The sequence below is a fragment of the Pleurodeles waltl genome, chromosome 6 (assembly GCF_031143425.1).
Source record: "Pleurodeles waltl isolate 20211129_DDA chromosome 6, aPleWal1.hap1.20221129, whole genome shotgun sequence".
NCBI lineage: Eukaryota > Metazoa > Chordata > Amphibia > Caudata > Salamandridae > Pleurodeles > Pleurodeles waltl.
The window spans coordinates 248,938,765-249,010,853 of record NC_090445.1 but is presented as its reverse complement, the minus strand read 5'-3'; the positions used below and the strand labels follow the sequence as shown (position 1 = coordinate 249,010,853).

Below are 72,089 nucleotides of genomic sequence, written 5' to 3'. Positions count from 1 at the left end.
GTCCCTGGCATTCACCTTGCTGGCCTGGAATCCTTCAGGGGCAGAGTCTTCCTTCCAGTTGTCCATGACCCCCGTCTGCAGTCCCAGTGTCCAGCAGTGAAGCACAGCCAAGAGAGAGAGCTCTCCCCTGTGCAGGACATTTTAAGTGGGGGCGGAAGTGTCCAGCAGGTCTGCACCTCTGGCCTATCCAGATGTGCCACATCACTTCCTTGCCCCCGTCCCCTCCTTCTTGCACAGTCTTCTGGGATAGCTCAAGATGGCATCCTCCAGGAGTTAGTTGCCACATGTGCTCTGAAAGTCTCAGCCCCTCCTCCCTGACATTCCTCGCAGGGCTTCTCCAGCCTGCTCCTGGCACGGAATGACAGCTGGCTGATTGATGCCGGGCCCTGCTCCAGCAACTGGACAGAGCAGTAATTGGCCCTAATCCTGAGCTGAGGCAGAGAAAGATGACATCCCTGGATGACCCATAAGTTGTACAACTATGCTCTTGTAACCTACTGCATCATTCTTTTCTTACAGGTTACAGGGTACTTTGGTGTGACTCTGGTCTCGGTGGACCCCAGAGAACTGAAGTTGCACCCTAGGCCCTCCTTTCCCATTGACATTCAATGGAGTATCCCCCCAATGCAAATATATTAAGCACCCTGACATTGGCATTGAACTGGGTGTCCCTACAGTGAAAAGAAAGTAAGCACACTGACTCTGCCTCACATGTATACACCCCTCTCATGAGACCTACTCCAGGTCACCACCCACTCTGCATAGTTCCTCCTGCACCAGGACTACCCAAAGCGCAGTTCTTGGGCTGCGCACACTAGGAATCCTCCTCCCACAGCCCTCACATGGGTGCACATCCATGTGCACACATGATCACATGTAACCTGCCCGAGGCCTCCTGCCCTTGCTGCGCCACAGCAGCCTTTCCTTAGCACAGCGACACCAGCGGTAAACACGCGCAGTCCATTTTACCATGTGTTTATTGTGCGGGAGTCACCTCATAGGAGGCTTCCTCACAGTAAACAGTCAAAAACCAGGTGGTCAAAAATCGAAAAATCAGGGCAGACCTGATGGTCAGAACCGTCCTCTAACAAATTGGCTCAGTCGGGATCTGTGTGTACAACATTTCTAGACGCCTATTTTCCATCAGAATTATCTTTCACTAGAATACAGCTAAGGTAGTCTTGAAAAGTCAATAGTTACACTGGAAGAGGTTGGTATAGGCCGGGATTTTCTTGCTTTTACAACTCTTAGTTTATGTCCATATGGTTTGCTTTTGGTATCTTCAGTACAGGTAAAAAAGAACTCAGTACAACTTTCTGAAGACTGCTCTTTCACATCCTTCAATTGTTTTAAAAAATAATTAACTAGCTAATAATTTAAAACTTGAAGCCTTGGTGTATGGAGCCGATTCTTGTTAAACTACTGCATATTTGCCAATGTTTGAGAACATATAAAAGGGATATTTAGAAAAATAGATCCAAGAGTTTAATTTCACCATGAACCTACATTAGAATGGATGAAGTTTTAAGTGGGAGAAAGCTAAAGTAAACCATTTTTCAAAAATAAAACAAATAAGTGCTCACATGTCTAAATCAGCAGTGTTGTCATGTATACAATTGTCAAAAAGTTGTGGTTTAGGAAAATTCTATAGGCTTTTCATGGTATCTTAAATTGATGTGTTACCATGACTCTATGTTGCACAAAGACTACTGTAATGTAGAATGTAGAATGTGATAATAGAACCTTGACGGAAAGAATCTGTAAGTCAATTGCTTGCCAGCCCCATTCGTGGCTGGGACATTCTTACTTCTACATGTGTTATTAAACTTAATCAAATCTAACCATCTGGAGTCATTGTACCATTTCACATTGGCGATGACTTGGAGAACTTTACTTTCGGACCCTACGGTGGACTCTTCGTACTTTCGCTACACACCCTCCCAGGCCTTGTATATTTGCATCTGACGATTTGAAGAAACATCTCAACACCTGCTCTACTATATTTCTTGACTAAGGTACTGTATTTTGAGCAGTAGTGTGTGGCTGGTTAGGAACTTACTTTTAAATTGTGAAAAATTCCTTAGCGTCCGTTTGCTTCTGGCTTGTGTTTCCTCAAGCGCTTTGGCCTTGTAGTGATGTTCCTTCCTCATGGGCTACCCTCTGTCTTTGGGTGTGCCGAGCGATCCGACCCCATTATTTGGAGCTGCCAGTAGCATTGCCTTGGCTACGTCTTGATGCCCACAGCCTTCTGCGGTCAATCTGTGATGCATGCTGCTATGGTTACATGTCTGAACACTTAAAGCTTTCAGGGGCCATGCTGTAACTGGAGAGCTAACAGCAATGAAGTCAAGCTTAAATACGAACTATGCAGGACATGCCTTTTCATTTTTAAAGTCTGTGCCTGTCTCCACCTTTACGGCAGTTGCCCTAATAACTACTTGTTTAATGGTGATGCGCACAACATAAGAGTAGGTGTCAAATAAATGCTGTCCCTTCAGTTTATTGAAATGTGTATCAGTGATACACACACCTGAAGCACTGTGAAAAAAGGTGTTTTTACATTATGCATGTGTATGTGGGGTTTCCTTGAACACAGAAAGAAAAACATTGTTGTTATTATATTGCTTTGGGTCAGAAGGGTAGGAAGTATTTGAACACTTACCTGCCTTATCTGATGAAGAGTCAAATAACCTAAATGAATTTGAAATATGTTTGGCAAAACTTGATAAACATTACTTACCACAAGTGAGCACTCTTTTAGAGTGGTATCATTTTCGTAGATGCATGCAAAGGATACAAGAGTCAATAGAGTCTTATGTCACAGACTTACATGAAATGGGCGCTTTGTGAAAATTTGAATATGTGACCAGTTCATTCTTGGTGGTAATATAGAAAAAAATAAAAGAATAACTATAGCAGAAGGATAACCCCAAATTAGAAGAGGTGTTGATGGTGGCTAAATGTATTGAGCATTCACTTGCATGTGTTGAAGTATAGAAAAAGGAGAGTGTCACCGATCATCCTGGAAAAGTTCAAAGTATTGCAGGGACATCTTTAGAGAGTGATATGAACACGAAGACAAAAGATTAAAAAAAACAATGAGAGTAGCAAAAGTATTTTAAAGCCAAATATGTTAAAACAAACTCTTCCGTTGTGGTAATGGTGAACATCTAGCAAACAACAAGGTTGTGCCCTGCTATCGCAGTTAAATTTCATAAATTTGGCAAGGTTGGTCATTTCGCTAAGAACTGCAGGACATTTCAAGACACCAAGTGTGTGAAAGAAGTAGATTTGAACTATGAGAATGACAGCGAGTATAATGATTTACATTGTGGGGAGGTAGTGCTTCAAATTGAGCTCAGTAAAAACAAAGGTTCCGTGGATACTGTTTCAGTTAAAGGTCAACCGGTCAAGATGCTGTTTGACTCCGGTATGAAAATGACATTAATCCAGACATTAGACCATTAGCTTATGAATGTCAGCCCATAAATTATTAGGCTACTTTTGGGGAGAGTTAGAATAGAAAGGTCGCTTCAAAGGAGGCAATGTGTATGTTTTGTGTAACAGTGACAGTATAATAAGTTGGATTCACCAGGGTGAAATGAAGATTATGTTAGACCCCAGCAGGGAGCCCAACATCATATTAAAGAACTTACCTTCTGTAAAGTGTGTGAACCAATAATTGAAATCTGACCTTGGCTCTGATATAGAAGTATCTGCGGAGTATATATATGTGGTGAATAAAGGAAGTGATGATTGTGTGGGCTTTTACGTAGAGAATTTAAGGAAGTTTTCTCTGACAAATTAGGTTGTCTTACCAACTATTCTCACAAAACTGTACTTAAAGAAGGGTGTACTCCAGTGTGATGTAAACTGCGTGGAGTATCATTAGCCTTATTTGATTCTATGTATACCAAACTTAACAAACTTAATAGTGAAGGCATTATAGTGGAAACAGAAGATACTTAGTGGTTGTCACCGGCAGTACTCGTAGGTAGAGCCTCAGGTGAGATGAGGCTGTGTGTAGACTTAAGGAACCTTAATTAAAATGTAATAGCTGACAAATACCCCCTTTCCAATATTCTTGAGATGTTAGGTTTACTTGATGGCACTGTAGTCTTTTCCACTCTGGATCTGAGGGTGGCGTAGCATCAAATGAAGTTGGATGATGACTCCACAAACCTAACCTCTTTCATCAATCATTTTGGCTTATTCAAGTTCACGAGGTTACCTTTTGGTTTTAAAGTCAGCTACCTGCGTGTTCCAAAAGGTCATGGAAGTTGTGTTGAGCAGAGTAAGTGGAGACAAGGTCTACAAAGATGATGTGTTGGTGTTTGGTTCATCTAAAAAAGATCATGATGACAGAGTCACACTGGTTCTGACAAGATTTAAAGAGAGGGGATTAACCTTGAGAGAAAATAAATGCAAATTCAGTTCATCAGAGATTGAATATTTAGGACATAAACTTACTAGAGAGGGAATCACGCCCAAAAAACAATTGGTGAGAACCATTGATGATCTCCCTACTACTAGAGACAGGGATGAGTTGGTTACAGTTTTAGTTATGGCTGAGTACTACAACACACTTGTGCCAAAGTTTGCTAGTCACACTCACACCATGAGGTCGTTGTTGAAGAAAGGAGTTAAGTTTTCATGGAGTGAGAATTGTGAGACAGAATTTAAGAATGTTAAAAAGGCACCGAGGGAAACTCCTTCATTACAGAGCTTCGGCACTGGGAGGAAGTCTATCTTGGTCACCGATGCCAATGCCAAGGGTTTAGGAGCTGTGTTTTTTTTTATAAAGAATTTTTATTGATTTTTGCAAGAGAAAGAAAAATCATGATACAAACATCAAAACAAGATGCCAACGGTCATCCAACATTGGTCGAACCTGTGATCCCAGACAGCACTTATATTAGAGATGGCATGTTATTCAGGAGCCTAGTGCGGCCTCCCATTTCCCCCATATCCTATTGTATTTATTCGGACATCCTCTGGCCTCATATACAAGTTTTTCACTCTGCGCGCACCAATCCACTCCCCGTCTCCATATAGCCAATGATGGGGCACTCTTGGCCTTCCAGTTTGCCACTATATCCCTCTTAGCCACTAAGCACGCCACCCCAAGGAAAATTCGATCTGGTCTCCTTAGCTCGGTGTCACCCATGATCCCAAGGAGGAGGGGCAGAGGCTCTCTCTCTATATTCTCCTGTAACACCTCAGAAACCTCCCCCAAGACAGCTCCCCAATAGGCTACCATGGCCGGGCAGGTCCATACCATGTGGAAGAAGTCAGCTGTAGGATTTCTGCAACGGGGGCACTCCGCAGTGGGGCGGAGGCCCGCTCTGTGTAGTTTGTCGGGTGTGTAGTATGCTGTGTGCAAAAAATACGTTTGTATCAGTCTAAGGCGGGTAGCGATCGCCAGGGCACGCGGGGCCATTAGCGCCTCACCCCATTCCATCTCTTCCATGGGGCCCACCCACCCCTCCCATCTCTGGCGAAGTACCCCCAGGGAACCCGAGGTGCCGGAGACCAGGGTGCGATATATCTGGGAAACACCTCCCCTGCCCAGGCCCCCCATCAATGCCTTGGCCTCCATGAGGCTGCATTCGGGTATGGTTTCTCCCACTCGCATATGTACTGATAAGGCATGTCGGAGCTGGAGGTATCTGTGGAACTGTGTCTTATTTAATGAAAAGTTTTTCTGGAGATCTTCGAAGGACCGTATGTGTGACCCGTTCCAGACATCGCCGAGTGTGGAGATGCCTATGTTATCCCAGTTCTGAAACCCCTCCAGGCCCGCCACCTCCACCAATTGCCTCCCATGCCACAGTGGGGTCTGTTGGGTAAGTCGTCCCCACCACCCCGTCGATTTTTGAGCCGTACACCATCCCTGCAGAACCACCCTGGTCACGTCTGGGACGTCTCGAGAGATCGGACCTCCATAGAGGGTGCCCAAAATCCGTGGGTAACCCACCGTTTGGAGCTCCAGTCGGTATGCCGGGTCTGTCCACCCACCCCCCATCCAGTCATTAATCAAAAGTACTTGTGACGCAAGGTGGTAGTAATGGATATTGGACATGCCCAAACCTCCATCATATACATCCCTCTGGCAAGTTTTGAGCGCTAACCGTGGGTGGGCTCCGCTCCATATAAATTGGCGCGCCAATGAGTCCATTTCCCCAAACCATTTCCTAGGGATGGGATGGGGAAAATTTTGCAGGAGATAGAGGAGCCTAGGAAGGATCATCATCTTGTAGAGCGCTATTCTACCAAGCAGGTTAAGAGGGAGTGTCCTCCAGTGTAGGAGATCACTTCTGATTTTTCTGGTTAACGGTGTAATGTTAAGTTCCCATGTCAACTCAGGGAGAAGTGAAATATATATTCCCAGGTATTTAAAGCTGTTTCTTCGTACTGGAATATTCCGCTGCCAGTCCACACATTCTCTAGAGCGGTGTAGGGGGACCAATAGGGACTTGGCGGGGTTCAAGATCAGCCCCGAGGCTTCTGCGAAAAGGCCCAGGATCTCTAGCACGCGGGGGCCACTTTTAGCCGGGTTGGAGATATATAGGAGGACATCGTCTGCGTATAGCGCCACACGATCCTCTGCACAAGCGGGCCAGGACCAGCCTTCGATCAGGGGATCTCCTCGCAGCAGTATTGCAAGAGGCTCTATCATTAACGCGAAGAGCAATGGGGATAGCGGGCAACCTTGTCGGGTTCCGCGGCCCATAGGGAACGGGTCGGAGACCACTCCATTCACCCGGACTCGAGCTGTCGGCTTGGAGTACAGGAGTCTCACCAGGCCGCGGAATCTGGGACCAAGCCCATTTTTCTGCAGGACCAGTTCAAGGTAGGACCAATCCACTGTGTCAAAGGCTTTTTCAAAGTCCAGTAAGAGTAATGCCAAGGGTGTGTGTGACAGAGTCTTGCGATGTGCCAGAGCCAGATGCAACCGCCTAATGCAGTGCCTGGTACTACGAGTGGGCATGAAGCCACATTGGTCAGGATGCACTAATGTGGGCATTATCTCTTTCAATCTGGAGGCCAGGGTCGAAGAAAGCACTTTGATCTCAATATTTAGAAGTGAGATGGGTCGGTATGCCGAACAATGCCGCGATGGGGGTTGGGTTTTAGGGATCATTACTATCGTAGCTTGGTCAATCTTGGTGGGAAATCGGCCTAATTTCTCAGCTTCTCCATACATGTTGAGTAGGTGGGGACCCAATATATCACTGCATTTGCTATATAGCTCTGCCGGGAGTCCGTCAGGGCCTGGGGTCTTGCCCGGTGCCAGGTTGGAAATTGCACTGGTGATCTCTGCAAGGCTAATAGTTTCGTCCAGCCTATCTCTTGTCTCCAGGGAGATCCTGGGGAGAGTGACCTCATTCAGGAGGGGAGTCTCTTTCTCAATGGTGGGGCGGGGTGCATTGCATAGAGGCGGGCATAATAGGAGGCAAAGCTTTGTGCGATTTCAGCAGGTGTCCTAGAGAGGGAGCCCGAGGGCTCTAAAATCTCAGGTATAACCCTGCTGGCCAGAGGGCGAGCGGCCAGCCAGTGCAGGAGCTTCCCATTTTTGTCCCCCCAGCCATATATACGGGCTACCGAAACTCTCCACATGCACCTAGCCAAATCTAGCATTATGTGTTTAATTTCTTCTCTGACCATAGTCAGCTGCCTCAGGGCAGCGGCAGACGAAGAGGTCATTTGTTGGCGTTCCAGTCTCAGGGCCCTGGCCTCCAGGTCAGAGATCTGGGAGTTCCTGTCCCGCTCGCGGGAACGGAGAAGGTGCTTGGCATGCCCTCTGAGGGTAGCCTTACATGCGGCCCATAGTGTTCCCGGGGATCGGACCGACCCCAGATTCAGATCAAAATATTGAGTTAGTTGATTTCTGATCTCCTGGGTATAGTCTTTGTCTTGTAAGTACCATGCGTTTAGGCGCCATACCGGGCGTCTGGAGGGATCTGCTCCACCCAGGCGGACCCGCACTGGTGCGTGGTCCGAGACTCCCCGGGGGAGTATCTCTGTCCCTGTGACGCTCGAGAGGTCCAGAGCGGACATGAATATCAGGTCTATTCTGGATTGCGTCCGGTGGGCGGCCGACGTGTGGGTGTATCGACGATCCCTAGGGTGCCAGGTTCTCCATACCTCGCAAAGGCCAAGGCTCTCAGTCCAGCCAGTAAGAGCCGAAGCCCTGGCTAGTCTACTGGCTGTAATCTCACCGGATACATCCAAATCGGGATCGAGAACTGCGTTGAAGTCCCCTCCCAGCTGGGTGGTCCCTTGGGGCAGTCCCACAACCACTCGGCGAAGCGAGTGCAAGAAGGCATCAAGTCTCGTCGGGGGGGCATATGCAGATATAAAATTTATCGGTGTTCCATGAAGTGTCCCCGTGGCCACTACAAATCTGCCCTGCGGGTCGGCCTGCGTGGCTGTGATCACCACAGGCAGAGAGCGGTGAAGTAAAATGGCTACCCCTCTAGAGCCCCTGGAGAAGCCCGCGTGGTATACTCTGTCATATCCTCCCCGTATGAGCATGGGGCACCTAGTCCCAAGGAGGTGGGTTTCCTGCAAGAGGACCACTAAGGGGGAGTATCTGCGGAGAGTGTTAAATACTGCTGACCTCTTAATCTTGTCCAACAGGCCATTTACGTTCCAGGAAAGGACCTGAGTTAATGAGTGCCAGGCATGAGTTGCATAGGTGTTGCATAGGGCTGAGTGTCAGGCTGTGGACCCAGGGACGACCATTCCAAACATAACAGTAAAATAATAAGGAAGCTAACCAACTTATTCCTGTCTAGGCTAACTTCAAAAGCCCCTCCCCCCAACCACCCCACTCCCCATACTCCCACCCCGGAAGCATCTGTCGCCCAAATACCCAACCAAAACCAGACAGCCAGCAGGACTGTCCTTGGGGTGGAGTGGTGGACCCCTCCATATAATCGGATCAGTTACAATTAGTGGTAACCTGCCAAGTCTCGGGTGTCGTATAGTAGAGAGGCTTGACGCCTTCTGTAGTGACCCTTGTAAGGTCTGCATAGGTAAGTCGGACATCCCAAGTCTTTTGGACTCCCATCAGCGGGAGTCAAATGCGTCATATTAACTGAGGGCCGGGGACTGGCTCAAGCTGTTATCATCTGTCATTTGGCTTGAGGTCCGAGGCTCAGAAGGGTCCTCGGGTTTCCTCTCTGTTTGTGAGCCAGAGTCTCGGGTTTCCTCATTATTTGCCAAAGTGTTTGTGTCTTTCGGTCTCCCTCTCCGGGATCTGGTACGCCTCTGGCTCCTCCGGGGGCCTCCCGGTGTGGGGGTCCGACCCGAGGGGCCCTCTCCGTGTGTCCCAAGGGCCCCCCTCGGCTTCCAATGCCCTCCTCCGTCAGCCAGTCCCAAGCCTATTCAGGTGTTTCAAAAAAGTGCGCTCGCCCGGCCAAGAGGACCTTGAGCCGCGCGGGGAAGAGGAGCATGTATGAAAGTTGCATCGCTCTAAGTTTCTGCTTAACGTGCTCGTACGACCGGCGGCGGATCTGGACCTCACGGGTATAGTCTGGGAAAATTAGGATTTTATGGTTCTCTCATTGAAGATCTTCCGATCTCCTAGCCTCCTTAAGGATATTGTCTCTATCTTTGAAGTTAAAGAAGCGCGCAATCATTGGGCGTTTTGGGCCGCCTGGTGGGGGGCGAGGAGCCAGTGCCCTGTGGGCTCTTTCGATCGCAAACCAGGGCGAAAGCGACTGGTCCGGCATCCAGGTTTTAATCCACTTCTCTAGGAACTCAGAGGCCTCGCCATCTTCTATGCCCTCCGGAAATCCGATGAAACGCAGGTTATTGCATCTCGACCGGTTTTCTGCATCCTCCGCACGACGGTGTAGCTCGCCGGTTCGAGTCTGCAGCTGGGCCACTTTACTTCTGAGGTCAGCTAGGTCGTTTTCAGTCTGGGAGACTCTAGTTTCAACCTCGGTGATCCGGTTCACTGCGTTTCTGAGGTCCTGTCGAACAAGACCCACGTCTTCTCGTACTTCCCCGATCTTAGTCTCTACAGCAGACTGTGATGATTGAATGGCTTGAAGGATGGCATTCACTCCGTCTGGTGCGGGGCCTCCGCTAGCTGTGTCTCCCTCTCCTCGCTGGCCCGCCGGCGTCGTGAACTGGTCAATCTTTTGCTGGGAGGAGGGGGGTTGTTTGTTCGCCTTGTCTCTCCCCATCACGATATCGGAAACAGGAGTTAGGTAGCTTGCTTCTTGCAGTCTTTCAAATCAAGTCTAGGTCTCTTGCACGTTTGTTGTTACCACGGCTACAAAGAAGGCGTGGGGAGAGGCATTCAGGCCCAAGTTGTGGTCTTCTCCACCTTTGGGATCCAGTGACTCCACGATGAGTCCAGCTCCGTCCCGGTCCAGCTGTAAATTGCCATTAGGTATTAAATGTTAAGGGGGGGGCAGGGCATCTTCTTTCCCTAACTCCTCTCCCCTCCCCCACCCCGGTCTCACCTCGTGCCGGTACCTTCAGTAGGGCCTCGATCGGCCCTGGTGTTGATTACGCTGCTTCAGTGATGCCACGAGGTCACTCAAGGCCATCGCCCTCCGTTAGGCCAGATCGCGGTTTGCTTCCCGGTGTGGCCGCGATCCACGGTAGGCCTGTTCAGATCAGGGACTCGGAGAGGGTGGCCCCAAGTTCCTCCATTCAATTGCTGGTTATTTGGTCGTGCCAGTATCTTCAGAGCAGCCTCGTCCTGCCCCAGTGTCTCTGCTGCACTCCATGGACCCCCAGCATGTTTCTGTCATCAGTCAGGGCACTAGGGAGTCTCTCTCCGCAACCACCCCTCCGTCGCTCCAGCCCCGGCCAGCGGGGTCTCCCTCGGATGCAGTGCAGCCGCTCAGGTCCCTCTGGCCAATGCCCTCGAGCCAGCGCACGGCCGCAGCCTCGTCCACACGGCGCTCTCTCCCCCTGGACGCAGCGCTGCTCCTACATGCCGTGAGGACCGCGTTTGAATCGCAGCCTCAACCCCCTCCAGGGTTTTCTCCTTACCCCGTCACACCTCTTGTTCCAGCGCGGCCGCGTCAGGAGGGATCGCCGGTCCGGCCCCGGCTCAGCCGCGGAAGTCAGCCCCGGCCGCCATTTTGTTTTCAGGGACAGGACGGGCGCGGCTCGAGAACGGGGGCCGCTTTCATTAATTGCTCACCGCCGGAGGTTCCCGGGGGTCCAGGGGTCGCAAGGACTGTTAAGACGACGTCCTCAGCTCGGTCAGGCCACTCTAACTACGGGCGGATGACGGAGGGGTCCAGAGCACTCTCAGAGTGCGACCGCCATCTTGACGCCCGAAGCCACGCCAGGAGCTGTGTTAAAACAATTTAAAGATGGTAAAGAACAAACCATCATGTTTTTGTCTGGAGCTCTTATAGGGCCTGAGAACCATTACTCAGTTATTGAGAAAGAAGCTTTGTGTATATACTGGACTATAAAAAAAAAACTCAAAAAGTTTCTCTGGGGCAGCTTGTTTGTGGTCAGTTCTGATCATAAACCTCTTAAGCATGTGTTTGCAAATAAAGGTTTGAATGCAATTTCCTCACAGATTTGTAATAGTGTGGTAGCCTTACAAGTGTATGATTTCAGGGTAGATTATATTCCTGGGAACGATAACAAAATAGCAGACTGTCACATTTTATGCCTAACAAAACTAAACATTATGAAAATAATGATATAATGATTGAGGATTAAGGAAACTGGGATGATAGGAAAGTGTGTGAAATCACAGATGGTGTGATCACTGAAGATGAGTGGAAAGATCATTTGGTTAAGGATTTGACATTAGTAGATGCCAATAGACAAATGCTAAGAGGCTGGCATCATAAAAAAGACATTGGTGAGTAGATGCAACGGTTTTGGAATGTTCATAATAAGCTTTAATTCAAAGATGATTTGCTTTGGAGAGGCAACAAACTTGTTCAACCGTTAGGTCTTAGAGACAAGATTTTTCAATTGGGTCATCAAGGGCATCAAGGAATCTCAAAGTCTAAAGAACGGATTAGGTCATATTTCTGGTGGCCAGGCATGGATATTCAAATAGAGAGTACTGTGAGAAATTGTATTAAGTGCGCTGCTATTGACAAGGTTTGCAAAACCAGGGTTTAACCTACGGTTGTGAGGGAGATGCCAAAAAGAGCATGGCAAGGAATTGCATTAGATATTTTAGGTCCAATATCGTGTAAAACCGGACAGTTTTATGTTTTGGTGTTAGTAGATCTTTTTTCCTGGTGGCAAGAGATTTACATCACACAGAGAATCGAGACAAGTAGTGTTATCAAATTTCTTAACAAAGTGTTTTATTGGGAAGGGTTACCAGAACGCCTCTTAACTGATAATGGGGCACAGTTGGTATAGAAAGAAATGGAAGACTTTTTATCAAAAAGTGGAATCAGACATAACAAATGCTCTCTCTATCACCCTAAAACAAATGGCAAAGTAGAAAGGTTTATTTGGGTGTTGAAAGAATCCATATGGATGGTGAAATTTCAGAGTACTGTCTGTGAGGCACAAATGTTAGGGAAGGTAAAATTGTACAGACTTACTCCACACACAATCACTGGCAAAGCACCTTTTTAATTGTTCAAAGTTTGTAAACCCACCTTCTTGATATACCCAGGATGCATGAGGAATAAGGAAGTGGGCAAGACTCCATTCTCAGATAAATGGAAGGTGACACAATAGGCGAAAATTATGACAAGAAAGGTGAATTTTGATTTGAGACATGCGGCTTCCACTACTAAGGTTTGATTAGGAGATATGGTGAGAGTTAAAAATCCTCAGAGGATGGGTTACTCTAAAGGTTCTTCTCTGCTCAAGATGATTAAACTATTTCACAATGCAGTCAATTTAAGTGATAACTAAATTTGGAATTTAAAAAGGGTAGCAGTTGCACCACTATACTCAGAAGTGTCAGATAATAAAAGGTTTCACTATGAGTCAGAAAAATAAGATAATAAAAGGTTTGACTGTGATGTGAACGAAGAAACTGACTCCTCTTGCCCAAGGAGTAGTAGTCAGGCAGTTAAGCGTACTGGATATCTAAGTGATTTTGCTTAGTACTAGATACTTAAGTGAGTTTTCTCTTTTCCCTCTTTCATTAAGTTTGTGTTTGCCAATGTATGTACTCCCATTTTGTCCATACTTTAATTCAGTTAAGATTTAATTGTTTATGTTGGGGGAAGGTGTGTGGTATCTTAAGGTGATGTGTTACAATGACTTGATGTTGTTACCATAACTACTGTGATGTAGAATGTGATAATAGAACCTTGTTGAAGTGAATGTTGGGGGATTTAAGAATCTGTGAGTCAGTTGCTTGCCAGCCTTGTTTGTGGCTGGGAGGTTTCTTACTTCTACATGTGTTATTAAACTTCATCAAATCCAACTCTCTGGAGTAATTGTAGCAGTTCACTCTTTTCATTTCCAACACTTTTTGTCCTGATGATGGCCCTGGTCAAGTAAACCATTGGGCTGAAACGTCGACCTTTACTTATGCAATATGGATTGCCTTACATTTCTTTGACTGATCCATTTTGACTGACTGTCAATTTCAAATAATGTTGCTTTGTTGTAGGATATTTGGCAGAGTATTGATATGTATAGTGTGTATCAGTATTGTTGTGTTGCCTGAATTTGTTTATTTGATTAAAAACAAAAAAAACATTTTTAATTGATAATTGTTTATGGTAAATAATATTTATTTAATAGTTTATTGGTGTGTATTATTGGGCTTTATGTTTCTTTTGTTTGGGTCAGGTGGGCTTTCTGGGTGATTACACATGTATTTTAATTTGTTTTATAGCATCACTCTTGATGGTTGATGCTATCCTACGTGGATCATTATTTTTGGGATTAATGTATATAATTGTGTGCATCTATAAAATTCATGGGCATATTTATACTTTTTGGTGCAAAACTGCACTAACGCTTAGGGGAATAAATATGGAGCAATGGGGTTAGCACCATTTTTTAGATGGGAACGCCTACCTTGTATCTCATTGATGCAAGGGAGGTTCACGCATCTAAACAATAGTGCAAACTCCAATAATTTGATGTTAGACAGGTCTAACGTCAAAATATAACTATGGAGTTAGTTTTGCACCAAATCTGCATAAAGAAATGACACAAATTTGGCAAAAATGGAGTATCAATATGCCCCTCAGTATCTTACACAAGTGAGACTAAGGAGCAATTCTAGACTGATGCTTTGAAATGACGTATTTAATCTTGTGAAATCTGATCAAAGGCATTGCTAGTCTGCATCCATTATGTACTCCAATGAAATATAATAACTTCATAAGGGATAGATTGACTCGTTGGAAACACCATAGATGATCCCAAATAGATGGATTTGTAGATTGTGAAAATGTAGCTTTTGGCACAATCCTGACTCATGGTTTGAAGACTTGTGTATACCCATGCCATTAGAAAAGACAATGGGGGTCATTACAACCCTGGCGGTCATGGACCGCCAGGGCCGGGGACCGCGGATGCACCGCCTACAGGCTGGCGGTGCATCCAGGCCAATTCTGACCGCGGCGGTAAAGCCGCGGTCAGAAAAGGGAAACCAGCGGTTTCCCGCCGGTTTTCCCCTGGCCTGAGGAATCCTCCATGGCGGCGCTGCAGGCAGCGCCGCCATGGGGATTCCGACCCCCTTACCGCCAGCCTGGTTCTGGGGGTTTTGACCGACAGAACCTGGTTGGCGGTAACAGGTGTCGTGGGGCCCCTGGGGGCCCCTGCAGTGCCCATGCCAATGGCATGGGCACTGCAGGGGCCCCCTGACAGGGCCCCACCAAGATTTTCAGTGTCTGCATAGCAGACACTGAAAATCGCGACGGGTGCAACTGCACCCGTCGCACCCTTTCCACTCCGCCGGCTCCATTCGGAGCCGGCATCCTCGTGGAAGGGGGTTTCCTGCTGGGCTGGCGGGCGGCCTTCTGGCGGTCGCCCGCCAGCCCAGCGGGAAACTCAGAATTACTGCGGCGGTCTTTTGACCGCGCAGCGGTATTCTGACGGCGGTACTTTGGCGGGCGGCCTCCGCCGCCCGCCAAAGTCAGAATGAGGCCCAATGTATTAATTTGAGTGTCTTTTCTAAGTAAATGCATACATTTGCACTGCTCTCTATCGTTAGCTGAAAGCTGGTGGGGCGTGTACTCCTCTCTTACCAGCCCTTTTGTGGTGATCTTTCCCTTTGTCTGTCTCATCATCTTTGATAAGGGTACATCCAGACTTGTTTATATTGTTTATCTCATGGCATTTTTGCTCTACTTACACCATCTTGTATCATTTCATTATTTAGAGATTAACATAATACGATTATGCTATTTATTTTTTCTTTCTACATTGTAAATACTAGAAACATATGGATGTTTTATAATTTAAAAAGGTAAAAAATATGCTGATGATAAATGTTTTACACCAATTGCTTTACCTCCCCCACCCTGGCAGGTGCTATAATTGGGTTCTGCCCGCTTTTACAGTGTTGAACATAGGTATACTCTGCTGCCCACACTCTTGAGAATGTGGTGTTTTCAAGACAACAGAATTTGAAATGGTGCTTAATTTGTAATAAAAAAAGATAGGTGCATAGCCCCAAGGTTTTTCTTAGGATCCTGACACTGCAAAGTGCCAGGGATGCTGAATATCAAGGCTGTCTAGTCTTGATTCTATCTCATCCCTCTTTCTTCCACCAGCCTATACTTGCGTTCTCTAGCTCACTCTTTCAGGTGCTACATCTCTGTATGCCCTTTGTTACTATTTTGCTATCTTTTTTGTCCTTCTTTCTCCCTTTCCTGCCTTTCTCTGTCTTACTCTGGGTCACAATCCCATGATGAAAACTCAGTTTGGTCCCCACAAATGAGTGCTGATTCCAACTGCTGGCACAAATTAAGTACTGTTTGATGAATACCAAATGACTTCTGCCTTGTTCACATTGTCTACTATTGACCACTGATCCTTAGTAAGGATAAATACACCACTAGCTACACTACACTTAGAAGACTCTACACTCCCTATCCCAGGATTTACACTGTGTGTGTAAAGTTTGGGTGGAACATTCGATGATGGAGTGGCATAAAATCCCATGGAAAAACAGAGAAAAGACAACTGTCATTAATCAAGTTTTGGACACCCAAGATACACTGGAGACACCATTTCTGATTACATTATTCTTAGAATTTAGTTCTTCCCTAATTCTATGTTATCAGAATTAGGGATGATGGACCATGAATCTTGAATTTTCCCCATTAGGCATGTTAGCACATCCCCCCACTAGAGAGTGTGTCTATTTCAAAGCGTGAACCTGCACTAGCTCGCTAGGAGTGTGAACACTTCACATGTGTAGTTGAAAAGAACAATGGGGGTCATTCTGACCCCGGCGGGTGGCGGTTGCCGCCCGCCTGGCGGGAACCGCCATTTGGCCGCTCTGCGGTCAAAAGACCGCTGCAGCCATTCCGACCTTCCCGCCGGCCCAGTGGGAAGGCGGCTGCAACACTGAAGCCTGCTCCGAATGGAGCCGTCGGTGTTGCAGGTGTGCGACGGGTGCAGTTGCACCCGTCGCGCTTTTCACAGACAGTGAAAAGCAGGCTGGGGCCCAGTGGCATGGGCAGTGCAGGGGCCCCCAGGGGCCCCTAGACACCCGTTACCGCCAGCCTCTTCCTGGCGGTGACAACCGCCAGAAACAGGCTGGCGATAAGGGGGTCAGAATCCCCATGGTGGTGCTGCTTGCAGCACCGCCATGGCGGATTCGCCCAGTCGGGGGAAAACCGGCGGGAAACCGCCGGCCCCGGTTTTCTGACCGCGGCTTTACCGCCGCGGTCAGAATGGGCAAGGAAGCACCGCCAGCCTGTTGGCGGTGCTTCCGTCGTTCGCGGCCCTGGCGGTCTATGACCGCCAGGGTCAGAATGACCCCCAATGTCTGTTGCCACCAATGCTTTCACCAAATTCTAGAAAGGAGAAGAAGCAATTAACAAGGCATTTATTGAGAAATTTATTGGGTGAAACGCCAAACAAAAAAATAAATTAACAATGCATTAGACAATGGAAGCATAGGGCAAAGTCAGTCTTTGCACGGATAGAAGCCAATGGGATCCTGGATAAAAGAGTGTGGATTGCCGCACCACTTGTACTCTTCAGCTTCAGTGATATGGTTTGTGTGAGACACTGGGCAGATCCAAGCTGCTTCCCAAGACCCCTGACTGCAAAATACCTTGGCAGGCAGAAGAGTGTGTATGGGTTCTGGAAATCCACATCGATCTGAAAAATAAACATACACTATATCTATGAAATCAGGGTTCTGACATTCCAATCAAAAGATAACTAATTTATTTAAGTAAAATTACCCTTCTAGGATGCACTCCTACCCCACCAATATAACAAGGTATCCCTTGTAGAGCACTTCCCCCGTACATACTGTCACGTGTATTTGTTTAAGTTACATTGTGCTGAGTAACCAAATATAGTACCTTTCAAAGCACTGTGTTCACTTACTAAAACTGTGAAACAGGTTCCCCCCTTTCACTTCAATTAAGACCACTGTAGTTTGTAACTCAGTGACCAAAACAGCTTTTACTGGGTTTTAAGGTCCAGTGGCATAACATAAAATGATGTCCCAACCCCCTGCAGAATGTGAAGAGAGATCCCTGAGTCTGCCATATCTCACAGATATGCATTGGCCTTGAGCCAAATGGAACACCTCTCAATGGTTTGTGGGCCCTGAAGGGTTGAGCCCACTCTACAAGGACCTCCTTTACGCCCCTGCTCAGGTCCTGACTGACCAGTCCTTCTTTAACAGTACTGTGAAAAACATAGTGTACAAATTAAGGGTGCAGAGGCAACATCACTTCTGAAGCATTCCATGATATAAAGACCCAGAGGTGGCTTGGGGTGGCCCAGTGCTTAATTTGTAAATAAAAACGTGCTGGTGCCCAGAGCTCTCCTCTGAAACACACGGCTGCTGCAATTGAATGTGTGATCACGGAATACAGAGGTGGCGTAATGCTGAAGCCATTTCGGACCTCTTTAATCCATTTACAGCCACTCCCTGCTCCTTCAGCTCACTCTTGCACCTTTCTGCTTTCTCCCTTTGTGACACTTTTTCGATTTTCTCTTCCTCCATCTTTCCCATATGTGTCTTTTGCTCACAGTAAATGCTTGAGGCAGAAAAATAAGTATCGGGCTTCAAAAATAAGTGCCAGTGCCCAGCACCCGAAACCACCAACACATATTAAGCACTGGGGTGGCCATGTCTGACTGCACCTTAATAGTAATTGTTGTGCTGACAGCTTGACAATGGTTAGCAGTATAGCTGGTGTAACACAGAGCGTGAACCTGAAGGTATTCGAATTTTAGAATAAATTGAAATTTTTTAATTTGTTTATTTTTTATTTGAGGCATGTATTGAGCACAAACCTGGCTTCAAGAAATAGGTGATACACAGAATGCACTAGCAGATGCTATTAAAGACTAGAATGCGCTGGAGGTACAAGTCAGTGCATGCTAGGGCTTGATGTGACTGGGTTTCCTGTCTGACGAGAATAGTATAAGTGATTGTGATACTAAGTGAGCTTCCAGGATTACATTTTTTTAGCAGGCCCAGCAGTAGTCTGGGAAAACCAGTATCTCCACTGCACCCTGCATTCCCTGGCAATGGTCCTGCCTTCATGGGACTGATAGCCAGCTACCTCATCGAGGTGCTGATGTGAATCCTGTGCTACCAGGGTTCCACCTGACAAATCCGAAGGGATCCTTGGGTAGAGTTAGCCAGGGACTAATGTAGCTTTCAGAAGGACATTTGTGAAACCCAACTCTGCTTTACATTCCTAAGAGAATGACTGCACACACTAGATGTATGTGTGTGAGACACTCAGAGGGTTACAGTTCCTGATGCTGATGGGTCACCATTGCTGGCAGCATTAGGTATGAAGTGTGTATGAAGGATGAATGGAAGATGTCTCTTATGAGCATCAGAAGAAAGAGTAGTGACAGGCTAGATTAATGTCCTCATCAGACAGGTATAGAAGACCCTCACACTGACTCCATGACAAGATTTGGTACCCCTTATTATAAAGATGACTAGTATACATAACAGAGATAGAATGATGTTGAAAGCAGGGTATGGCTTTCTATATTAGTCCAGCATGTGTCCACAGACTAACTGGCCATATAATATCATAGAAAGATTCTGTGAGGAACTGCTCCCCTTAATAAAGCAAATTGTTTTCTCATCATGTGACATCTACATCTAAGCGAAACTGGTCTGGAACATTCTCAATGTACAGCACTTTTTAAGCTATTCGTTATTTATTACTTCTATAGTTCAGAATCTCTGTTTACCTGACTCAAGCCTATGACCACGATTTTGATTCTTATCATCAATTATTTAGGGTTGTTTTTGCTAATTGACCAATTGCATATTTGGGGAGACACTGTTAAAGTTTTAAAATGAAAGTGTATAAAAACATACCACTGCTGTTACCGGCCTCATACCAGAAGCATCACTAAACATATGATAAGTCCATGATCTGAGGATGCTTACTGTCTAAGGGGCAGATTTACTAAGCACCTTTTGTTGCTGGATTGTGTCTAATGGTGAGGGAAAAAAAGAACGCTATATCTACTAACGTATGGTGCTGTTTTCTCTCCCTTGGCATTGATGCACTTTGGCTGTAATGTGCCAACACACACAACTGTGCAACATAGTGCAAGGGTGTGCGTATGCTCTTAAGCACCGGTTTGGAATAAGAAGGGGCTTTTTCCAATATAACAAATATGCTTTAATACATCTCCCACTTTGTAGTGTGCTGTACAGTGAAACACGCATACAATGTTTGAAATGTTTTGAGGAAAGAAATCTTTTCCCAAACCTTGTGCCTGCCTCAAAGAGGAGTAGGGTTTTGGAGCAAATCCATGTATGTCAATGTTGGAAGATAGATAGTTAAGTCAAATCCCATGGATGGTTGTATGAGAATACCCATGAGGCACTCATGGGATTCCCCTTTGATGGAAAGTAGTGCAAAGTGCTACTTTGTCTTAGTTTAGGGAACTTTCCAATACAAATATAGATTATCATGCCAGAGCACCATCTGCTAATGATACCAAAGCAGGTGGTCTGTAGTCTCCATGGTGCCATTGTGGAACATGTTACAGGACTTTGGAGCTGGCACAGAACCGAGCATTATTTTTTCTCCCTTGTTACTATGGTAGTCTGCATCACTCCATCTCAGGCTGGCTGGCATCCTGCTACACCAAAGGCCACTTGAATATGGACAGGTATGCTCTTATGTGATTTTCTCCATCTCCACTTCTACTCATACACCATCTCACAACTATATGCTGGTGGAGTCTGGTGCATGCACTAAACTCCACCCAAACCTGTGACTGCATCATGACCCTGTTAATGTAAAATCCATTTACTTATTCACTAACCAAGTGACCTTCCCATTGTATACCAGACTGGTATTCTTTAGATAAAGGTATGACAACAATCATAGCCTACATAAGGTTTTAAACCTCATTTCACCATTATGGTGATTTTTGTTGGCATTTAATTGCTGTGTAGTGAAGCTGGATTGGAGTGGAGGTCTTCTTTTAGTCTCCTTCTCCAGTCTACATTTCTCCACAGTGCCCAAAACAGCACCACGCGTCCTAGTTCAGCTGAGAAGAGGGTAGGTCTAAGTCTTTCCCTAATTGCATCATGGCCTATCTGCTCTCACTTGTGGCAATCAACTGCAAGTTAAATTTGGTTTCATTAGAGAGTTTTTAAATTACTTGAAACTGGAAGTTTCAGGCCACTAAAAACTAACAGCAATAGTGTTCTGGTTGGGTATGAACCACTGTGCTAAAATTAGTAGGTTCTGTAACACTGTGACAAGGCTTTAAGGCGTCCCTCTCCCTTGTGCACAGAAATGTAACTTGAAAAGTAGCATCAGTGGCACTTCTCTGTGTTCTAGGACATGTATGAGTCTCATAACACATCGCTGAAGCCCGCGTTTGAAACTAGACTGAATAAATAGTACATGTGCCGATCCGTCCCAAGACTTGACTTACTTTCACATGTAGTTCAAAGCATAGGGAAAAACTATACTTCACAGAATCTGTGACCTATACTTTACAGGAGCGTTTTGTTTGTTTTAGCGAAAGCTGTGACTTGTGAGTCATCTATTAGAATTCTGACATCATTTCCTACCACGGTCACTTCAATATTCTACACAAGGCATCTTGTTGCACATTCAAAAGTATAGAATGCTTACTCTGGAATGCGTTGCTGCTTCAACCGGACATGATGTGCTTGACGAACGCTGATCAGAAAGAAAAAAGGGCAATGTTATCGGGTAGTCAGAACCACAAAATAATTGTTATACAATATGCCATTACCATACCTTCTTACGATGTCACTCCACTAAGACAGGTTCCCTTCTCAATTTGTAATCCATCCTTCCACATCAATACAGTGTGCTGTTTGGAGCTATGCACATCAAATAGGTAAAGCCAGGGGTAGCAACTGCTAACTCCGGCTTGACTTGTGCAAATCCAAGGTAAGTGTCAAAAGGCAAAGACTGCTGTGTAGCTTTTGCCTATCTCTAGCTCCTCAAGTACACAAAAAGTACTAGATGGAATGCTTGAATTAATCTGAGTCACTAGTAATTAGTCGGGCTGCATCCTAGACGATTGCTATTTTGCACACCATGCCACCTGGGTTTGGTGGGATGGGTATGCCCGAATGTGGGTCCTGTGCACACTATCTCTCTGGAACCAAACTAAACCTGGCTAATTCATTCATGACAAGGGCAAAACTGGTCCTGGTTTGCTTGCGTTCTGATTCCTGGAGGACCTGGTTTGGCACTTCGGGTTGGACTTTTCCAATTGGTTCAGGGTCAAGAATAAATTGCACATAGCTGGGTCCAAACTGAAGTGGCATGGTGTGCAAAAAAGGTTGGACTGGGATGCAGCCCAGGTAATTACCGGTGGCTGAGATTAATTCAAGCAGTCCATCCATCACTTTTTGTATACTTTAGTATGCCAACCTAGATAGAACAGGTATGTCAAGACGTGGGTTCCATGCACATTGTGTCACTGGAGCCAATCTATACCTGACTGATGAGTCCATAACAAGTGCAAAACCGGTCCTGGGTTGCTTGTGTTCCAGTTCAAGGTGCACCTGGCTTGGCAATTTGGGCTGGACTATTCCCATTGGAGCAGGGTCAAAACTGATTTACATTTAACTGGGTCTAAACTGAGGTGGCATGGTGTGCAAGAAAAATTGGACTGGGATGCAGCCCAAGTAATTACAAGTGGCTGAGATTAATTTAAGCATTCCATCCATCACTTTTTGTATACTTTAGTTCTAGCTGCTCAGCAGTAAATAGGAGGCTGGAGTAAAGAGGAGTTAAGACAGGGGGTCAAAACTCTCTGAAGTCATATTGACTCAAAGGCTGTGTAATGACTTTGTATTTGAGTAAATTTACATTGATGATCAGGCCTCTCCATTAATGCTCACTGTGCGGTTTACCAATAATTTTATGACAGAACTGGATTTTTGAAGATTTCTGACAGAGTACTTAGAGTTTAAGACAGAATGAGTCGGACCTTGCTTTTGCCATATCAAGGGCCTAATTTAGATATTGGAGGATAAGTTATTCCATCACAACGGTGACGGATATCCAGTCCTTCTAAATCTAAATCCTATTATATCCCAGGGAGTTTAGATTTCGGCAGATGGGATAACTGTCACCGTTGTGCTGGAGTAACTCGTCTGCCAATATCTGTGGTAAATTCTTCTAGGAAAACTAGTCAATAATCACAAAATATGAGTGCGATGTCAATGAACTTTACCATAACTGTTCTTAGTTACTACAGCGAGGCAGATTACTAAACGCCTAAATATCAATGTTTATTTCAATTAAGAAAAGAGTGTAGCATATCTAAGTAGAAAGACAGAAAGCTGGCAAGTCTGCCAGATGGATAAGTGACATAAACACTGATCACTGATAATTGCACTTACCTACAGGCCATAAGAATGAATACCTGCAAGGCCAACTCAGCATTCCATCTTTTCAAGGTTGATTAATTGAGAGCATTATATTAGCCTATTGTAAAATCTATAATTTACAGCTTTTAGAGACAAACACTGTGATAAGAAGCTTTATATAAAAAAGTTATAATTATGGTGCATGATTTGATGCAATGAAACAGCAATAGTAATGCCGTGAAAAGACCTTTATGAAATTCAACTTGATGGATCCTCCATATGTTTAGACCATGGGAAGAATATTGTGCTACGCATTGACTTTTATTTTACAATCATTTTTATGATTAATAATTCTACACTTAACCTAAAGCCTCTAAACTATTAGACTTGCCAGGAGAATTATTCTACACATGATCACATCATTAAGATGGTTAAAAAAACTATCAATCTATCTACTTCAACAAATAATTTCTTGTAACCTTGATTATCAATAACTTGAGCTATAAGTCAAGACAAAACCAGAAAACTGCTGACTACTGAAAACATAAAAAATTCTCCCATTGGAAAATGTTTTATAATTAAGTAATCCACAAATCCCCTGTGCCATTTTGTATATGATCAGTTGGGAAAAACGTTGTAACAATCGTAAAGATATGTATTTTAGAAAAATATTAAAAACGAGCTTTCCACAACAACAGCGTTGCTTCTTGGGTAGAGCTAAGTGGCACCCTTTAAGAAGCACTGGGCAACAACAGTCAAAAGTTGTTAAGAGACTTGTCTTCCTCAAGTACAAAGCTATCTTTCGCAGCACCATTGGTAGCCCCATCAGTGACATCCAACATGCGGGAAAAGCTCTGCTGGAATGGGAATGGAATCCTGATTTAATACCTTCGTAGTTGATACATCCATTTGCATCTTCCTGACCGCTCAACAGCTGCTCTACCTCATTTTCTGACATCTTCTCCCCTAGAAGATTAAACAGCAGAACAGGTTATCACAAAATCCACACTTGGCAAGCTACAGACGAGGACTGAGAGGCAATCTGCTGGAATGGGAGCCACTGCTGGGATGGTAACAATGCTTGCATGTAACAGTAATGTTTTCGAGTGGCAAAGAAAAGGTTGGCCCCCACATACTACCTCCTTATAAATGTTTACCCACACGCTTATTTTTCAGCCAATTTAGAGTCTTCTGAAAATGTTGTTTTTATTTAACATCATGCCTATCTTGTACTGTACCAGTACCAGTGGCCTGAAAGTCTCAGAGAATTAATTGCATAGTAGAGCAATCTTTTTCATCCTGTGGCATTCATTAGACCTCGCCTAGGTTTTTATTGTAAGTCTTTTCAATGGGAAAAGAAGAATCTGATAGCTAAATATGTGGCCCATGACCAAAGTGATGCTCATGATTTAAACATAGTTGCAGCCTTTAGTTCCAGGCAATTTAATTGGGTTGGTTGGAAGCCATTTTTGAAATCCCCAATCTCCCCAAAATAATACAGACCTATATCACTTTCAGATTTCAAACATAACATTCTTTGTTGGAAGATACATTTCAAATTCACTTCCAGTTTCAATATGCCAGTTGCTTTAGGCCCTTATTGTATAGGCCAAATTGTCAAGGACTTGATACACTTCGTTGGTATTTTACATTTTAAATATGATTAGTTGATTAATTAACAATATTTCTATTGCATGGAATATTAAAGCCCCCCCTCTGTTTTTTCCACAAGCCTTTAAATCATTGTCTTACCTAATGTAGCAAGCACATGACGAAGCTCGGCTCCCATAACTGTGCCATTGCTCTCCTTGTCAAACACACGCAGCCCTTCTACAAAGTCCTCAAATGTGCCCTGGTCCTTGGACTTAGAGATATGCTGAAGCATAGGGAGGAAGGTTTCAAAATCCAGCAACTTCGAGTTCAGTTCTTCAGCCGTCATATGCATCACCGGAAAGGGAAAGGTATGAAGGATATAAGAAAGGAGGAACACAAGGTAAGAAAGGTGGCAAGTTGGAAAAAAACAAGATGAAATCAAGGAAGTGGCCAGGTCATACAACGAGAAGATGTGGGTGGAAAGGACAAAGGAGGAGAGAAAAAAGACAAAAGAAAAAGTTGGATAAAATGAACAAAGATAAAATGAGGCGAGTGGAGAAAGAAGAAAAAGAAAAATGCAGGAGAGAATTAAAGATGATGGAAAAAAGACAGTGTTAAGAATGAGTGCAAAAGAGAGAAGTGAAAGAGAAAGGGTGGAAGAGAAGTAACAGATGGAGAGTTTGGAGAAATAAAGAAGTGGCAGGCATATGGAGTAAAGGAAACAAAAGATGGAAGATAGGTGAGGAAAGAGTAAGCACAAATCTGTCACAGCATGCAGTGGAACCAGATACCATTCTCTTGCATTGTTTTTCCGACTCTGAGTGCACTTCCAGACCACACCATGCATTGCACTGTCAGACTCTACAATGATATGTGCATATGGTCAGAGGTGCCTTTGAGTAAGAGGTATCTAATGCCAAATACAATCTTCACCATGGCATCTCTCCTGCCTAATGGAAGCTCTGCCTACCTAACTAGGATGCTTGTTTCTAACGTGTTGCTGTATGTGCTTAGACTCCTTAAGCATTCTGAAAGTGGTAGAAATTTGCCCAGGATTTTAAGCCATTAGATACACTTTGAGGATAAAAAGAATAAATTTTTTAGGGCGAGCCACATTATGCACACACTGCCTTATCTTTATCAAGGGAGAAAGGTCAAAGTGCTCTGCACAGAGGACATTTCCAAAGTGAGTATCAAGGTATATGGTAGTGCTTATAGATGAAGAGCCAGGTTGTTCTAGGAAATGGGGCAAATAATTGTAAGGGCAGAACTATAAGTTTGCAATTAGGCTTCAAGGTAAGATTTGTTTATGGGGGACACTGCATACTCTATCTACCACATAGAGCCAGTATAGATTCCTTGGAACTGGTGCTGTGTCAACCCGCCAGTGGGCTCCAGTGACTTTCCTGTCTTTTGTGTTCTAACCAGCATATATCTATTGTAGGTCGACCCTACGGTATTACATGCTCGGCTACCATTCGGATCCTTCTATGTGAAACTCAAGCTTGATAGGGTTCACCTTCAGCCACTCATGTGTCGTCCAGTCAGAATCTTCATCTGCCGATCAGACATGGGGATGACATATCTACAACTAGCTTCACAGTGAACAGGACTTAGATGGGACTAGCGTAAGCTTACTGATGACACTGCAGCCCTTATCTCCACATGACATCTTCTTGACTAGGGGCATCCAATGCTGGGCCACCGGATAAGTTCCATGGCAGATTTTCAAGAGATTTCATCTAAAACTTTGACTCTGCCAGTTTTAATGGTTCTGCTGTGATGTCCTAATGTTTTACTAGTACAGTTGAAAATTCTGATGTAGTTCGGAGCTTCTGAAGTGGTCATATAGAGTGATTGTTGGCGCTCAATTTCAGCAAATGGCTACACCATGGTGCTTAAGGTGTGGCCTTTTAAAATACAGATAATGTCTCAGGATTTAGCGTTTGCCTTTAAAGTGGAGAGCTTAAGTGGGCCTCTTGGCTGCTGGACTATGATCAGCGCACAATGACACAACATAACTCTTGGGGACTGCCTAGGTGTACCAAAGATGTGCCATAGTGGGTTTAGGAGTGACATATGAGAAGGGTGAGGCACCTCTGGAGCCATCACTAAAAATACAGACAAAACATCATTTTGTGGAAATTTTACTTTATAGGTGTGAGCTTCTTCTGCAGGACTGTCCCAGGCAGGTATCATTTTCTTTGAGGTGTGTTAAAAATACAACTGTCTTCCTCTGCCATTTTAATAGAATTCTTGAACATTACCTTATACCTAAACAAGGTAGGTTATATTTGTTTAAATGTGTGTCAAGTTCCATTACCAACATAAAACCCACACCTAGAGACTTGGCTTCGGAATCTGCACCCTTGAGAAATGAAATGGAAATGTAATTTATAGTGTGCACTAATTCCCTGAGCTGTCTAGGCGAAATGTCTCAAAACAGGTTGTTGACTGAGGGAGGAAGTGTACAGTGAAAGATTCAATGTGAGAAAAGCCAGGTTTTAAGGTCTTCCCTAAAGGCTAGAAAATCTGATTTATTTTTCAGTTCAATTGAAAGGGTGTTCCAGAGTTTAGTTGTGCCAACAATAAAACTTCTGCCACTCCAAGAAGATTTTTTTAACTTGGGGACCACAATATTGAAAGCAGTAGAGGATCTAAGGCTCTTTCTTGGAATATACCACTGGAAGATTTGCCTCACATATTCGGGCCAGTATTGAGAATTGCCCTGAATGAGATGCATAAGGCTTTAAAATCAATGTATTTCTTGACCAGGAGCAAGTGAAGGACTTTACGCACAGACGAGACAGATTCATACTTGGGAATTCCCAAGAGGAGGTGGGCTGCTGCACTTTGTAAAATCTGGATTTTATTTAGGTATTTTTTGGGATGTTGATAAATAGATCATTACATTAGTCAACTTTAGATAGCACCAACTGAAAGTTCCTCATAATTAAGTTTGTGATCATGGGCCAAACGCTCTACCATCTAAGAGGCCCTAACTCATTTGGTAAAACATGTTGTTTTTTCAATGCAAGGAGAACTAAATAAGCAAATAACAATAATTATATTTCAACAGAAGTTGCTCGTGGGCAGTAGAACCAAAGCATGCAGAAACTTGAACAATTTGTTCTGAGTCTCCTTCCAGAATATCACTAGAATACGTAAGCTTTGACACGCTTGGCTATCGTGTGTAGAGCCAACCGTCAAATGTGCCTTTGTACTAACCACATGGGCAAGCATGTGAGGGAATCATATGTCTACACATAGGTTATTCAGAAATGATAGATTTGTATAATTATGTTGTCAAGACTTGTTTAAAGCGACCTTTGCTCCTCTATCTCCTCAGCCATGGACCAAATATGCACCTGGAAGCCATTTTTCTGCTTTGAAAGATGAATGTGGGAATATGTTAACACTGCAGACGTTTCCTTCGTTATGATTACTTACTGTGTTAGAAACAATGCAACAAAGAATTGGGTTGCAAAAGAGATGCTTTGAATAACAATGCAGGGATTTTAAAAACAGTAGGAAGCTCCTCAAATTCCAAATTTGAACCATCCAGGGCAATTGTGGATCAATGATGCCCACTTCTGCTTTGGCAAAAGACCATCCAGAAATTGTACTTTTTAAAATCGTTTTCTTTTGGTAACTGAGAATCACCTGAGGGCGCTGCTGATAGATGAGCGATACGGCTCACAATGAGGAAAGGAGGAGATCAAGAGCAAACTTACTCTAGAATGTTAAAAACTCCAAACAGCAGCACCAATACAATGTAAAAGCCTTTCTATTTGACCCTAAAAAGCCCCTATTCGACCCAAAAAAAATAAAAACAGTTTTAGGCATCAAGGTGTCTGTGGTAATGTCTGAAAGAGTTTATAGGACAGTTAAGTCTTAACCACGGACTTAGCAGAAAAGACAGTTCATCAAATCATGCTGGAACTTCATTTTCATGTGAAACAGACAGCTGGGAGGATCTAGGGCCTGATTTAGAGTTTGGCAGATGGGGTTACTCCATCATAAACAATATCCTGTGCGCTGTTTTACAATTCCGTTATAGCCCATGGCAACTGTATTACGGCAGACTGGATATCCATCACGTTTTTGATGGAGAAACCGCTCTGCCAAACTCTAAATCATCTAGTCATTTGTCTCCTTTATTCGGACTGGTTGGAAATTGGCAACCTCCCTTGATTAAGATGGCATACTTGATCAAGGTGGGTTGATCACACAAGATCATCAAAATGCTTAGGCTGTATTGTTTCCTTCCTGTGAGCTGCTGGGAGTGCAACAAACAAAATAATAAAGGAGGTTTTGTGCTGCCTGTAGCACCTGGAAATGGTTTGGGGACTCAGTGATCGTGTGTTTCAGCCTGAAAGGAGACACTGAGGCTCAGAGATCTAAAGTGACCTTCAAAGACTGCTGCTGTATAGAACTCTCACAAGAGGAACTCCATTTGCTCTAATGTAATGACAACAATAATACACAGAACAAGTTTTGTATAGTGCTTTGTATTGCAACTTCTGCCTTTTCTAAGAGTTCTTAATTTGCCTACTAGATAAGGAAGGAAGGCATAGGTGGACCTTCTAGGATTGTAACTCATGACCTGCGGATCACTAGTGTTACCTCACTGAGCTTATTTGTCAACATGTGGACAGGTCTTTAGAACACAAATGAAGTGAAGGGATGAAAAGCGTCTCAGTAGTTACCTTCTGGTTTGGGTCTTCCCAGCACCTTCATGACTTCAGCATTGGTTGGGTTCTGTCCTAAGGCACGCATAACATCACCGCATTGGCCATAGGTGATCTTCATCTGGCCAGTGGGCGTCCGATCAAACAACATGAAGGCTTCCTTGAATTCTGCAAAGGGGTAAAGACCAAAATTAGTAAACTCCTTCTTTAGTCAAGGCTGTATGGGAACAGAGCAAGTCAGAGGAAGTTTAATCTGCATCAATCTGATCATTCCATGGTCCTCAGCCATGGTGGCTTTCAGCCCCGGTCATATAAGACTCTTTGACGTAAGCATCAGAGCAACCCCATAGCATGGCCGTTCACCAGTCAACATTTCTATTGATTACCTACTGAAAAACAATGCTCGTCAATAGCTTCATTGGAAGTTAATCAGTTTTGTAACTCACACTAAAGAACTTCCAGAGATGCTGTGGAGTCCGACTCACAACTGGCACACTGTGTACGATTAGATGTATGGGTAGATGATATTCATGTCACACAAAGTAAATCCACACACTGCTCCCTGCCTCCAACAGAATCAAACAGAATTTGACGAAGAGACGGCGTCATATCTTTGCCATGATCTCTTGCATCTTTTGCATCACAGTCAGTGGGTAGTGAAACGCCTCTGGCAGGGCCCGCAGCTCGGCCTGAAGGGCGTGAACCTGCTCCCACTGAAGCAATAATTAGTTGTTTATGGGCTTCGTCTGTCTGCAATTCTGCATATTGTACTCATAAATAACACCTTTCAGTTATACCAGGACAGAGGCACGTGGGCAGTGGGCTGACATATACATTGAAGGAAACGGAAAAAGAGAAATGCTGAAATTAGGGGGGCAAATAGAAAAAGTGAGCATGAATGAGAACGGTAAGAAAAATACCTAAGGCTGAGAGAAAACGATGAGTGGACAGGAAAATAGAGTGGGAGGAAGGATGAAAGAAAAGGAGGGAGTAAATGCAAAAGGTAGGATGGAAGTGCATAATGAAGGGAGGGTGACAAAATGAATGGAAGGAGTATTGAAAGGAGGGATAGAAAACAGTGAAAGTATAAAAAGATAGGGTGAAAACATGAACAGAAAGAAGGTTGAAAAATGGGTGGAAGAATGAAAGGTGAAAGGAATGATGAATGGCTAGTTGGAAGGGTGAAAGGATGAGTTGATGAAAAAAGCTGGGAAAAGGTCGAAAGGGTTAAAGGAACTCTTCTAAGGAGAGTTGGGTTTGCTCACTTCATCAGCTCAGTATGATTAGAGGTGTGGCTTAAACACGGTGCAGGTGGGTGATATCTTAATTTTCTGACTACTCCCTTCACCACCGTGAACACCTGCTCACAAAGAACTTGGCATACACCAAGTTTATCTCAAAAAGTGCCCCAGTCGGGTCTCCTTTCTCTGTAATCACTTAAAGTTACTACCATCCTGGGCTAGTTTGGTGTAGGTAATTGAAATTGGCGCCAACAAGACAGTTTGGCTTGTCTCAGAAGACGCATGAACTTTTATGCCTGGGGGTGCCCTTTCAATCCTGCAAGAAACGCACAGAATCTGGAAGGCATTAAAGTTTCGGAGAAGTACCTTCGAATATCAGCAGATGGAAGAATGGTACAGTACCCAATGTAAATGTAAAGGGCAATTGTTAAATCGCGCCTTCTACTGTAGTTTACTAGGGCCTTATTTATACTTTTTGGTGCAAAACTGCACTAAGGCAGTTTTGCCCCAAAAAGTTTTGCACCGGCTTGCACCATTTTTTAGCACCAGCTAGACACCATATTTATGGAATGGTGCAAGCCGGTGCAAAGGGTAGGCTAGCTTTAAAAAAAATGACGTTAGGCAGTTTTGATTTAAAATAAATGATTCTGACCAGATTAGCATCTTTTTTTGACGCTAAGGGGCATATTTATATTCAGTTTGCACTGAATTAGCGTAATTCTTTTTTTACTCTAATTCAGTGCAAAACTAACTCCATATTTATACTTTGGTGCTAGACCCTTCTAGCACCACATTTATGGAGTTAAAGTCATTTTTTGGAAGTGGAAACCTACCTTGCCTTAATGAGATGCAAGGTAGGCGTTCCCGTGCAAAAAAATGACTCTATGGCCTTAACACCATATTTATACTCCCACGTAAAAATGGTGCAAGGGAGGGAGGAGGGGTCAAAAAATGGGGCAAAGCTTGCTTTGCCCCATTTTTTAAGACCAGGGTCAGGGCAGGCGTTAGGGAACCTGTGGCCCTATTTCCATGGTGGAACACCATGGAATAAGCCCAGAGGTGCCCTCCCTAGGCCCTAGGGGCACCCCCACCCACACTAGAGGGACTGCAAGGATGGGGGAACCCATCCCAGGTAAGTACAGGTAAGTGCATTTTATTTTTTAAAGTGCCATAGGGGGCCCTGAAATGGGCCCCCATACATGGCACAGGGTGCAATGGCCATGCCCAGGGGACCCCTGTCCTCTGTGCTGGCCACTGGGGTGGTGGGCATGACTCCTGCCTTTTCTAAGGCAGGAGTCATGTGGCATGGTAGGTTTAGCACCATAAAATGACGCTAATCTGGTTAGAGTCATTTTTTTTTACTCTAACCTGCCTAAAGCCATTTTTTGGTGCTAAACACTCTTCTTCAATACTGCCAGCCCCACCCGACTAAAGTCATTTTTTTAAACTCTAGCCTACCCTTTGCACCGGCTTGCACCATTCCATAAATATGGTGCCCGGCTGGTGCACAGAAATGATGCAAGCCGGTGCTAAATTTTTTGGTGCAAAACTGAGTTAGTGCAGTTTTGCAGCAAAAAGTATAAATAAGGGCCAATATTTTGTAAGTTTGCGCCACTTTTGCATCATAAAATGACATTAATGCGGAGCAAAAAAAGTTTAAATTAGGGCCTTGGTGCTAGATGGGTCTAGCACCAAAGTATAAATATGGAGTTAGTTTTGCACCGAATTAGAGTAAAAAAAATGACACTAATTCGGTGCAAACAGAGTATAAATATACTGCAGAGTAGAAATATGCCCCTAAATATGGCGTTAAGGCCATAGAGTCATTTTTTACACGGGAACGCCTACCTTGCATCTCATTAAGGCAAAGTAGGTCTCCACTTTCAAAAAATGACTTTAACTCCATAAATTTGGTGCTAAAGGGGTCTAGCACCAAAGTATAAATATGGAGTTAGTTTTGCACCGAATTAGAGTAAAAAAAAATGACACTAATTCGGTGCAAATAGAGCATAAATATGCCCCCTAGTGTTTCCCGTTTGTGGAACAACTGCAGATGAGGGACAGAGGTGTTAAATGATTTCCCCCCAGAAACACAATGTTATTTGTTGTTTTCTTGGATGAAAACTTAAGTCTGTGGGTTCAACAGTCTACCACCCCCCAGCGTAGCATAATTCTAAAGCCATCTCGGGCTCTTTAATCCATTTAAAGGCACTCCCTACCCCTTCAGCTCACTCTTGTAGCATTCTGCTTTGTCCCTTTCTGACGCTTTGCAGTCGTTCTTTGCTCCGCCTTTCCCGTATGTGCCTTTTGCTCGCAGTAATTGCCTGATGCAGAAAAATAAGTGCTAGTTCTCAAAAATAAGTGCAGGTGTCCCCCACCGGCTACCACCGGCTCAATTTAACCACTGATCGCCTCATATCTACTCATTCATTTCAGTTTAACTGACACAAATCTTTCTCATTCAACTATTGGCAACGTTACAAAAGGCTTCAGTGGAACTAGACAACGTGACTCTGAAGTTGTAATGTTATCAATGTACGAAACAAAATGTGCTCTGTCTGTTGTCGAATCCTACCCCTCAATTTTAGGGGATCACAGAAGGATGGGGTATTGATTAGTTTCCCTTGAATATGTTGGTACCAGGTCACAAATCAACAATGATGATGTGGTATTAGGAGATACACTCAGCCAGTCACTAAACAGGCCTCTCTCTTTCTGTCTGGCCCATGTTTGCCTGTTTCTCTATTGCAACCTCTCTCTCCCTCTCTCACTCCACCTACCGCTATCTCTGACTGTGTCTCTCTAGCTAGAGTCATCTTAAGCATTACTGGGGTTCTGGGAAACACATATTTCAATTGTTTTTGTGTGACCCTGTTTCAGAAATTTCAACAGATAATTAAATATTGGTTGGCATCATGCAATCTTAAAATGGAAGAAAATGGGTATTAAAATGCAAAATTGTTCAGAGTAAGGGGCCCCAAAATATGTTTTGCCTGGTGCCTCAAAAGTTCTTAAGATGACTCTGACTGTATTCCTTTAAATTACAGTGGCTGCTCCTGCTCCCAGAATGCATTTGTTCAGGAAGGATTTATTTGCAGGTATGCTGGGACTAGGTGTACGCTGTTGTTCATCAGGTGTAAATAGCAGTTGCTGCATTAATGGCAGCCACCTTTATCATAGACACTGGATACACTTGTTGTAGTTTCTGCTGCAGTTGCACTGTACTGTAGTGAAGACCAGTGCAAATGAATCTACCTCTATACTTTGCAGTGAGCGGTTCTTTGGACCACTAGGCTGTAGTTTGGCACTAATGGGATACAAAGACTGAGCTGTGCAAGCGGTGTACACTTTGCTAGTACACCACTGTCACAGTTTGTCTAATTTGGACGCTGGTATGTACACACATGCACTGTAAGCAAATCGTTTTCCTCTACATTGTAAGCATTTAAATCTGGCTCTCATTAGGAGACCTGCACAACACTTTCCTGGTACTGAGCAGCAGACTCAAACAATTATTTTGAAAGGATGTTGGTGATTTCTTACCTTCTATCTGGTCTGGAGTATACTCGATCTAGATGAAGAGAAAATTAGATCAGGAACAGGTAGTCTAAATGTCAATAGTCTTAAGGCATTAGGTATTATTATGGTTATAAATATTATTAATAGATTTTTGTTAGAATCCACAGTAGACCAGTATCACAAACATCTCCTGCAGGAAAATGATGTTCATCTCAAAGCTGCGCTCGGAAAACCCACATATTGAACAATGTAAGACATCTGTGGTGACTCCACAGAACCTACAGATGCAACTATTGGTCCTTCAGCGACCCAAGACATCTAGAGCAGAGTTATGCCCTGGACGCATGCGCATGTGCAGTCATCTGTTACCGAGCTCACTGAAGTGATCATAAATCGTGGAATGATCCTTATTATTACTACAAAAAATACAATAAATACCATAAGCTGGTTTTGTTATCAGGCTTTAGAAACCACTCATACCTGACAATGATTTGAGTATTTTCCTCAGAGACCACTTGAACATCAACAGAGTAACTGTCACATCACTAAGAACATAATCAAGGTTTAGGCTACCAAATATAACAAAAGAAAACACATTGAGCATAGGGACCACTATTAAGTTCATTTTTGATCCAAACTATGATATCAAAGGGAGCTCGATCAACAGGCGAATACCAAGTCAAAGTTTCTTCATGTAATTGAGACCTAGCTCGATATTTTGCTGAATTCTACTCTCATCTTATTGATTGGAATTGCTTTGTTCAGTCCCAATAACCATAGCTACACCTAAGCTTCGCAAGAGTCAACAGGTTTGGGACACACTGGAAACCATGCGGTAACCCAGAAACTCATGGTGACTTTGGCAGAATATGCCTTGATCAGTGTAGAGCATTAAACGCATTTCAACTCAAAATACTTTATTCGGCTTACACAGCCATAAAAGAATAAAAACATATAAAATTATTCAACATAGTACATGCAAATAACCAGTTAACGCATTCTTACAGATCCCAGGTCAGGTGGCTTGATGAGATTCAAGCCAAGGCAGCATGAAAATCACACAAGTGCATATTGAATAACTATGGTGCCAGCATGCAGCCGTGTCAGTGTGCCTCCTGAGCATCATTGCTAAAATAACATGGTTAGGAATATCGAGGACAAATATTGAAACCAAAATGTTGAAAGGTAAATAAGTCTAGAGTTTCTATACCCAACTCCACATATATGGACCTAGATGATATATATATATATATATATATACTCACGTTATGTAGAAGTGGAGATAGGAATAATAAATCTATAATTCTACTATACGCACTTACCTTTTAATATTTTGGTTTTTGATATTTTGTCCACCTTATTTTTGTATCATAATAACCATAGCCTCGCTTTCAGTACTACAAACAGCCCTCTCTCATGCCAGATTAGGAGAGATTTTTACTAATCTCATTGAATGGTCCAACTGTATTGATCAGGACCCATGTTTTGGGGCGCAACACCAAATTTATATCAAGGTGAGAGGGGCACCCATGCTTAACAGCTTAATCCATAATGTTTTCCTTCCCACATCGTTGAAAGCTTTCAAGTATGTGACAGATGCGCAATGCAAATGCAGTGCTTGGTTTGATTAGCCACGAGTGCCTGCATCATTGCACTGTGCACTTCAGATAGGGATGTGATAGTTCATCCAAAAGCAGCTGAACAGATATCTTACCAGGAAGACTTACCAAGAGAGCAGGCAATAGCACAATATTATGTAAATGGAAGCCATTCTGAAATCTTGCCTATTTTTTGTAATTACTCTAGTTGATATGGCCATGGCATAATGGGGATTTAAAATGCTTTTGGATGCACTAACTTTTTAGAAAGGCACCATTGGAAGATTCTGATATTAAAATGATCTTTGCAGTTTCAGCTTGCGAGGGATTGATTCTAATTGTGTGGCCTTAGCTTAGGGGTAATGCAGGGCATGCTCTCCCTCTACATTTGTTAAAGATGCTGCTACGAGTCAGGAGCTGCTGATAGCAGGCAGAGGTGGCACATGAAGGTGAAACAAGTAAAGCAGGATGTTTCTTAACAGATGAATACCTCTAAGCAGCAACCAGAGCAAGGACAGAGTAAGGCATGTGCCTCGAAAGCCTACTAGACAATTACGCGAGTTCCCAACATGTCACTCCACCTCTTGTCGTAGATTTCTACTTCCAGTCTTCTTCCTCTCCATCCGATCAGTCCCGCCTCACTCTTGTCCTCTACTGCCTTACCTCTGCTTGTCTCCCTCTTCCTTGTCTTTATTTTTAATTACCAAACTTCGTCATTGGTTTGAAAAACATACAAACAATAAACACAACCTGAAGAACACAACATCACCTGACATTGTCAATAAACACCTAATCACTCAACATGTACTAGCCAAGCTTATCTACAAAATAAATCCTCCTGGGCACTAATTGCTTCCAGTCCTTAACACCAGTTTCACATATATTCCAAGGCACAAGTGATACACCTATCCAAGTTTCCACACCATGAGTTCCATGATTGGACAATACCTCATATAGCACATGCCGGTATTGACTAATGACAGTCCTCGATCAGATAGTGCTGGTAGAATGAGGTCATGCTGCAGTTCCTACATAGGTCAATAAACAATCAGATGACGCAACGCCATCTGCTTAGTTCCACAAAGCCAACAAAGCCTCAACACCTCGTCTCAGATCCCTCTTACATCTTCACCACTACCTGTCCATTGCTTGAGCTCATCTGTCCAGTACTTGCTTTTCCTTCCTCCCCCAGCTTCTAATTTCTTGTTTTATCGTTTGCCAATTTTCAAAATATTTTTACATTCCTTTCACTACTAATCCATTGCTCACATCACTTATCTATCAAGAGAGGTCATTTACTGGTTTAATACACAAATGGAAAAGCATTCACCAAAAAGCCAGTTGTGGCGGAAGTGACACCACTCACTCGTTGTCCCACATTAAATCAAGGTTTGATCCCTTTCTCCAAACTTAACCCCTTTACAGTAGCTTTTTTGGCTGCTGTGGAACAGGGAATCACCAGGAATAAAAACTGCATCACATAAACAAAGCCCTCCCATAGCCTCGTTTAATTAGGTCGGGTGTTAGCCAAGAGCGTTTCGATTTTACTAAAATTATATACAGAATATAACTACAGTGGCTTTCAGTCAGCCCTTTTCATCCATTAGATTGTTGCTGTGTCAATCACATTTTTCATCCACCCAGTACAGCATGGGGCAGTGAATCAGCCCACTTCAGCAACTAGCAATGACAGCATTGTGCACTATCACACTGAGCACATCCACACACAGACTAGTTACTGTCATTGCCAGGAACTACTATGGCAATAGGTGCTTTTTCAGATACAAAATATGTATAGATTTGCTTTTAGCCAATTGTTTTTATCAGCTTCCCAACAATAAAGTTTTGCAAACAAGCATTGATAATGTGAAAAGGCAGGCAGTTAACGCCAAACCTATTGGCTTTGCCAATGTTTGTTTGTATTCCTGATGCTCATTGGTCAGCCAATGAGGGAAGGCAGCAGTCCCAGCCTCGTCACAGAGTGGGATGGGGTCAGTGAGACTGCTGACCCCACCCCACTCTGTGACAAAGTGTCACTGATTGACACTCGCCCTAAGCGCTTCAGGACTTAAACCTGAAGCACCCAGGTCGAAGTCAATGGGTGACGCTTTCCTTGTCACTCAGGGGAGGGCCTCGAGGCACCTTTGCTGAGCCGAGGAGGTCACGCCCATAGGAGCTGTGAATTCCTCAGCTCAGCAAAGTTCAGCTCAGGCAGCCAGGAGTCTACGCAAATAGCGTGTGTCTTGCTCCTGGCTGCCTGACCTGGGCATGAAGAGTGTCTGTCAGGCTGACCTTTGTTCAGTCTGACAGACACTCTTCATGAGGGGCAAAAGGTGGGGGGGGGCGTGGCCCCTCCACCCTAAAGAACGGGCCGCACCTGTAACATATAATGCCCACAAGTATGGACGAAATGTGATTCCTACACCTTATAACCCTCATTGTCTAATGAAACATTTATTGAATATTGATTTACAAACTTGTATGATTTATTGTGTCTATGTGTGTGATGTAAAGTGGTCTGACAACCTACACTCGGATGAGTAACATTATAAAAAAAATTAAATACAAAATAAATTAGTAGATGTAATTTAAATAATTATTTGTGTAATTACTCATACACACGGATAAATATTACATTCAAGTAGCGCGTATACATCTCTTGCGTAGGGAGGTTAAACACACGTGCCTCCAAGTTACAATTTATCTAATTTACCTGTGAAGTGGTAAGTTCTGTGTCTTTGTTTCCTTCCTTTGCATAAGTGTCTAGGTGTTAGACTTGAGATGGCTCCCAGCCACTATAATACTTGAACAAAAGAAGGGCTGATGGACCTTTATATCAGGCCTTTGTTTTTGGCTCGGTTGGAAGTAAAAAAAAAGAAAAAACCCTTGCTCCCACTTGGTTGCTGCTCTGACCGAAATGCAGACAACTTGTGGGCCTTAATGAATTATGCTCTGATGTCAGAAAATGACACCATAAGAAATTCAGCATATTTCCCTGGGTCGGTTGGATCCCGGAAATAGCTGCCAGAACTTAGATCCAGCACGATCCCCTACTTTCTAGGACTGGCATCTGGCATTCAAAAACTTGTTTGCTTCGATTCAGCTAAGAGCCGTACACCTTTTTTTAAAAAATCTTTAGGAACTTTTGCACTGTTTTTTAGACTTCGCAAAATTTTGGGAAAGTAGGATTTATCAACATTTGTTCAATTCTGGAGAGTTTTGTGAAGATCTGTCAAAGAGGTGCAAAGTTTTCTGGGGATTGAAAAAAGTGTAAAACCCCATGTTATTTTCTGTAGGGAAAACTATAACATAAATTATACTGATTTTCACCATGCTTATAAGAGATGGTTTGGCCTAGTGCAACTCTGATCGATTTTTTTGTTTGATCTACTCGGCAGTCTTTGCAAAAAAAAAAAAGGAAATAGTTATTTAATGTTTTATCGTCTCTCACTTGCATTTATACACAGGCTACATTGAATTGTTTAGCATCTGAAAATCGCATTCTAAGATGTAGGCCCTCATCCTGACCTTGGCGGGCGGCGGAGGCCGCCCGCCAAAGTCCCGCCGTCAGGTTACCGTTCCGCGGTCGAAAGACCGCGGCGGTAATTCTGACATTCCCGCTGGGCTGGCGGGCGGCCGCCTTCAGGCCGCCCGCCAGCCCAGCGGGAAAGAGGCTTCCACGATGAAGCCGGCTCGGAATCGAGCCGACGGAGTGGAAGCTGTGCGACGGGTGCAGTTGCACCCGTCGCGTATTTCACTGTCTGCGCAGCAGACAGTGAAATACATTTAGGGGCCCTCTTACGGGGGCCCCTGCAGTGCCCATGCCAGTGGCATGGGCACTGCAGGGGCCCCCAGGGGCCCCGCAACCCCCCCTACCGCCATCCGGTTCCCGGCGGGCGGACCGCCGGGAACTGGATGGCGGTAGGGGGGGGTCGGAATCCCCTCGGCGGCGCAGCAAGCTGCGCCGCCTTGGAGGATTCCAAGGGGCAGCGGAAAACCGGCGGGAGACCGCCGGTTTTCCTGCACTGACCGCGGCCAAAGCGCCGCGGTCAGAATGCCCTGCGGGGCACCGCCGGTCTGTCGGCGGTGCTCCCGCCGACCCTGGCCCCGGCGGTCTAAGACCGCCGGGGTTAGAATCACCCCCGTAGTCTTGAACAAGTAAGTTAAATATGAGAGCATCTTGCACCATTCGTTATGTGCAATAGTCGTTTGAGGGTTCGACCCTACTCGAAGTCTAACAAGCATTGGCAAAGCCAACTGGCCCCACCTTTGGGACCTTTTCAGTTTGCCAATGTATTGTGGTGATTCTGTACAGCATGGGAAAAAAGCATTTTTACTGATTCTGTGCGGCATAGGCCGAAAAAATAGAGGAACAATACTAAAATATGATGATGTGAGCTTGCGGCATATCATTTCGTAGGTGTGCGTATGTGTGATGGAAAGGAGGCTGAGCCATTTATGCGTTGGTTGATCTAAGATGGATCGGTAAAAAAAATTAAATGATACTGAAGTAGTGAGAAAATACTTTTTTGTAAGGCAGAAGGGCTAGCACCAATTTGCTGATGCGCCGGCCTAAACATTTTTAAAAAAAATAAAATAGAAAAAATGGCAGGGGGTAAAGAGGAGCATGATTTGGCACAGGTGAGGGGAAAGCAACAGGGAGTAAATATAGGAAAATAAAAAAATATAAACTACATAGCCAGGTGTGGGAGGGTGAGGAGAAAAGCAGCTATTGAGAGAGAGCAGCACAGGGTGGGAGGGAGAAGCACATGAGAAAGACAGCAATACAAAGCATGGGGGGCAGATATTGGTAGGGTAGAAGTGCATGAGGAAGAGAGCAGGAAAACACATGTGCTGTCATGGACTGCATAACCAAAATGAAAACGTAGTTCCATTAAAAGCGAGCAGTGGAAGAATATAAATCAGCTAATCAAAAGGAAGGTAAAGAATCTATGCTTCCGGGAACTAAAAAACACAAAATGGAAAAGATGGTACAAGGAAAGACACTGAATAAGAAACAAGTAAATAAGAGTGACAATAAAGCCAATGACTGGCAAGTCATAGACGTGCTGTAAGCCCACTACAGTTTCTTGGTAAGCCCAAAATAGGTCTTTCACACCCTTACATGCACTCCTTAACATCTGACACAAACGTTCCTCTCTCGCACTCTCAGTACTGTTGAATCTTGCAACGTATGATGTACATCCATGGTAAACTGTTTTCAAAGATATCACTCCATCAAACAATTGAGAGCTGAACAACCTGAGATGCCACTGTTCAGTTCAACATTACAACTCTTTTCACATCTGTGCATTGTAAAGAAATCTTTGAACAAAGTCAACCCCCCTAAGCAAGATGGCTCAAAGATTTAACGCTCGCCATTGACATCTAAAGGATGAATGTTTCAATCCCAGCAAGACTGGCAAAGGCCCTGATTCTGAACCGGTCGGAATTTTCTGACCACTGCGCAAACCCCTGTATGCACAGGCGTAAGAGTTACAGTCGTGTGGCATTTACTGCACCCGTATATACTAGATGTGATAAAGTCCTCAGTCTTTGATAAATTCTGGCAGGTCAAACATGCTGTAATTCAAACGGGAAAGGTGTACGGTATTTACAGTGACATGCAGATTTTGCTGTGTATGTTACTCCTCAAAAGCTCGGTATATGTGTAATTTATTGCAACTGATAAATTCCGAATCCTGGAAATGTTACAGAATGCAATAAATTGCACCGTACCACCGACCCACTCACAACCAGGGCCTTAGGCAGGGAACTGAATACCGTTAAATTAAGTAGCAGTACAATCTGATATTTGTTGTTCTTAGTAACGGCACAGATGTTGTATAAGCAGTAAGTTAGTATTATCCCAGCAGGCTCATTACAACAACCTGAGGCATTACTAAAGTTCATCCATGTAGTAACTGCCACAGAGGGCTTTGGGTCAGTTCTGGCTACCCCAGAGCCAAGGCCCTCCTCGCGCTGTGTACCCTGCATGGTCTGCTGCGCTTGGCACCGCATTACTGGCATTAACAGTCCTCCTGATGGTGGCATTCACTATGACATTTGTTTTGGGGTTAGACAAACAAATTGGCCTCACAAGTAACAATAATTCTCAGACTATAAAAATGGATAGATTTTGATCATTTCGTTGGATGGTGATGCAGCCCAGCTCGGGAGCTAGAGTGTAAGTGGGAAGAGCCTCGCATTGATCGGTACTGATTAGTAATCAGTATGTTACTGACCACAGTTTGATTAATATTTATGGTCTTCCAAAGCCTAGCGAGTGTCCAGGGAGAAAGGACACAGTGCCAGGAAGCTCTATGGCACGAGACTCATTCACGCATGGAGAGTGGACAGGGATGCAGCTGGGCTCTATTCCGATGAAACCGGACATTGTGCTGCCTCGGCCCCATTCCGATGAGACTAAACATGATGCTGCGTGAGCCCCATTATCCTTACATGCATGTATCGCTGCCCACGCCCCATTCCTATGAGACTGCACATGATGCTGCGTGAGTCCCATTATCCTTACATGCATGTATCGCTGCCCACGCCCCATTCCTATGAGATTGGACATGATGCCACCTGAGCCCCAATAAACGTAAACCATGTATAGGATGCTGCCTGAGCCTCATTCTGGTGAGATCTATCACTCTACTAGGGACTTAAAGGGAAAATAGGTTTGCCAACTGTGTGTGAGACAGTTTTACCATGCTTTAAGAAAACTCATTTCAAACAGTTTTCAAACAGAAGGCAAACAATTCAGGAAATATATATATATATATATATATATATAAGTTTCGCTGAACTGACCAATGTAATTTGTGGTGGTAACATGAAGAAAAATGTTGCATCCACCATTACAAGGACCCAGTGACTTGGTTCCCAAGTCCTAAAAATAGAAATAATATAAAGGGGCAGGGTAGAAAGGCCATGCTCGAAGACTGTGCATGGCAGGGGTTTACTGCAGATGTATTCATAATAAGATGTTACGTTACAATACAAAAAATAGAAATTCACTGAAAAAAGACTTAAAGTGGAGTTATACGTAAGGAAGGTACTAAGATTTTCACTTATGCTAAAAATCTGTAGAAAAACACTGAAAAGGGTAAATGTTTAGGTGGGGTTATAAGCAAGTCTACCAAACAACCACTGAAATTTACTTGTTAAATGTAATTGGCATAGGTATAACTAGCACCTTTCTGATGTACTGCTTATGACTTCACATATTACATCACTGATGACATCTGAAATCTATGGAGTGCAAGTCATACTTCTGTCAGTTATGTATAACTGTTTAATTTCGAGGTTTTGTTAGTTTTAAAACAGTCGGTGTTTATTGTTACAATGCCTATGTATACTCTCTCCCCCTCTTTCCCTATAGATATATATTCACTAAAAAACTATATATATTCACACAAAAAAAAGTTAAAGTAACATTATACCAATCACTATGTACAAAAGGTCCAGCACTCCCCTCCTGTTAATAAGTATCCATTGTCCCAGAGGTACTCCACTTCATGAGGCTTGGAGGTACTCAACCTCTATATTGACCAACTTGTAGAGAAGGATTGAGTGTGTCTGCCCTTAGCTTTCTAAAAGGTTCAAAGTTTTTTTTTTTTTGTAGTCTGTAGTTTATTTTGCAGCTAGATCATTTTTCTCCATCCAATACGTTTTGCGAGGCAGTAGTACATATTATGCGTATAGGTGAACAGTGGGCAGTCGACACGTGTTTCTCCCCCTAGGTGGCTCGATAGCCTGGGGCTTTTTCAAGGCCTTTAGTAGGTATAAATATTTTTGCTGTAATTGCTTTTTCTTCGCATTCAAATAATTCTTCAGGTTCACATAGCAAATCGATTGTGGGGTAAATTGATTCACCAAGTGAGCACACCGGACAAACCAAACACAGGGATTTACCCCAATATTGATTTGCTATGTGAACCTAAAGAAGAAAAAGCAATTACAGCAAAGATATTTATTTTATGTTAAATTTAATAAGGCCAAGGTTAGAAACACTGAATCCTTTTTAATCTACAAGTAATTTGACATTATAGTTAGGAGTTGAAATGAGATAAGAACTAACATTTAAATACTGAAAAACTGAAATTTGCTAGTTAAAGTTTAGTTAACTAACTATAACTTGTGCCTTGTTGCACTGCTTATGACCGCACATATTACATCACTGATGAGATCATTGATATTACTGATTACATCAGCTATGCGCAGCCAACCACACAGCTGCGCACTGCCTTTAGCGAATTCTATCTTGATCTGGCACTGTACCCAGCGCCCTGCAGCACATGGCTTTTGGCCAGGCCCTCCGGCCAACCCCCCAGTAAGTAGCCATGCCCCCTGCTGGCCAAGTCCTGTGCAGAAACCCCATGGGAGACCTGCACCCAACCCCTGCAGATGCCGACCATGAACAACTGGGGGTTGGCCACAGGACATGACCTCAGGCCAGGCTGTGTGCCCAACTCCTATGTGCAACCTGAGCATAACTCCCACAGACTGCCAACCCCCTCCATTCCCTGATGTCTACTGCCTTCAGCTGTGCACAGAGGGGGTTGGCCCTAAGCCTTTACCCAATTCATGCAGCCAACCCCCACTGCACACAGCTTACACCCTGCATAATGGCAGTTGCCCGCAGACCCTTCTAACTTTTTTAATGTTTTTTAGTACTGTGGTACTGTGCTGGAACTGCAGTAACTCACAGGAGAGACTCTCTGGGATACAGCCACTGCAATTGTGGTTCCCACAACAAAAGATACTTTTTTAATTTTAACCTAAGGGAGGTCCGTTTGATCCCTCCATCCACATGGGCCTGGAAAATCAAGGATCCTCCCTTATGTATTCTTTTATTTTACTTTTTTTAGAACTAGTGGACTGAGTCCCTGGGTCCTGTAACAGCAGCCGCAACATTGCTCTCATTGTTCGGTCAGCCAATCACATTGTTTCAATGCATTGGTTTGTTCTCTGGATTCGCTGTACCAAAATGGCCGACAGTAGTGAATGCTCCCACTGCCAACCATAAGAGACTATTCTTTTGTTTTTTGGTATCACATGAGTGCCACAGGACCCAATGTTTCAGATATCTCTAACTTTTTCTGCAAGTAACCCCCTTCATGCCCAGTCCAACCCCTTCTTTAAATGCTAATTTCTCAAAACCACCAGGATGGACTTACAAAAAATCACAAAACCACAGTTTTCTGAGTAAATTTCTATGTTTGTACTAAACTTGGTATGATTCCGGTCAGCTAATTTTTGTGTATCTGAGAGCAAACCTTTCCATTGGAATTAAAATGGGAAATAGCACTTTTAGGACCCCTTCCCTTCTTTTATTCTAGGCCCACATGACAAATCAGTGAAAACCATTCCATAAAAGAGCCAAAGTGGGTGAACTTGTTTGGGAAAATTCATGCAGATTCCTCAAGCAGCACCAATGTTATTAAAACAAAAACGACATTTTCTATGGAAAGTGTGGCCTGACTATAATTACACAAATACACACACTGATGACTGACTATTAGACAACAAGATGACCAATCATTTGAGAGTAAACATGGAAGCCATCTTGGAATGTTATTTTACAAAGTGTAACACTGTTTTGCCATCCCAAAGTGGCTGCTACACTGATTCTATGCATGGTGGCCATATTGTTATGATACAACAATGATTCACTAATGTCAATACTGTTCCAAGAAGGACACCATTGTAAAATCAATAGGAACACAAACTTGGGAGTTACTCACTTAAGTGCCGACAAAAGTATCTGAAGAATGGGTGCTACACTGAAAAAAGAAAAGGATAGCTTTTTGAATAAAATACAGGCCTGTCATAGCTAATCTAATGTCTCAAAAAAGTAAATAATGGCCTTTTCTTTTTCCAATGTGAAACAGTCCCTCAAGTTTCCAATGGTGACGGAAAAATATATACCCAAATGGCCAATAGAAAAACTATGAGATCAAAATACTCTATGTGTTAATCTATAATGTTGTCGGCAATGTCTCATGTCAATGATTGGATGATCCTGAACGAAAAAAGTCAATGACTGAAGGTGGCTGACACAAAGTCCATTATAAGTATATTATATTTTTGGAAAAGGAAAAAGGCTTTGGTCTAAAGTAGACCTTAAACATACTTGCACACACTATGTATAAAATAAAAAAACACCAACATAATGAAGGACATTGTGGCGAAATGCCCATGGTACGAATCTAGAGAAAACATCTCCAATGTAAGGAATCGCAGCAATTTTAATGAAGGTACTGAGTAAATTAGGAAGTAAAGCAGCACAGCCTTCGGATATCTACCTATTTATTTATTGATGTATTTAATTTACGACAACGCTTGTATCCAAAGAGCTTTATAAACAACTCATTTGCCAATGTAAAAAATTGCATAAGTACAAGTTGTGCTACAAGGCACGAAACAGGTGAAAATATAATAAGTTCATATGTACAGAGTCATAAGAAAAAGCTCTCCAGGCTATTCTTGTTAACGAGTGGAACAGCCACAGCAACAGATGAAAACACCGGTGCCAAGCCCCTGCTTTCTCAGTCCAAGTATCTTCATCACGGTAATAGCCCAATAAGATGTGGATGCTCAGTGCTCACCCATAAGCTACGGGTTCCTGGCTCACACAATAACATCCTGTCCACAGATAGACTTGGACTGCCTGCAGCAAAAGGCAAAGAAGGTGCGAGGTCAAATAAAAGAAGGTAGAAAACCACCAAATCCCTCTGATGGGATGGCGCTTCAGGTCCCGCTGATGGATCAATGGTCCACATTGTTGGGAATGTAGTTGGTGCAGAGAACTGCCCTTCGGAGTCAAAGATGACGGCATGAATAGACCCAACTACAGCTCATCCTCACAATCCCACAGGAAGAGGAAGAACAAGGAGGGGGAGATGAAATCATAAAGAATGGTCTTACTGGCTGGGCCACCATCTGAAGGTGTAAGCACGGCCTCTGCAGCCGTGCACTACTAACACGCGGGGTCCAGCCAAGCAGGCCCTTGGGTCAGGGTGCGATATCGTGCACCATCAAATCCAGTTGCACAACCGGCAGGGCTCAAAGCCACTTGACTACTCTTGCATCAGTGCCCTCCCCAACAGCAACTGGAGGGGCCTGCAGCAGACCAAGGAAGGAGGCCTTAGAGCCTTGGTTTCTATCATATGTGGCTCAACCAATCAAGAGGCTGCTTCCGTGTACTTATAAAAACCTAACATGATCACAAAGCTAAAATGTCATCTCACATGTTTTCTATGTATCCCTGACATCAAGCTGATGAAGTTAAATAATAAATGATTACATTAGGATTGCATAGGTTATTAAAGCAATCGCGTAATTCATTCATTTATGTTTCATTATTGCCTGACAGGTGTCTCATAAGCATACTTGTTTACTTTTAGAGAATTATAAAGTCTACGTGTGCCTTGCAAAATGTCATAAGGCAGTCAGTAATCAGAGGAAAATAATGAGCAACTACGCAAGAGGAACTGTAGGACGGAGACTGGGGCATCGGGGCATCCAGGGATAGGAAAATAATGAGTAAATATAGGACCAGAGCCCATGGTCTGGAACCAGACACATCCCAAGTCAGTAAAAGAAATAAAGTATCAGGATACCCAGTAAGTGGACATGGAAACCCCTGATTCATTGCAATGAGAGAACTGAGATCAGGACCTCATGGTGCTAGTCTCCATGGTAGATATAAAAAACTAAGGATGGTCCCCCTCACCCAGTACTAGTGGCATGCTTCATCCCCCGGTGCCTCCTCGCTACCACATACCATGGCAGACTCTCTTGTGAGCTCTAAGCAGGGGATGGGCTTTTGGTGAAAATGTGTGTTGTGCACACTTGCAGATTGGCTCCCCTCACTCCACTGGTGTTAGCAAGAGCGAACCTATAGTTCATACGGGTTCCTCTTGTAAGGGGCTTAAAATGCATGGGGGGTTTCAACTTAATTCTTTACTCTAGACCCCTGCCTTGCATATAAAGAAAAAACTGTCCTAAAAGGTTTGTATAAAGCGCACCTGAGCATCCCAAGGCTGGCAAATAATAAACAAATACGGGGCAAGAGACCATGTCTAGAAAGGGCACAAAGACGCATATTTTGGTATCCTAAGGCAGGCAAACAATAAACAAATGTAATGCAATGGCCAGTGTTAATGACAGGCACACAGAGGGACCCCTGGCCATCCCAAGACAGGCAGGGCGATCAGATCATGCTGGGCGAGTGACCATGGGCTGGTACAGGCACATCCCAGGCCAGGCGAACAATGACCACACAGAAGCGGGGAGAGGACGCAAGCTGGAGACAGGCATCTCTTGGCGTCCCAAGACAGGAATACAACAAGCAAATAAAGGGCAAGCGACCACCAGCTAGAAACAGGTACATCTATGTTTCACAAGGCACGCAAATAACAGGCAAGCACAGGGCCATGAGCTGGAGACGCACACACAGGCGTGTTTGAGCAAAACAGGGCGAGTGGCAATGGACTGGAGACAAAGACAGGCGTGTCTGAGCCTTCAAGCGCAGGCATACATTTAGTGCCAAACGCAGGACTATAGAACGCGATGGAGACAGGCATACACAGACTTGAAACAGGTGGACTGACGTCAGAGTTTGTACGCGAGCCAAGTCTGAAGAAGTCAGGAGGCGCTACTTGAGTGATTGCACGGGGCATCCCAGGAGGTCCACGGTGATGAGCAAAAGGTGCCAAAGGCGATCCCCCTCTGTGAAAAACGTGAGACTCGAAAAACTTTGCGACAGTGTAAGACACCCATAAATCTAGCTATGCATGAGAGGAAATAGCACCCCCGGGCACACATACCCAGACACGTGCGCAACATGAAGTCATTCATGGAAGAAAAGGCCCCATGGACATCTATCGCTCGGTGCACCTTATAGCCGACAAGTACCTGTAAGGTGAATCGTGTCTATAAAATATGTCTCTCTCCCACACACCCTGCCTAGACTAGTACAGCAATTCAATGTATATTTGCAGGGGCGTTATGAAACTTGAGGGGGTCCCTGCAAAATACCTGGAGGGGCCCCCTCTCTCCTGTACCCAGTGAGGGTCCTGCCGCCCGCGCACAATGTGCTGTTCTAAGGAAGTCCCTGGAGCTCGGCCCCGAACGGAGGCTACGAGGAGCTTTGTTACGCCATTGTATATGTGGTACTCACAGTGATGTTTTTAGGGTCGAATGCAGGCTCCTTCGGGGGTTCGGGTGCGGCGGGCGCGGCTGCGGGGGCAGGGGCCGCCTTGGTGGCGTCCTTCTTGGGTTCGATCTTCTTAGGCGGCATGATGAGACCTGGAGTCTGTGGGAGCTACCCCCTGTAGGAGAAAATAATTAGGGTTCTCAAGTGAGCAGAGAAAACAAGGAGCAGAGATAACGGAGGTAAGTGGAAAAACAGGAAGGAAGAAAGTTAAGGCCGGTAGAGAAAATGAGGCGCAGGGAATATTGATAGCTAAAGAGAAAGATGAGCGGACAGTTGTCGGGCAGAGACAGCACACCAGGGTGAATACGAACAAGTAGATTTTATGTAGTCTTGGGGTAAATGGAGGCGGAGAGCGCTGCGAAGTCAAAGATGAAAAGAAGAAGCGAAAGGTAGCGCCGTGATGGAGAAAAGGAGGAGTAAAAAGTACAGAAGGGAATGGAGAAAAGGAGGAACAAGTTGCCCTGATGTCAGTGATGAAACTGAGCGGGGGGTAGAGGAAGATCAGTGAGTAAAGAAGGGGTGCACAAAAGGAGGAGCGGAAATACCAAGATGAATGGAGAAGATGAGGAGCGGGGAGCAGAGGTGAGCAGGACGGCAGGGGACGTCTCTTCGCCCCTTTATACCTCCAGCCCGAGGGTCCTGGGGGCGGCCCAGCCGCAGGAGCGCATCCCGCTGACTATAAAAGGAGGCTCCCTGGCGAGGGCAGAGGGTGCTTGGCTGCGGAGGAGGGGCGCGGGCGGTGACAATTGTCCTTTGTCAGAGCCCCCAACACCTACGAGCTGATGGTTCATCCCGGGGGGCGGAGGCGCACACAATACCCTCACACAGCGGACCCCAGAGGGGGCTAAAGATAGCTCACGGCGCCCTTATACAGAGCGGCAGTGACTTGGGAGGGGACTCTGCAAATAGCCGAGTAACCCTCAAGGAAAAAGGTACAAGTGTTAGAATGTGAAAAGACAATGCACAGGGGCAAGCGAGAGGTCTGAATAGTAATAATAGCCTTGAGATAGAAAGCTCTCCGAAACAGGGGTCCGGCCGCAGCTTGCAGCCACAGACGTGGCTCTTTGCAAAGGGTTAACCCAAGACCGCAAAGTCCATTTGAAATCGAAAGGTTTTTTGAGGGTCGTGGGGGTTACTACCTTCTGTGCAACCAGATGGCCCCTCCCGTCACCATCTCAACATTCTGTCCTCGTCCCCGGCGCTCTCCATTGCATCCTCTCCATCGCACCACTTCCACGTTCAGCCTCTCCTCATCAGCATCCCACTCACCCTCATGCGGGAGCCGCCCTCCGTATACCATCTCCACACGCCGCCCTTTTCAGAAAGACCCACTCCATGATCTCCACTTTCAGCCTTCATCCTCTCCAGGCGGCCCTCCCCCGCCATCTTCCCATCTGTCCACAGTTACTCCCTCTCCATCATTTTCACAAGTTGCCCTCCTCGCTCCGCTATATCCACATTCTGTACCTCCTCACTCCACCATTTTCAGATTTTGTTCTCCCACACTCCACGGTTCCACATTCTACCCTGCTTTCCAAATTTCCGTCCCTCCCCCTCAGTCAGCGGCCGTCCCTCAACAGAAAGCTGCCGGGGACGCGGCTTTAATCGAGGCATCTGTGTAGGAGTCGGCGGTGGGTGGGGAGGGAGAAGGGATCATTGGTCCCCACTAACCTGCTTCGGATCTAGGCAGCTGTTTGCAGAAGCTCTGCCGTTGCTGGAGGGGGCTCTCGGGTTGCACGCGAGAGCGGGAGCGCTCTGCCTGGTCCTGAAGGGGGCACGTGCAGACAGGGTGACGTCAGAGCATAGGCAGCTGTCAGCGAAACGAAAATTGCATTTCTAAGCCCAGATCCCTCCAATGGCCACTGCCTCGCTGTCACTCGTCAGGCTTCCGTCTTATCGCCTGTCTGAGGCAGCAGTGAGGCTTTCTGCATCCTGCAGCGCTCTCATCCACATCGAGGCTCCAGCTTACACACTGCAGCTGTACCCTGGTACCCACGCATACCCAGCAGGAATAGAAGGCTGCTCTCTGTGGCACCCCAGCCTCCCTTTCACTCGTCTGCAAACTGTAGAGTGCCACCCGGCCTTTACTATACATTGTATAGCATCCCCACACACCCAGAGGTCCAGGCGCGGCCCAAGGGGGCAGAGTAGTGGCTCCAGGTCACTCTGCAAGATATACTGCCATACCTATGTGTGGCTTCATTCTATGTAGTTGTGCCAATGCGGCCTAGTTACCACTCAGGCCAGCAGATGCCACACTGGTGATAAGGGTGGTTGTAGGTAGCTGGCTCTGAATATACTATATAAAAATTAGATATAGCGTGGCGTGCACAGAGTCCAGGGGTTCCCTAGAGCCTTAACAGAGGATAAAGTAGATAATACAGATGCTCTCTTTTGTGGTAGTGTGGTTAGGCTTATCAGAGGGTAGTACAAAGCATTTGATGTACACACACAGGCAATAAAAGCACACACTCAATGACTAATTCCGGGCCAATTGTTTTTATATAGCAAAAATATATATTGTTACTTTATTTCTAGAACCACAAGATTCAGTTTGCAGGTAAGTACATTTGCAAGTAAGTAGCAAGCATATGCATCAACACAACTTTGTTTCAATTTGTCAAGTTAAACGGTTTTCAAGAAATTAGCAAATATCTGATGTAAAAGTTGACTGCAATTTTCAAAGACAGTTATAGGGTGGGGAGAAAAGTTAGTGCAGTTTTGAGGTAAGTACAAGACTTACAGTTCCAGTCTCTGGAGGTTAGGAGGTCCACAGGTTTGGGTTCAAGTTAACCTCAAACACCCACACCACCAGCAAAATGGGGCTAGCCAGGTGCAGAGGTGAAAGTTGCTACACGTTTTAAAATGGGCTCCTATGGATACTGGGGGCACTTGGATTTAGGCCTGCTTGCAGGTAAGTACCCACGTCTTCGGAAGGCAGACCAGGAGGGTTTAGGAGAGCACCATGGGGCCACAGGTCGACACCAAACATACACACTCAGCGGCACAGGGGCGACCAGGTGCAGGGTGCAAACTTAGCGTCGGGCTCCCAATGCTTTTCAATAGGACGCCGGGGGTCACAAAGATGCTACAGGCTAGGTCCATGGGGTCAGTTCCAGAAAACCACAGGCTGGACAAGGAGGAGGGCCACCTGCTGAACGTTGGTGTACTTGTGGTCGCATTCCCCAAGCCCATGGGGCTGCGGGTGCAGGGGTACCTTTACGGCGGTGGGAATCTTCGTCTCGTTCTCTCGCAGTCAGTGGGGTCCTCCTCGTCGTATTGGCCAGAAGGGGGTGAACGCAGGGTAGACACTAGGTCGGAATCGCCTAGGGACCTACTCTGGGCCAGTGAGCCACCTGGACAGGGACCGTGGGCATCAGGTGCAGAGTAGGTAGGACTCGCGGATCCGGGGCAGTTCTGGAGTACTTTGCTGGAGTTTCTTTCTGGACAGGGCCGCTGTCCACAGGAGATCTTGGTCCTCTGGGGTACAGATTGTCTTCTTCAGGCTTTTAAGAGGTCGCTGGTCCTGCAGGATGTGTTGCCTTTTTGTAGCAGGGGCTTCAGAAGCTGGAGATAGGCTGGTAGAGCTGGGGCCAAAGCATTTGGTGTCTTCAGTTTTCTCTGCTGGAGGTCAGCTTAGCCGTCCTCCTTCTTCCTTGTTGTCTTCTTGAGGGCACCAGGAATTTCACAAGCTAGGTTCAGGAGAGCCCTTAAATCATGGATTTAGGTGTGTTACAGGGGTCAGAGGGCAGTAGCCAGTGGCTACTGTCCCTGAGGGTGACAACACCATTCAGGTGTCCACTCCCTTTGAGGAGGGGGACACAGACCTAACCTTATTGGTCCCTGTCCTCCAAACCAAGATGGAGGACTTTGCAAGGAGGAGATCACTTCAGCTCTGGACACCCTAGGGGTGGTCTCAGCTGAAGTGATCATTCCTCCTTGTTTTTCCTAATTTTCCCACCGGACTTGCCGCCAAAAGTGGGGCTTTGTCCGGGGGCTGGGCATCTCCACTAGCTGGAGTGCCCTGGGACATTGTAACAAGAAGCCTGAGTCTTTGAGGCTCACCGCCGGGTGTTATAGTTCCTGCTCGGGGGAGATGTGAAGCGCCTCCACCAAGTGCAGGCTTTGCTTCTGGCCACAGAGAGCACAAAGGCTCTCACCCTATGAGGTCAGAAACTTGTCTGGAAGTGGCAGGCTGGCACAGGCCGGTCAGTCCTGCAATAGAAGTTTGGCTAAAATACAGGGGGCATCTCTAAGATGCCCTCTGGCTGCATTCTTCAATAAATCCAGCACTGGCATCAGTGTGGGTTTATTGTGCTGAGAAGTTTGATGCCAAACTTCTCAGACTTCAGTTAAGACATCATGGAGCTGTGGAGTTCATAATGACAAATTCACAGCCCATGTACTTTATATGGCCACACTGCACTTACAATGTCTAAGAATGGACTTAGACACTGTAGGGGCATATTACTCATGCAGCTATGCCCTCACCTGTGGTATAGTGAACCCTGCTTTAGGGCTGTAAGGCCTGCTAGACGGGTTACTTACCTATGCCAAAGGCAGTGGTTTGTGGGTGTCGACTTTGTCTTTTTCTCCCCACCAACACACAAAAGCTGCAGTGGCAGTGTGCATGTGCTTGGTGAGGGGTCCCCTAGGGTGGCATAATACATGGTGCAGCCCTTGGGGGCCTTCCATGGCTACAGGGCCCTTGGTACCATGGGTACCTTTTACAAGAGACTTAACTGTATGCCAGGGATGTGCTAATTGTGGAAGCAATGGTACAGGTTTTGGGAAAGAACATTGGTGCTAGGGCCTGGGTAGCATGATCCCAGCACACTTTCAGTCAAGTCAGCATCAATATCAGGCAAAAAAGTGGGGGGCTAACCAAGCCAAAAGGGGCACTCTCCTACAGCGGTGGTGACCCCTGCATGTTGGGTCCATCGCATCATGGCGAGCAGTGGAGCCCTGTGTTGTATCGGAGGAGGAAGCCATGTCGGTGGCTGCAGGAGGTGCCAGGATGTCATGCTGCTTGGCTGGTGTATATAGAGTGCCCCACCTGAAGGTGCGAGAAGCCACGGTCCTGGCCTTTGGGACGTGTTCATGCCTTTGAGGAGTGCCTCCACCACCCTGCCCATCACTTGAACACTGCTGTAGCCACTCCCTGAGTCAACAGCGCGGCCAGTGGACTTGAGGCAGATCGCTGTTGGGAGAAGCAACAACAGTGCCACCTGGCAGCAACAAACTGCACCACACTATTGAGGCGAAGTGAAGCCTCAGAGGAGACCCAGCCCGGCTAGTAACAGCTGGTGAGTCAAGGAAAGCAGAGGATTTGCCTGGGCATGCTTGGCAAAGCCTTAGACCACCACATGAGCTTGGACACAAGCATGAGCAAATGCAAAATAAATAAATAAATAAGGAATGGAAAATGGATATATCTTGAACCATTCTGAAAAACAAGCAAATTAACAAGACCCTAGGGTTGGCTGACCCACATGAAGGTGAGGCATAGAGAGAAGGCTCTGCAGTAGAAGCTCTCCTAGCCTTCTGGACAGGGGAGAGGGCACGCCAGTTGTCTGCTACAAAGAGGGGCTAAGCCAATGTCTAGTGCTTGTGACCGATGCACCCAATGAGGGGAGCATGATTTGTTGATGCAAATGGGGTGCAGGTGATAGCCACAAATGCACGAAGTCGAGCAGCCACGGAACCCTGCAACAACAGCCCCTGAACACTGTGCACACTCCTTAGTCACGGCAATGCCACCATTCAGCCATTTGGTAGACCCTGCTATGGCTGCCCTGCACTGATGCCAATGGGTAGGGTGCCTGCAGCACTACTTTCATGCCACACCCAAAACTGATGGGACGGTGCAGAGGACAATGATGCTGCATGTCGCTGGTGCAGAACTATTGTGACCTAATCAAACACCTCCCCAACACAGGAGGGGATGACAACTTTAATGCGGTGATGGTAACACTGAACTGCCACTTTCATCCTCATCTTCACCCTGATTGTGAAAGTTTCAACCTAAGACAATCCCGGCAAGTGGAGGATGAGTCTCTGGATGTTTTCTATGCAGAACTCTGAAGGTTGGCAAGCACCTGCAACTGGATCAATATCAACCAGCCCAATGAGATCAGGGCCCAATTGAGTCAAGGCTGCAGGTCGACTGCCCTGTGGAAGTCCATACTCCATGTGCGAAGCATCTCGCTAGACAATATACTGATACTGCCACGGTCACATGAACTGGCGGATAGAAGGGTAGTGGACATGGAGGTGGCACTGGCAAGAGAGGCAGCCCCAGCAGGACCAGCATGAGTGGTAAAAGTGAAGGAGGAGCAAGTAAATACCACCCAAAGACTATCTCCTCTATACCGCACCACAAACGCCCCCAAGACGCCTGAAAAGAGCTGAACCCGCTGATAGCCTTGATGATGATGACGATGATGAAGTGTTCACCATCTCATTCACGGGCAGGGACGGTATCCATAAAAGGCCCCCACCAATGTGCACTGTTGACATTGGAGGCTCCCAGATCAAGGCGCTAATCGACACAGGTGCCTCCGTCATTGTCATGGACTTTTCTCAATTCAGTAACATCATGCCACGGCCAAAACTAGCACTGACTAAAGCAAGAATCTACACTATGGGGGCACTGAACCATTGCTGTTGAGTCATAGAGGTTGTGGTGAAGAGCGAAGGGAAGTCAACACAATCCAGATTTCATGCGACCAGAGGTACCACTCCTGGGGTGGACCCTGTTGATGTCCTAGGACTCTTTTTCTTTGCATTGGAAACATATGAATCTCATGCTGCAGATATCCTACAAGAGTTCTCCCCGCTGTTTGTGGGGCCTGGGTGAATGAAAGACCTTAAAGTGAAGTTACATACTGTATTGACAAGGCTGTGAGACCCATGGCAGCCTGACACAGAAGAGTGCTGTTTCACCTGTGTCACCAGTGGAGAGAGATCTGGATCAACTAGGGGTGATCAAGAAAGTCACAGGGCCCACTTCCTGGGTCTCATCAATACTGAAACAACCTGGGACCATCAGACTGTGTGCTGATTAGGCCTGGGTGGAGTTGAGGGAGTCTGACTCCACGGAATTCTGTGGAGTTGATTAAAAAGTCCATGGAAGTCTGCGGAGGCAGAGTTCCATGACCTGCGGAGTTCTGAATGCGCCAGATCTCGGAAAGGCTAAGCAGGGTCGGGCCTGGTTACCCAGGCCCGACCCTGCTTAGCACTTCCAAGATCGGGCACATTCAAGAGAGGGCCATAGGCAGTGAAAGCTACAGTTTCATGCCTCTTGTGCACCGGCCTGTCCTGTGTGCAGTGCACACGGGGCAGGCCTGTGCACAAGAGGCCGGAAATGGCAGCTTCATTCGTTGCCTACGGCCGTGGCCTGAATTCAGGCCAGGCCTGTTGTGCACTGGCCTGCCCCATGTGCAGTGCACATGGAACAGTCCAGTGCACAAGAGGCCTGAAACGGCAGCCTTCACTGTCTACAGCCCTGGCCTGAATTCAGGCCAGGGCCATAGGCAGCGAAAGCTGCCATTTCAGTCCCTGTTTGTGCACCAGTGTGCACAAACAAGGATAAAGAAGAGACAAGGACTTACCTGAGTCTTCCAGCGGGTCCTCCTCGTCAATGAGTCTGCAGAGACTGCCTCCCTCTGGCCTCTGCTCCCAGGCTCCAGTGCTCACTGCAGCCCAGTTATAGGCTGCACAGCACAAGCGCAGACTGTTCCAAAAACTCTGTTAGTTCCGCCAGCGGAGCAGAGCTACCCGCACACCCATATTAAAATCTCAGTGGAATTCCGTTGAGGCAGAATTCCGTGACCCTCAGAGTCATGAATGCGCTGGATCCCAGAAGGCCTGAACCTGCTTAGCACTTACGAGATTGATTGCATTCAGGAGAGGGCAGTAGGCAGAGAAAAATGCAGTTTCAGGCCTCCTGTGCGCCGGCCTGTCCCAGCACTGCACACAGGACAGCCCGGTGAACAAGAGGCCTGAAACTGCAGCTTACACAGCCTATGGCCCTGGCCTGAACTAAGGTCAGGGCCTTAGGCAGTGAAAGCTGCTGTTTCAGTCCTTGTTTGTGCAACAGTGTGCACAAACAACAAAGAAGAAGAGAAAAGGACTTAGCTGGGTCTTCCAGGAGGTCCTCCTCTCCTCGTTGACAGGTCCACAGCGGCTGCCTCCCTCTGGCCTCTGCTCCAGGGCTCCAGAGCGCACTGCAGCCCAATTACTGTCTGCGTTTGCACTGTGAAGCCCATAACTGGGCTGCAGTGCGCACCTGGTGAGCTCCACTCTGCTGGCGGGCCTATCGGAGTTTTTGGACTAATTCCCTGCTCCAAGCAGAGCGTGGAGTTCCAAAAACTCAGTTTTGCCAGCAGAGTGAAGCTCCCTGCACACCCCTAGTGTTGATAGGAGGCTCCCAAACTAAGCCATCCGCAGTGAGGGCCACATAATCCCTACAGTTGATGACACAGTTTTGGGCCTAAAAGGCGCTCAGTGGTTTTCAAAGTTGGACCTCAATGCAGGCTATCACGAACTCGGACTTGATCCATCTTGCCGATATATAACCATCTTTTCGGCACATGTTGGGTTCCACAGGTATAGAACACCACCGGTGACACCCTCTCTGGTTTGGTTGGAGTGCTATACATTAGCAACGACATTCTAATATTCTCCGACATGCTTGAAGACCACCATGTACGGCTGAGGGCGACCCTTTAGTGGCTGTTGACTGTGGACTGACCATGCACAAGCAAAAGTGCTCATTCTGTACCAACTCTGTCAAGTTCTTTGGGTACCTTTTCTATGGCCAGGGACCACAGGTACACTCAAAGAAAGTGGAATCCATATAGAATGCAGCTGTCCCGGGGAATGTGTCAGACGTGAGGAGTTTCCTCTAAATGGCGACTCACTGTGGATGCTATATTCTGAGCCTCGCCACCATCTCTGAGCTTTTGCGAATCCTGACTAAAAATGATATCCGATGGGACTGGGACACCCACACTGACCTGGAGTTCCAAAGAGTGAAGGAGGCACTACTGGCAGATTCCACCATGGCATACTTTTACTCAAGGTGCTAGACAGAGGTGGTGGTGGACGCAAGCCCCCTTGGGCTTGGAGTAGTGCTTATACAAGAAAAGAATGCATAGTCAAGCAGAGCATTGACTGACACCAAGTTAAGGTAATCGCAGATTGAGCTTGAGGTACTGGTGATCCAGTGGGCTTGTAACCATTTTCATTTGTACCTCTGTGGACAGCAGTTCTGAACTGTGACAGACCACAAGCCGCTCGTCCCATTGTTTGCTGGCACAGCCCAGAATGCACCCTCTTGCATCGAACTGTGGGCAGTGCAGCTCCAGCCGTTCACATCCGATGTTGTGTATTGTCCAGGTGTCTATGACCCAAGGGACTACCTGTTGAGACACCCACAGGCACAGACTGGCATAGGGGAGACAAAGGAAGATGTAGGAGTTGGAGAGTTTGTGAGGATGGAGGTACATGTGGTACATGAAGCCTGCCTCCAGGTGCTATCTAGGCAAAATCTGGAAGGCCACAGAGCAAACCACGAGCCTATCTAAAGTGAAAGAGGCACTCCATAAAAGACAGTATCATAACTTCCCGGCATTGACGTTTGACCAGACAACAATCAGCCAGATCTGGAGTATCAGAGATGAGATTACTACCAGCGCGGAGGTCCTGCTCCTTCAAGGAAGACAGATTGTAATACCCACAAGCCTGTGGGCACGAGTTGGTGATCTGCCCCACCAAGGCATAGTAAAGACAAAGGCAAGGCTAGGGACAAAATATGTTCCCCTGGCATGGACACCTGGGTAGATGACAAAGTCAGAGGCTGTCACTCCTGCATGATAACGGGTGGAGAACCCATGTCTGCTCCAATAATCATGGAAGAACTGTGTCTGGCTCCCTTGTCATGCGTCAGCATGGACTGTGGCAATTTTCTAGGTGGCCGTCACACAGCAATGATGATGGACAGCCACATCAAGTATCCAGTTGTGGAACTGGGTTTGTCATGAGGATCTCTTAGACCCGAGTTGGTTCGCCTTTTTCTTAGCTTTATTTTAGATTTCATATTTTACCCATTTTAGCTGTATCACTTTTAGCAATGGCATTTAACAAACTTTACTTCACTTTGCCTGCTTTACATTTTTCTAGGAATATATTGTACAAGTTACTTGATTTAGTTAGCCTTTCCTCCAAATTAAATCAGTACATTCTGTCAAAGTCTAGGAGCACAATACATGATATCCTAGTGCTTGCATTGCCTGTTCAGGAGACAGCTCCTAATACCTAGACATAGCATTGCTTCAGATCTGTGCTTCTAACACAGTGTGGGTTTAATATATAAATGATGTACTGACCTGCAAGGGACAGAGGGACATTCCAGCCACGACCATCCTGGGATGAATGCTGTATTCAACATGCAGCTCTGCTGATGCTAATCTACCAGTTTCCCGAGAGGCTTGCTATCCACACTACAGGCTGACTCCTGACACCATTTCCAGGTATGGGGCTAGGGTTAATCCTATAGATCGGTCAGGCAGAAGGGTACACCCGCTATGTTCTCAGTATAGTCTTAGGGTTAGGTAGGAACCTCTGGAACTTCTAGAACTCATTTACCATGGTTGGGCTGTTCATTATCTTTACCATGACCATTATAGTGGTCACTTTGCTTTGTTTCATTTGCTTAATTATCACAGCTGATTCTCTCTACGTAAGGGTACGATTATTTCAATAAATGTATTGAAAACCTATCTCAAATCTCTCTTGTATTTCACTGGGGCTAGTATAAGAAATATAACGAAAGGGTGAGATCTGTTTCCATGACTTCTCTGGGGAGTCAGAGTGTCATGTTCAGGTTGCCTTCACCACCTTTCACCACGGCAGGTTTTGGGGTGTAGATGAGGCACTGTGAGTTAGCCTGGAATTGGGCGACAGTTTCTGATTGTGTGGGAGGACTTAGGCCCTCATTACAACCCTGGCGGACGGTGTAATGTTGGCGGTAGGACTGCAAACAGGCTGGCGGTAATTACTGCCCCATTATGACATTGGCGGTTTGTCACATGCCAAACTGCCAATGCCCCACACCGTCCGCCACAGCGGTAACGACCGCCAGGCTGGAGACAATGGTCTCCAGCCCGGCAGCCGCCACTAGTCCGCCTGCGGGATCATGACCCTGTATACCGCCATGGATTTAGTGGATTTTGAAACACCACAAAATCCATAGCTGTAGGCACTATCAGTGCCAGGGAATTAGTTCCCTGGCACTGATAGGGGTCTCCCCCTCCCTCCTCCCCCTCCCAGGGGTCCACCCCCAACACCCACGACCCCCCTACCAACCCCCAAAGGTGGTAGGGCCCCCTCACCACCCCCACCACCCATAGCCCCCCTAAACATAGCCCCCACCCCCCCACTCACGCACGCACACACCACTCACACACAGACATGCGCACTTACAAGCACACATGCACACATACATACACGTTACATCCCCACTACACACATCACCCCCCGCAAACATACACGCACCCTCACACCCCCTCTAAACACTCACACTCACACCCCCATTCACGCACACACCACACGACACCCCCCCAACCCACTCCCTTGTCGGACGATCACCTTTCCTGCTTCAGTGGTCCTCCGGGAGGGAACGGGTTCCATGGGGGCTGCTACGCCGCCAGCACCCCGTCACCAGAACACCGCCACGTCGAATACTGGCATGTAATTCGGTGGGTGGTGTTCTGATGATGTGGCGGTAACGGAGGAGCCACCTCCTCTGCACCGCCGACCGCCAGTATGGCTGTTGCCGGCTCTCCGACCAGATAATGGCGGAGGGTCGCCACCAGTCATAATATGGTTGGCAGGCCGTCAGCGGTCTTTCGAAAAGACCACTGAGGTCGGAATGAAGGCCTTAGTCTCCTGCATTCTGAAGTTCTTCTGTTCTAAATACACAGTCCTATTAAATTAGTAGGAACCATACAACATGGAGCCAGCAACATTCAAAGGTCAGGTACTTAGTGAACGGGCTCCTGAGGCCCTATTCACCCTAAAATGGAGATGTCTGTGGTGTTAGGGATTATAGCCTTCTCAGCAGCATAGGCAAGAACTATATTTGTCTGTAGGTTGTTCAAGCTTGAACCTTAAAAGGATACCCCACTTTACTATTTTCCTTCTTTGACTAACATCATTAAAACGGTGAATCCAATTAATATTCTTGCAAATTACAGACATGCTGTACTCAACATTTACTCCAAAATGGGCTAGCTAATGGAGGTGGTGATGTTACCTTCATGTCATGGCACACAATGCCTATAGAACTAAAGTGTTTTACTCATGGGTCACTTTTCCTGCAGTCAATGCAAATACAAATACATTTTAAACATACACAGAGGCCAATGTACCAGGCCAATACAGACCATAATGACATTTAGAAATACCTAAAAATTTCAGGAACAAAATTGTTTCCAATGCGCCCTACCACACATTCTAGACAGTGTTAGATTGGTTCCCCTTAGCAATGATGTGGCCACATGGCCGGTTTTAGCTGGCTATACACCGTATCCAAACATACAAGATTTAGCAGTGGGTTATCTACACCCATTGGATAATAATTTACTTAGATTATTCAGACATTTAATGCAATTTGCTATGCACACCTTAACAACTGCCCCAGCGAGGACTGCCAAGCTATCCAACCACAAATGGCTACACCAGGGAAAACCCAGTAACATTTAAAGCTGTTATGGGTAAAGTACCCACCACAGAGGAGGAAATTCGGTTCTGGAATGCACAAAAACAAATCAGCTTGAAGCAGTGTTTCTGCATATGGGACCCCAAGATAAACATGGAATTCTGCTTGTTACTTGGAATAGTAACATCAATGGGCAACGTTGCCACATGGGGTATAGTCTTTATTGCAATTTATACCATAACTCCAGGCACACCATCTCTTGCTGTTTTACTAGAGGTGTTAAAACAGATACAAAAATAAATACAGGACTGCCCTGGCCCTGGCTGTGGGGGTGAAACTAATTGGCAACTTTGACACAGTCTCCCCAGTTGTTTTAGAAAACATTAAAGGGGAAGCAACAGCACTGGCAGTTCACCAACATTCCATGCAGGTTCCATTAATTGGGCCTGGAGCGTAATTTACCAAAAATTATTGACAAAACCTAGGCATCTATAGATCCTGATAATCCATGAGCCGGACCAAATAAGCCACAGCCTAAAGGTAATCCTTAATAGGATAATCACAAGAAAGCACCAGAGTCTTCTAAGAAAGGTTGGGATAAACAAAGAAACAATAAATTAAAAACTAAATCAAAGGAAAAATGTTCACAGCCGGAGAGCTCTGAAAATCGTTAGAATTTATATGACTGTGATACTTTGAAACAACCTGACAGTTATCAGTGCACTGGTACACACTCTTCTCATTCCTTTCTGGTCTCACCCGACAAATGGGCTGAGAGAGCGGGGCAGTCAGAGCGCAGACAAGAAGTGTATGTGAAACCAAAAAAGGACTCATGCTTGTCTAACATCATAAAAAAGGAAGAGAAACAGACTTTGGGCCTGATTTAGATCTTGGCTGACGAGTTACTCCATCACAGTGCTGACAGATATCCTGTCTGCCAAAATATAAATCCCATTTTGATATAATGGGATTTATATTTGGGTGGACAGGAAATCCGTCACCATTGTGACCAAGTAACCAGTCTGGGAACCTCTCAATCAGGCCCTTAGTGTCCTGCATTCTGAAATTCTGCCGTTCTAAATTTGCAATCCTATTCTTTTAGTAGAAACCATATAACAGTATCCTCCACTGCCTTTTCGAATGTGAAGCCCACAATGGAAATGATCTTTTCACTACTGGGGATCGCTAAAGAAGTCAAAGCTGATAACAGATCCCCAATATAAGGACAAGGCTTCAAGTACTATGTATGAAGCCTTAACATCAAGCATTGAAAAGTGACCCCACAGTGGTCACAGGCTAACAGGGAAGGAGAGCGCTTTATGCACACACTGGACAGGCCTCTACAAATCATAGTTGAGCAAGGGAAAGATGCAGGGAGCTTTCTACACCGATTTCTAAGAGCCTAGTGGCAAACACCTCACAGTTCCACAAGGTGCGCCCAAGTGGTTATTTGATGCAAAGGTCCACCCAGGATGTCATTCCCACTGGGTCTGGGTGGAGTCCAGCCACCATTGGCATACAGCCCACGCAAGAGAAAAGAAAGGCCACGAATAACCAAGCAAGCCTGGTCCTCAAGGCAGTGCATCCTGATCTAATGGTCAAAAACAAAGTGATCATGAGAGACCGGCACCCAGGGTGGAAGTTCCGCACCCCGTTGGAGAACGAGGTGTGTGATATTGTCAACGTACAACAGGACCAGTCCTACGCAGCCAGTTATGTCTCCTGGTGCAAGTGTGTTGGAGCCCCAGAAGAAGGCCAGGAAGGCAGGCCAAGGGAAATTGATGACATGCTGGAGAGAGACACGTTGATTTCCAGCCCTCAGCAAGGCTCGCAGGGATGTGCAGAGGCAGTGACAAGAGTAGTGAGCACCAAGAGTGCTGCTGGTCCAATGAGCGAGGACACCAACACTTGAGTAGCCAGCATGGATTCAGGCAGCCGAAATCAAAAGTATGGACTCTGGCCCAACTCTGTACCCAGACAGAGACTGAGAGACTAGGGGGCATATTTACAAGCCCCTAGCGCCACCAGAGCAATACTTTTTGTGTACTGTGCAATATTTACAAGATGGTGTTAAGCAACTTTTTGTCACTTAACACCATCTTGTAAATACAGCTCCTTATCAAGCAGCACTTTGTGTGCAAGGGGCGTGCAATGGGTGATGCTGTGGGCATTCCGCACCCATTGCTTTTTGATGCTGCCCCAGATTCACAAGATTTTGTAAATCTGAGGCAGCGTCAAAAACTAACGCCACCACAAGGGTGGCGTTAGCATGGTGCAACAAGTAGAAATGCTTTAATTTTTCCTTGTTTCTTGCTCTTTCTATGTGTGCTACATTCTGCAGCACACATAGGAAGAACAAATTGCCATTAAAGAATGTTTTTCTGCAGGAGGTGTCCCTTCCTGCATTAAAAACAATCTCCCCTGCATTGCACCAATCCTCCCACCATGTCGCAAGGGTCACTGTGTTGGCGCTAGGCAGCAAATTTAGCACCGGCACAGGAGGAAACACAGGGGTGCGCCGTATTCTTGTTATTTACGGTGCTTCCCTGCATTTCTAAAGTGATGCAGTGTGGCGCTGCACCACTTTATTGTAAATATGCCCCTAAGTTTGCTGTGTATTGAGGAAGGACTTCTATCAGTTTCTGTTGTAATAAAAGTATGAAGGGATGTAGAGTGCCACCCATCCTCTACTAGATATTTTAGAACAACTCCACACACTGAGGGACGAGTGCAGCCCAAGGGGATAAATAAAGTGCAGAATGGTAGCTAGAGGCCACTCTGCAAGATATACTGTCATACCTGTGTATGCCACCATTCTACATTGTGGCTACCACTCTGGCCAGAGTATGCCACACAAACGTAACATGCTTTATCCCTTCCCATTATGCCCTACTCCTGAACTCTAAGCAGCATGTCAATAAATCCTGCGGCTCTTCTTGCACATTGCTAATCATCCTCCAGCTCTTCTTGCACCATGCTAATAATTCCACAGCTCCTTCATTCACCTGAACAGCCTGCGGCTTTCCACCTGAGCTTCCTGCAACTCTTTTTGCACCCACAACTCCTTCGGTCACATGTAGGTCCTCTTGCTCCCTACTCATCATTCTGCGGCTTCCCAATCCTGAGAGTCATTCTGCATACAAGGAGTTTGTGGCTTCTTGTTTCACCTTGAGCATTATGCGGCTACCTCATGAACACCTGCAGCATTCTGTAGCACCTAATGCACCCGAGCAACCTGCATTAGGTCACCCTGCAACCCCTTCCAACATCGTAAGCATTATATGGCTCCTGCATGTATCCTGAATCTTGAGCATTCATGGTCCCTTCTTGTGTCTGCGTATCTCTCAACTCCATCCTGAACCTTAAGCATCCAGTGGTTTTCTCGCACGTCCTTCGGCACTCTTCTGCACCCTACAGCTCTCTCCTGCACCCTAGGGGGCAAATTTAAGAAACGTGGCACTGCACCCAGTGCAGCGCCACTTTTTGCACCCGTTGACGTCCCCCTACAGCCACCATGTGTGCGCCACATTTAAAATACAAGATGCAAGTTGGCGTCCTCTGAATCCCCGAAACAAAAAACTTTGAGAAAGGCAATGTTTAAAAAGGGATGAAACACAAAGGCAGAGGAAATCGTTTCCGTTCCCAACGATACCCCGGGATTAATCGACTCTGATGGGAAATTAACATTGATATTGGAGGAACGTCCCTATTTGGCCAGAAACAGCTGTTAATAAGAAATAATTTAAAGAAATTTTGATTACCTGACTAGTAGGTGCTACGTTCTAAAAGAATAACAGTCCTGATGATGACCCATTTTTTGATTTATGCTTATATGTAGGGTCGGAACGTCGACAGATAAAATTTGATGTGGATTAACGAGGAGATAAATGATGACTTCCAAACGCCTGGCTTAAAGGGTTCTTTGTGAAGTTCACTGATCATTTAACCACATTTTTGTACATACTGTATATAACACTTTGGCACTTTATATATCACTTTATTCATTTTCACTGTGCCATCACTATAGGAGCACCTAATTATTAAATTATTAAACTGATATGTTAAAATATTGAACAAATAAATGATATGAGTTGACATCTGAGAATTGCATTGAGTCAAAAGAGGTTCTTTTGATAGTAAGTGCTTTAATTAATGCTGTGGGAGTCAAGGAATTCACTCTCCCCGGGGACCAATTGTTTTTTGTTAAATATGCATTTCAAATACGGCGCACCATGGCACCATTGTAACCAATGGTGTGCCCCATTTAATGCCTGCTTTGATCAAACATCAACAAGCACATATTAGCTTCCTGCAGGAGGCATACCTAACCAGTAGTGCACTTCAGCAGCTTGGCAAGCGCTGGAGAGGAACAGTCTATGGCACAACATATTTGCCCGGGATCCATCCAGGCACACCATTCCAAACATGCACCACGTCCTTAACTAAAGAGGGGAGGTAAGTTTCTGTGGAGGGTCGGTTGAATGCCAACCCTATCCCCTTTGGCTGCATCTAGGCACTAAACACTGAGCAGGCCACCTTGTCCGGAGTGCTGGTCCAATGGGTAGAGATCCCTTGGATACTAGTTGGGGATTACAATAATGTCCTGGACCTCTCTATTGATCGCTCCCATCCCCAGCTTCCTCAGTCTCCCGCACTTCAACACTCCCAACAGTTTTCCCACTGGGCCCAACGTGGGTCCCTCACTGACACCTAGAAGGCTCACCACTCACTTCTCCCTCTCTTCTCCCACTATTCCATCCCACATGACCTACATGTCTGTCTGGACTGCTTCCTGTGTTCCCCAGCCATGCTTTTCTGACTCACACACTTGATTACCTGAACCACGTGGTCTCTGACCACACCACCCATACTGTGAACATGGAATGGGGGCTCCACACCCCCTGGTCCCCACCTGGAGGTTATCCAAAGATACACTGGACCATCCGGCGTTCTGTGAAGCACAATTGACCCATATTAATCAGTGCTTTACCGATAACCTGACCACAGTTATAACTCATGTCATCGAGTGAGACTTCTTTATGATGGTCACCAGAGGTCTAAGTATTCAGAATGTGGCCGGGGCCTCCTGAAAGTTGACCATGGCTCTTCACGAAGATGAGGAGTCAGTGACTGCCCCTGGACAATTGAATCCTCCAGGACAACACTGCGCACCAGGCTTTGATTGCTGCCAAAGCGAAGCATGCTGCTCTCATAGAATGCCTTTGCTGCCACAACTTTGTGGAATATACAACTCAACTCCATGCCACAGGAGATAAACCTGGCTGCCTGCTTGTGTGACTGGCCTCACAGGAATCTCACTTTTCCCCTATAACAGAAATAATTCTGGACACAGGTCGTACTGTGTGCTGCCAGTAAGCTATACTGCAGGTGTTCAGTTCCTATTATTCTGAGCTATACAGTGTGCCTCCCATTTCACCTCCAGACACCATACTACTTTCTTAGCCCTCTCCCCTTGCGCTCCATCAATGCAGAGGAACATGAAGTACTTGACGACTTGATCCCAGTGGCCGAGGTAGAGAAAGCAATACATGAACTGGCCCACAACAAGGCCCCCACTGAGTTGTACAACTGTTTCTCAACTAACCTTGCCCCAAACTGGTTGAAATCTATAATGAGGCAGTTACAACCAAAGTGCTTCCCGTTTCCCTACAGGAATCCCTGCTCATCCCTGTTAGAAATTAGGTCTTTGGTAGGCAGTCAGGTTACCCCTTGTCCAAGCAAGGACCCTCACTCTAGTCAGGGCAAATCATGCACAATCCAAATTATCCTGTGCCCACCCTCTGGTAGCTTGGCACTGAGCATTCAGGCTTAACTTTGAAGGCAATGTGTAAAGTATTTATGCAATAACTCATGCAATAACACAGTATAACACCACAAAAATACACCACACAGTGTTTAGAAAAATATATAATATTTATGTGGTTAAATAGAGGTCAAAATGATCAAGATTGGACAAGTACACGTTGAAATATCACTTTAGAGAATGATAAAAAGAGTCTTTAGTCTTTAAAAAGCAACAAGTGTCTCTTGCAAGCACAAAGTACCTGGTTTGCGTTCAAATTCTCCTCAAGGGACCACAGAGGAGGAGATGTGTAGAAAACAGGGAGGTGTGCGTCGGTTTCTCCGGGCGCACACGGACGATGCGTAGATAATTTTCCATGCAGGGAAGGCTTTGCGTCGATTTCTGGAGTGCTGACTTGGATCCTCTTTGGGTTGCGGGGTATTCGGACGCCCCGGGGACGATGCAGAGAAATCTTGGGTGTGCAGGATGAAGTCACAGGAGCTGCGTCGATCCGGTGGGCGATGCGGGGAAATTTCTGTCGCATGGCAGGCACTGCGTCGATTCTTCTCGAAGGAAGTCAGGCTGCGTCGTTCCGGCTCGGCTATGCATCGATCCAGTGGACCGTGTGTCGAAGTTCTGGTGCAGAAAAGCTGTCAGGTGAGTCCTTTGGGCAGCCAGGCAGCTCCTCTTGGCAGGTTTGCATGGTCTGGTTCAGAGTTTCTTCATCAGTGGTATCCTGTCCAGAGTTGGTAGGGTCAGAGGCCCTGTTTAAATACCCAAATGTGCCTTTGAAATGGGGGAGACTTCAAAGAGTGGCTTAGAAATGCACAAGGACCCCTTTCAGTTCCATCCTGTCTACCAGGGTCCCAGTAGGGAGTTTGGCAGTCCATTATGTGAGGGCAGGCCACTGTCCTTTGACATGTAAGTGTCAGGCCCTCTACCCCCCCAGCCGAGGAAGACCCATTCAGTATGCAGATGTGTGCAGGTGTGACTGAGCATCCTGTGTTTGAGGTTGTCTGAGTGAAATTCACAAGGGAGCTGTCAAGTAACCCAGCCAGATGTGGATTGTACGGCACAGAAGGATTTAAGTGTAGAGAAATGCTCACTTTCTAAAAGTGACATTTCTAAAATAGTAATATTAAATCCAACTTCACCAGTCAGCAGGATTTCGTATTACCATTCTGGCCATACTAAATATGACCTTGTTACTCCTTTAGAGCAGAATCTACCACTCAAACAGTATAAGAGGGTAGCCCTAATGTTAGCCTATGAAAGGAGCAGGCCTCACAGCACTGTAAAACTAATTTAGGAGTTCTACACTACTAGGACATATAAACTACACAGATGTCCTGCCTTTTACCTACATAGCACCCTGCCCTATGAGTTACCTAGGGCCTACCTTAGGGGTGACTTATATGTAGAAAAATGGGAGTTTATGGCTTGCCAAGTACTTTTAAATGCCAAGTTGAAGTGGCAGTGAAACTGCACACATAGGCCTTGCAATGGTAGGCCTGAGGCATGGTTAAGGGGCTACTTATGTGGGTGGCACAATCAGTGCTGCAGGCCCGCTAGTAGCATTTAATCTACAGGCCTTGGGCACGTGTAGTGCACTTTACTGGGGACTTACAAGTAGTTTAAAAAAGCCAATTGGGTATGAACCAATCTCACTATGTTTTAAGGGAGAGAACATATGCACTTTAGCACTGGTTAGCAGTGGTAAAGTGCAGCAGAGCCCTAAAACCAGCAAAAACAGTATCCAAAAAGTGGAGGGAGGTAGGCAAAAAGTTAGGGGTGACCACCCTAAGGCTGTCAGGTCTAACAATCCCCCTCCTGAAACCTGACAGGGACCTCACTCATCTCTCTTCTTATAGGCCCATAGCCATCTTGGGTGCTGACTTACAGATACTGAGCAAAGTCCTCGCTGAGCGTTATCTTCAGATCTTACTTGCCATTATCCATCCAGATCAAAATGGTTTCGCCCCAGGTCACAGCATGTCTAATAATATCAGGCAGCTCTTCCATATCATAGACCAGGCATCTCTATGTTACCCACGGGCGGCATGTCTTATACTGAACATCGAGAAGGTCTTCGATTCCTTATCCTGGGACTACCTCTATAAGGTTCTCTGGGCAGTGTGCCTCGGCCAGCTTCTCCTGGGTTACACAAAATTACTATACACAAACCCGACCTCCCTAGTACGAGGTGTCTCCCCACTGTTCAAATAACATGGGCATTGTCCAACCCTTGAGGGTACCAGAGAGCCCAATGTCCCCAAAGCAACACTGGAGCGTTCGCTCCTCGCGCAGCAACCAGGGGAGAGGGATTCACCCTTGCCTCCCTGCCTCCTGCTTCTCTGATGCCCCCGCCTAGTCTGGGGGCACAGTGCACAACCTCCCTGCTGGGTGGAACCTCTGATGAGGTTTTCCTGCTGGCCGGTAGAAGGAGAGAGGCTCTGACCACCTCTCGCGCCTTGGGGACCAGGTGTCTCCCCAGAGAGAACTCCGAAGACGTCACCGGCCTTGGGGTGGCCCTGGGACCAGGAGGGACATCCGATGAGATCTCCCTCCCTCCTGGGGCTGCTCTTCCACACTCACCCACACCCGATCTGGTGCACAAGTGCCTTTGTAGTCCCCGGGCCACTGCAGTGATTTCAGGCCAAAGTGGGTACCTGCTGGTGCCCCGTGGGCACTGTGCTCATCGCCCTGGGGGCACCGGAAAGAGGGCACTCGCTCCATTCACTGTTTTTCTATGCCCTGGGGCACCCCGAACAGCATGTTTCAGAGGCGCTCTGATGCTCGTAACTTGCCCGTGTGGCAGCAGTGATTTCTCCCTTGGGGAGACACGTAAAAATGCTTTCAAAGCACAACACAGAAACCAGGTAGCGCGCTACTCCGTGCGCTCCAACGATCAAAGGGAAGCACTCCTCCTGCGCTTTGCAAATACGATAGAGCGCTTGTCAGGCAGTATGCATCAGTACAGGAGCTTGCACACATCGATGTCCTCACGTTTGGAATTAACCCGTTCTGTGCCTTGGACGAGGTCACCTCGTCCAAGGCTACAGTTCCTGTGTGCCTTGGACGAGGTCACCTCGTCCAAGGCACACGGGAACTTGGGGGAGCGCTAGCGCGCCCCCCTGCTCACCCCCCAAGGCGGGGATGGAAGGGGAAGACCTTCCCCTTCCACCCCGAACCCCTCACCCCCCCTGTGACGTCAGCGCGCGAGCGCGCGATGATTTGTCACAGGGGCCTCCCCCATCGCGCTGGAAGCTCTGCTTCCAGCGCGATTGAAAGAGAAATGCTCAGCATTTCTCTTTCAATCACTGGGGGAGGCCTGGTGGGGCTTCAAAGGGAAGGAAATGTATTTCCTTCCCTTTGAAGTTTCTCCCAGGATTTCAAAAACAATCCGGCTTTTGAAACCCCACTAGACACCAGGGATTTTTTTTTTTTTCTTTCTTCAGAAATTGACATAAGGGAGCGACCCCTTGGGCAAGGGTCGCTCCCAGGGGGGGTCATTTTTCGGGAAGGCCTTTTCTGCCCCCAGGGGGGGCAGAAACCTCTAGGCACCAGGGATCATTTTTATTTTTTTTGTTATGTTTTTTTTTCTTTTTTGGATGGGGAGCGACCCCTTAGGCAAGGGTTGCTCCCCTAGGGGGCAAATTACATTTAGGCCATTTCTGTCCCCCTTGGGGGCAGATTGGCCTATTTTGATGAGGCCAATCTGCCCCCAAGGGGGGCAGAAACCACTAGACACCAGGGAGTTTCTTCTTTGCATGAATTTCACGCAAGGGGAGCGACCCCTTAGGCAAGGGTCGCTCCGGGGGGGAGGAATTATTTTAGGCCATTTCTGCCCCCCCTGGGGACAGATCGGCCTATTATTAGGCCGAAACCTCTAGGCGGCAGGGCAATTTTTTTTGTGCGTTTTTCTTTTTGTTTGTTTGTTTTTTTAGAGATGGGGAGCGACTCATTAGGCAAGGGTCGCTCCCCTGGGGGGCAAATTGTATTTAGACCATTTCTGCCACCCTTGGGGGCAGATTGGGCGATTTTAGGTCAATCTGCCCCCAAGAGAAACCACTAGGCACCGGGGATTTGTTTTTTGGCGACAGTGTCACGCAGGGGGAGCGACCCCGTAGGCAAGGGTCGCTCCCAGGGGAGTGAAGGGGGGTTGGGGGGCAAATTTATTTTAGGCCATTTCTGCCCCCCCGGGGGCAGATCGGCCTATTATTAGGCCGATCTGCCCCCGGGGGGGGCAGAAACCTCTAGGCGCCAGGGCAAATTTCTTTTTTTTTTTTTTTTGTTTTTTTAGAGATGGGGAGCGACCCATCAGGCAAGGGTCGCTGCCCTGGGGGGCAAATTGTATTTAGACCATTTCTGCCCCCCTTGGGGGCAGATTGGCCGATTTTAGGTCAATCTGCCCCCAAGGGGGCAGAAACCACTAGGCACCGGGGATTTGTTTTTTGGCGCCAATGTCACGCAGGGGGAGCGACCCCGTAGGCAAGGGTCTCTCCCGGGCAGGGGGGGTTTGGGGGGGTCAAATTTATTTTAGGGCATTTCTGCCCCCCCCCCCCCCTTGGGGCCGGCTGAGCTAGAGGCCAAAATCCACAGGTAGGCACTTTGCAAAAAACACCTCTGTTTTCTCTGAAAAAATATGTTGTGTCCACGTTGTGTTTTGGGCCATTTCCTTTCGTGGGCGCTAGGCCTACCCACAGAAGTG

At 46.0% G+C, this 72,089-nt stretch overlaps 1 protein-coding gene across 3 annotated transcripts; it reads right to left on the bottom strand.

Annotated features, from left to right (window-relative positions):
- Positions 1–16,989: 16,989 nt before the first annotated feature.
- On the bottom strand, positions 16,990–50,905 carry MYL4 (myosin light chain 4). Of its 3 annotated transcripts, none has more exons than XM_069238038.1 (8): positions 50,523–50,905; positions 48,816–48,966; positions 34,050–34,077; positions 29,284–29,433; positions 24,734–24,907; positions 23,870–23,947; positions 21,264–21,311; positions 16,990–17,268 (listed from the first exon to the last, which is right to left on the bottom strand). In XM_069238038.1, the coding sequence occupies exons 2-7, from the start codon at positions 48,933–48,935 to the stop codon at positions 21,283–21,285; spliced, it is 579 nt and encodes a 192-aa protein (XP_069094139.1). In that variant the 5' UTR covers positions 48,936–48,966; positions 50,523–50,905; the 3' UTR covers positions 16,990–17,268; positions 21,264–21,282. The 3 variants fall into 3 exon arrangements, with proteins under 3 accessions (XP_069094139.1, XP_069094140.1, XP_069094138.1); XM_069238039.1 differs by lacking the exon at positions 50,523–50,905 and adding an exon at positions 50,319–50,339; XM_069238037.1 differs by lacking the exon at positions 50,523–50,905 and adding an exon at positions 49,397–49,523.
- Positions 50,906–72,089: the final 21,184 nt, after the last annotated feature.

Bases quoted from the DNA above. Each gene is read 5' to 3' on its own strand.
- MYL4 (XM_069238038.1), bottom strand. From the start codon at position 48,935: ATGCCGCCTAAGAAGATCGAACCCAAGAAGGACGCCACCAAGGCGGCC. The intron at 23,948-24,733 runs GTAAGACAATGA...TTAATCTTCTAG, and splicing joins TCATGTGCTTGCTACATTAG to GGGAGAAGATGTCAGAAAAT. The intron at 21,312-23,869 runs GTATTAAATCAG...CTTTCTGATCAG, and splicing joins TGGATGTATCAACTACGAAG to CGTTCGTCAAGCACATCATG.